The 61,409-nt window shown below is 39.7% G+C and overlaps 3 protein-coding genes across 3 annotated transcripts; all 3 read right to left on the reverse strand.

The window, feature by feature from the left end:
* Nucleotides 1-5,787: 5,787 nt before the first annotated feature.
* Nucleotides 5,788-33,583, reverse strand: ZC3H11A (zinc finger CCCH-type containing 11A; the record flags this gene model as incomplete). The annotated part of the gene is made up of 16 exons (XM_084245298.1): nucleotides 5,788-6,046; nucleotides 6,353-6,420; nucleotides 6,735-6,901; nucleotides 7,183-7,477; nucleotides 9,072-9,151; nucleotides 9,468-9,971; nucleotides 14,411-14,479; nucleotides 14,886-14,984; nucleotides 17,086-17,148; nucleotides 18,143-18,253; nucleotides 19,354-19,434; nucleotides 25,160-25,276; nucleotides 25,387-25,590; nucleotides 26,612-26,735; nucleotides 32,064-32,183; nucleotides 33,530-33,583. 16 exons carry the CDS (start codon nucleotides 33,581-33,583, stop codon nucleotides 5,788-5,790), a joined length of 2,415 nt encoding a protein of 804 aa, XP_084101424.1.
* Nucleotides 33,584-39,348: 5,765 nt separating this feature from the next.
* LOC311179095 (uncharacterized protein) lies at nucleotides 39,349-40,291 on the reverse strand (the record flags this gene model as incomplete). Its single annotated transcript, XM_084245994.1, has 1 exon — nucleotides 39,349-40,291. One exon carries the CDS (start codon nucleotides 40,289-40,291, stop codon nucleotides 40,184-40,186), a length of 108 nt encoding a protein of 35 aa, XP_084102120.1. The 3' UTR covers nucleotides 39,349-40,183.
* Nucleotides 40,292-41,476: 1,185 nt separating this feature from the next.
* On the reverse strand, nucleotides 41,477-47,121 carry ZBED6 (zinc finger BED-type containing 6; the record flags this gene model as incomplete). Its single annotated transcript, XM_084245527.1, has 4 exons — nucleotides 41,477-41,667; nucleotides 41,990-42,043; nucleotides 43,190-45,999; nucleotides 46,982-47,121. The coding sequence occupies 4 exons, from the start codon at nucleotides 47,119-47,121 to the stop codon at nucleotides 41,477-41,479; spliced, it is 3,195 nt and encodes a 1,064-aa protein (XP_084101653.1).
* Between the last annotated feature and the right edge of the window lie 14,288 nt (nucleotides 47,122-61,409).

Consider the following 61,409-nt stretch of genomic DNA (forward strand, 5'->3'; position numbering starts at 1 on the left):
CATGGTGCAGCAGACCTCTCCTGTCTTGCCCGCTGCTCCCCTCAGCAGTGTATTTCAGTCAATCCACCTGTTCTGCTCCCCACTCTGTCTCTGGTGAATCCTCTCACCCCCACACCTCTGGCCTGCACCCCAGTTCTTGTATGCAGAAATAAATCTTTAAAAAAAATTTGAGATTTTCATGGCACTCCCCACAATAGGCTTGAGAACTGTGCATCCAGAGACCCACTTTGAGAAGTTACTTCCACGACTCCCAAATATTAAAGGACAGCTTTCCTCTCAGCTTGCTGTTTCTTCGATCTCAACTAGAAGCTTCATAATTCAGTAAATGGTTGTGGTCAATTAGAAGAGTGCCAAAGAATGGGGCTGGGAAGGGACAGGGGCCATGTAGAGAAATTAGCAGTCCCTGAGAATGGGTCAAGAATGTTTTTTCACATTCAGCAGACTATTGGCTGAAGTGTGCCCCCCAGAACTCATGTTGAGGTTCTAAGCCCCTAGTACCTCATAATGTGACCTGTGTTTGGAGTTAGGGTATTAAAAAGTATTTAACATTAGGTGAAGTCATTTGGGTGGGCCCTAATCCAGGCTGGCAGTTGCCCATGTAGAGGCTAACACAGCTGTGCATGCAGAGGAAAGACCCCATGAAGACAGAGCAAGACGGACATCTGCAAAGAAAGGAACCAAACTTGCCAACAGCTTGATCCTGGACTTCCAGCTTCTAAAACTGTGAGAAAAACTTGTGTAGTAGAATAAGACCCCCCATCTGTGGTATTTGTTGTGGCAATCATAGCAGACTCACACACCTTCTGAGTGCCAGGTCTGGGCTAGGTATTGAGACTATGTGTTGAATAGGTTAGTAAATCTAAAGAAGTTTATAGGGCCTCCCTGGTGGTGCAGTGGGCTGAGCGTAGTGCTATGAAGCTGTCCGCAGCCTCTGCAGCGTGGTTTGATTCCCGTGCAGCCAGGGAGATACCCACATGGCACAGCAGACCTCTCCTGTATTGCCTGCTGCTTCCCTCAGCAGTGTTTTTGTACCGTCTGTCTATTCTGCTCCCTGCTCTGTCTCTGGTGAATTCTCTCACCCTTCTGCCTCTGGCCTGTACCCCAGTTCTTGTATAAGTAAATCTTATATTAAAAAAAAAAAGTTTATAGCTGCTGAGGATGGACAGATAAAGGATTTGGAACAATGGGTAAGTGAAGAGCATACGCCTCGTGGAGAGGCACTACATCTGGCTGGGGAGAGGTAGCCTGGAGTGTGGCATATAAAATGTGTAGACATTGGCCAAGAGAAAAGACTTTTGCATAGAAGACAGACAGCATCGACAAAGAGAGAGGGCTTGAGAGAATGTAGGAAGTTATCTTTGTTGCAGTGTGGAACATGAAGACGGAGTGGCAGAAAAGGAGGCTGGCAGAACAGAGTCTGAGGGAATTGAACTTAATTTTGGAGGGAGGGGAAGGTATTGGAAGATTTTACGTGGCAGTGACTCAGGTTTGTATTTTAAATAGATCTTCCTTTTTTTTTTTTTTAAAGGATCAGCTTCTATCTTAGCCAAGAAACTGACAGCAAGCTGAGAGCAAGGAGACAAGGCAGACTGAGTGTACTAATGGGGTGAGATGATCAGATGTCACGAAAACAAACCTTATATACCCAGCACGGCTGTTTGCCGTTCAAATCATCTCTTTTACTAAGCAACACAAAACTCCGGCTCTCACACCTCAAGAAAACCTTCCCTGACCAGTTTGCTTTCTCACTCATTCCTCTGGTCATTCTCTTAGTACTTGCACCTTCTTCACTCCTGTTGCTTTTCCCTGAGAAGTATTTCTTAAGTATAGTTGATCCATGGATTTCAACTGTATGAGTTCACTTATACAGGGAAAATTTTTTTCTACATTTGCTCTCCTTAGTGAATTCTGCATTCATGGATTCAACCAAACTTGGTTGTTGGTTGGTTGAATCTGGGAATGCTGAGCCCATAGATATGGAGGGCAGACTAAGGGCTAGGTAGAACACATTGGGATTTTAGTATCTGCAGGAATTCTGAAATTTGTTGGATACTGAGACAACTAAAGATTTGTGGGAGTCAAAAGCTACATGTGTGTGGGGCCTCCCCGGTGGCGCAGCGGTTGAGCGCTGGGTTGCGAGGCTGCCCGCAGCCTCTGCAGCGCCGGTTCGATTCCCGGCTGCTCCCTGGCCACCATAGGAGGGTCCCACATGGCGCGCAGACCTCTCCTGCCGCCCGCTGCTCCCCTCAGCAGTGTACTTCGGTCCTTCTGCCTGCTCTGCTCCCCGCTCTGGCTCTGGTGGATTCTCTCACCCTCCCGCGCTTCTGACTGTACCCAGTGCATGTATAAACGAAACAAATGAACAAACAAACAAATAAATAAAAAAAACATGCCTCTATAAAAGAAAAGAAAAAAAAAAAAAAAAGCTACATGTGTGAGGTCAAGCATTCCTAACCCCTGTGCTGTTCAAGGGTCAATTGTATTTCAAGGTTCTGCCTCTGTTGCTGGTAGTGTTTTGGAATTCGGGTTCTAATTTGAGCCTCGTCAGAGGATGAGGTTCAAAGTATTTTGTGGCCATTATGCCACTGTATCTTTCATTTTTCCTCACAGCAACCTTTCTAACTCGGCTATTCCCCTTGAACTCCTAATCAAATAAGCACTTTCCTAACCACACACACTTCTCTGGTAAGTGTTCTTCCAGTTGAAAATCTCCCCCTCCTGTTTCTTTTGAGAATACTTGATCCATTCGGATCCCTATCTCATTCACTTGCTTTTTCAAACAGGAGTCTTTAGAATCAAAATCTTGGCTGTTTATCCTTATTAACAATTCTAAAAGTTGTTTTACTCCTGAGGACAAGTCAGTTATTGAGTATAAAACCAAGAAACCCAAGGACAGACAGGTTTAATTCGCAGCTTTTTGCTTATCACTAGACTCAAGATTCTTTATCACCTTAGCAGTTAAGTGCAAAATCTAGGCATTTTACTAACTTGCAAATTCCTACCCCTAAATTAACTTTCCAAAATTGCAGTTTCTTATTTAGGTCATTATTATTTGCCCATTTTGTACAATGTTAAGAAAATGGTCAAGATTAAGCATTTGTCCTCATGTCCTTAACATCAATTGGCAAAATCAAATAAATGGAAACAATTTGGGTAATTCAAATAATAAAAAATGTAGTTAGATGCATGGGTTGTGGGAACTATATAGGCAGCTTCCTAAGATCAGATTTAAAAGATAAAGAGCTCTTAGAAGGCTCAATGAATCAAAGCCATTGCACATAAGAATGTACGATCTGACTGTTAAATTTAAGCATGCTGATTTCAGCCTCACAGTGAGGATAAGCAGTAGTGACCTTCCAGGGCAGTGTAGGTGATAAGTGTCAAAAGGGTTGTATGAACTAAGAGGTACATAATACATACTCAGTAAATGTTGGCTATTTTAAAACTGTCAAGTTCAAAACAATACAGTATTTTAAGGGATTGTGCACATATTCTGGCAAAATGAAGCCAATTTTTAAAAAAGGACATTTAATATAGAACAAGTTATATTTCTGCAACTGTCATATTTCTTTGCTGGATTCAAAGACTGGTCAAGATCAAAAGGAACTATATTCTGGCCATCAGAATGAAAAGATCCACTAGCATTTGAGGTTAAGGTCAGAACTTTAGGAAGCATTTATCTTGAGACAATAAACACGGACTTCCCCGAATTAAAAATATGCCTTCATGTTTGAAAACTTAAAATTGTTGAATCTATCTAAGAACACTTCTAAACCCTCTGTCCTGCTACACAACGGTATTACTTAGTTATAATGGCTACATATCAATGTTAGAAAAAAAAAAAATTCTCACCTAAAATATTATTTCTGTCTAAAGCACATGTTGATAAAACTGAACAATTCGTTTGGGTAAGTTTAGCAGTATGTTCTTGTTTAAGTTTTCTAAAGCCAAATAATTGTGAAATTGGAGCAGTTACACAAAAGGCCAACAACATACTAATTTGGGCCTCTATCGAGGCTGAAGTATTTACGACTACTTAACTCACAACGTCAAGACTTTCCTATGCCAGTTTTATTTAAAACACAAATAAGTATTTCTCTTTCTGTAATGGCAAATGGTTCAAATAATGCTGAACATGAATCACTGACTAATACAAGGGCTATAAATATGAAACAAACTTTTAAAAAAGCAAAAGAATAAAGGTTATATACAAAAGGGACCTGGAATTTATACGCCAATTCCCAAAATGAAATGAGTAAAAAATCTACGGTGAAACCAGAACATTCCACCCCTGCTTTGGAGAAGGGCTATTATACAACATTCAGTCAGCTGAAGATGGACTGGTAGAGAAGTGTCTATACATAAATTTCAAGTCATTTTTGCTTGTGCAGAGTCATCCAGATCTTCCCAAGACTGAATGAGCAGTCCCGTGGCTTTCTTCCTTTTCCATATTCCCGACAAGGCTACATGAAGTTCAACTCTTGATGAGCCGCTTACAACAGCAGTTCCTTAGGAGCCAACATGATAGGTGGGTCAGATTTCCCTATGAGAAACAAAACTGGCCACCTACAGCAAAACGTCAAAGTAGACAAGTCCTTCTTTCCTTTTCCTTCTGATTATGTACAGTATGTCTCCTTTCAAGACTATTATCCCCATCATACTTGTTCCTCCACAAGTCTAAACCTTGAGGTGATATGAAGGAGACCAACATCAAAAGAAAATCCAATTCAGAAATGAAGAAAACTGGAAGGCATACAATACACCCCCAGAGCGTCTCAGTAATCCCTGCTGACAGTACAATTCCGTGCACTGCTACAGTCCAGAGAGAAATATTGGCGGCTTGCATGAGTTATTTTTTTCCCCTAAAGTGGTTAAAGGGCATCAAATAAATACTGGGCAAAAGGAGTTTGCTGGGAGAGTTACTAATAAAAAATTAACCAATTTTTATCTCTGTGATAATTCAATGTTAGTAAGAGACAAGTACCGAAGAGAAGGGACAACTTTTATATTAAAGACAGAATTCCTCTAATACTTTGTCACCATCTCTTACAAATCCAGGGAATCCCAGAAATAGAAAATTAGTTTCATAGGACCCCTGAGGCACTTTAAAGCCTTAAACAAATTACAGTAATAATAAATTAGCTATTGCTTATCAGAGGTTTACAGAGCAGCAGAAGTATGAAAATCAGATCCAAAAAGTAATGTCCAGATTACAGGTTTTCTGAGCTGCTCAGCTCTCTCTAAAGCTTAGTTGACTCTCCATATACCTTTAAATAGACATACAATTTAACACAGACTGAGTGGATTTTTGCTGTTGTAGTATAGTGCTAGCATGAAATTTGGTCCTTAATGGTAGCAGCTGTCTTCATTCCTTTTCAAACTTGGGCAACATTAAGTATAGCTAAGACAATACATGAAAGAAATAATACAACAAAGGGGAAAAAGCCAAAACTGACAAACACCTCAAGGAGTCACTAGATTTTCTTGCACCCTCTTTCACTTGAATCTCCCTCCCTCTGTCTTTTTGTGGCAAGAGGGGTAAGACACAACTTTTTTCTCAAAGATGCTAAATCATGGCATCAGATGGACAAAATGGTTGTCAAGGGAGTTTAAAAATCTCATCCCAAGGAATCCAGGACACATACATATAATTCAGAGGTATACTTCTGGTTTGGGGGAAATTCTAGACTAAAGAAATGATCATCTTGGTAAATGTTACAATAGATGAAACTAAGTCCAGTTTTTTGGCGAGGTTTTTTTTTTTGTTTAAATGTTCTACTACCACCTTCAGCTATCAATCATTTCTGATAGCTCAAGAAGAAGGTCATCTTCATCCTTCCCAGGATCCAGGTCAATCTCTGCTTCTAATTTGCCTCCTGAAATTTCCCATATTAGTTTTTCAAAATCATCCTCCATAGAGAGTGGTGGCTTTCCTGTTGAGGCAGAGCTGAGTCGGCGAGTTTTTGTGGCCATCTGGGATGAGGAAGGGCCAGACACTTCCGGTGGGGAGGGAGCTGAAGAAGATTGAGCTGGAGGCAGCACAACACTGATAAGGGAAAAAAAAAAAAATTGTTTTTAAGGGCAAACATAGACAATTATATTCCTGTATTGGGACAAGGCATTTTCATCCTTTAAAGCAGAATTCAAATAGGCAAAATATAAACTAAGTCACCCAAGGAAGATAGCACCCCTGAGTTTCAAGTTTTTTTTGCAATGAATCTGAAGTTTAGCAGGCTTACTTAGATCTCAGATGTTCCTAAACTGTAAATGTTTCAAGTTAATTTTTATTCCTTAGACAGCATAAACAGTAGTAGTTGACTAAAGCTTGGGTAAAAAGAATTCAAGGCATTACCTGTCTCTAGGTTTTTCTGTCTCAGGCATGGTGACTGACTTATCCTCAGAGAAGAGTGGGACAACAGCCTACAAAAGTAAGAACAACGTAATTCAGTGGGAGTCAGGCCTTTTAATTTGAGCATATTAATTTTCTTCTGCTGCCTTCTCAGATTTATGTACATCATTCTGTAAGCCCAGGAATCTAAGAACAGATAATCTGAAATATCATACATATCAAACCAAAATTAGCTTTTAAAAAAATCCCATCTTGTCACTCCACAAGCAGAGTGCTTAGGAAAGGGCAGAAGAATTACACACAGATACAGCTGGCGCTAACAGAGTTCATCTGTCCTGCTGCCGTACTACACGGACTGACGCATCACTGGGCTCGATTGACCTACCACAGCAGCTTTCTTGGCCGGGCTCTCCTGCAGGACACCGCTACTGCTGAGCGGCTTTACAGCTGCAATGACAGCGGGATGGACTTCTGCTGCCTTGCGTTTTGTGGGCAGTTTGGGAGATGAGACAACTTTCACCACAGATGGCTTCACATTCACTTTGGGTTTAGCTATAAGAGACAGAAAACATTGAGTTAATAACTAGAATAATTCCTCTTTCACAAAGAATAACTCAGAATATCAAAATCCTTCATAGCCTGAGAAACATACAACTAATTAGAAATGAAAAACTCCGAAAACGATCCCAAACGACAGAATTATCTTAAATATTACTAGCCAATGGTGTGCCCAGTATATTAGACAAATAAAATTCAACCCAATTGTTGCCAGCGAGTTACTGACACTGTAATTTTGAAATCCTAAAGTAAGACAGGCCAGGAAACACACTCACCTTTTCCCTTTTTTTCCAAGGTCTGTGCTGCATATTTTATATTCAATACTGAGTCCCCAATCCCTGAGGTTTCTACCTCCACCTTCTGGAATGATTTTGTGGGAAGTCTCTTTGTCAGGTGCCGTGTGATGCCTGGCACAGCAGTGAGCACATCCCCCAGAAGGGGTGTCAACATTGATTTTTCCTTCTGTGAGGCTCCCCTCTCTGACTGTTTCTGAATGTGCTTCTCTCTCATGGTTTCACATCTCTTGACTTGAATTTTAGTGATGTCAGCTCCTACAGTCTCACCTGAAGCCTATAAATAAGTTTAAAATGAATTAAAATCTAGTATTTGTAACTACTTATAGGATTGTTATTATTTATAAGTTACCAGGTTAACATCTAAGTCAGACATTCATGTATATTCACAAATATAGATCTTTTGCCTTTTATTTGATGTCAAATAGAAAGAAGCAGGCTAAAGATGATTAAAAATGTGCAGGAAAACAGAAATCCACCTTCTACAGAGTAGACAATTATGACCCTAAATCTAATGCAAATGACTCCTAAATAATAAGACACTTGCAAAAGATTTATATACAAAGACATTCATTATCTTAATAAAATTTTAATGTCCAGAGCCAGATTATATTTGTATAATAGAACGTTTTATGACTAGCAAAAACAAATGTCCTGAAGAATTAAGGTAAGTTAAAGTAGGTTGCAAAATGATACACTGTAGAGTTCTCAATTACAGTCTAAAAATGAGCTAAACATAGAAACAAGTTACATGCTTACATATATAAACAAAAGGCCTAAAGGAAATCCATGACAAAAACTAATGGTGGTTACATCTAGTTTGTGGAATCTCAGAGATTCTCATTCTTTCACAAAATAAAAATTCCCAAGTTTTGTACAATGAGTGGCATTACTCTCAAAGACAGGAAAAAAACAAGCTTAAAAATTATTTAATGGCGGGCCTCCCCGGTGGCGCAGCGGTTGAGCTCTGGGTTGCGAAGCTGCCCGCAGCCTCTGCGGCGCCGGTTCGATCCCCGGCTGCTCCCCGGCCACTGGAGGAGGGTCCCACATGGCCCGCAGACCTCTCCTGCCGCCCACTGCTCCCCTCAGCAGTGTACTTCGGTCCTTCTGCCTACTCTGCTCCCCGCTCTGGCTCTGGTGAATTCTCTCACCCTCCCGCGCTTCTGACTGTACCCAGTGCATGTATAAACAAAACAAACAAACAAACAAATAAATAAAGCATGCCTCTATAAAAAAAACAAAACAAAAAAAAAATTATTTAATGGCAATTTAAAAAAACAACATTAAAAAAAGTTGGGAACACTGATATAAACAAAAATTCAGAGCACGCTCATAGAAAATTATACGTATAGTAAAAGACAATTCACTTACTATAGTAAAATAATATCAGTGAAGTGTAAAATAGAAATTACAAGCTTTATTAAAAAGCATATTTTTCCATTCACTGAGCCTTTTTTTTTTTAGAGGTTGATCACCTCACAGGGAGACCTTAAGAGTCTCTCATTTGTTTTTTTTTTAAGGTTTATTTATTTATTTATTTGTTTGTTTGTTTATTTATTTATTTTTACACGCACTGGGCACAGTCAGAAGCGCGGGAAGGTGAGAGAATTCACCAGAGCCAGAGCGGGGAGCAGAGCAGGCAGAAGGACCGAAGTACACTGCTGAGGGGAACAGCGGGTGGCAGGAGAGATCTACGCGCCATGTGGGACCCTCCTCCGGTGGTTGGGGAGCAGCTGGGGATCGAACCAGCGCTGCAGAGGCTGCGGGCAGCTTCACAACCCAGCGCTCAACCGCTGCGCCACCGGGAGGCCCATTCACTGAGCCTTTACTTGCCATGGACAAAACTATAAAATGATGGAAAACACACTCACCTCTTTAGCCTCTGTCCTATTAACACTATTCTGAGAAACAAATTCACTTTCTTCTTGAAGTTTCTTTTCTTCTTTTATACCTATGTGCACATTAAACACATCAATTATTTCACGGGCTGCAACTTCAAGAGAGATAAAGTTAAAACTTTTCTTAAAGAAAGTAATGATAATTGTAGTTAAAGTCCATTAGTCATCATAAAATTTCAAAATGCCCATTAGAATAGCAGAGGTCTAGATAGCACTGCTATAAAGAAATACCTTAACCTTATTTAATCCAGTGATTTTCAAAATCACTTAAGAAAAGTTTTCACAGGACACCTATGAATATCCTGTGCGATACTGTCTTTTAAAAATATTATTTGAGGAAACGGTGCTACAGACCTAGCTGTTTGTTACCTGCTTTTTTGGCGACTCGGAGAAGCCGCCTTGCACCTGGGGTGGCCTCAAGCAGAGGCTGGGCGCTGGAGCTGCTCTCAGAGTTCTGCTGCACCCGCAGGGCCTTCTCCAGTTTAATTTCCTCCAGTGTCTTGATATGCACCTCCTGCATAGGCTTTGTTCTGCCTGCAGGGTCCTCTGATAGTCCTTTGCTGGCAACTATGGGCGGCAAGACTGCAGATTTTTTAATTTCACTCTCAGTCTTTAGCTTGATACAGGTTACATCTTTTTTGCTTTTTTGTCTCTCTGCTTCCTGCTGTCGGTGTTTCTTTTCAGCCAGAACCTCAGAGAAGGTTTTGATTCGGATATTGGAGGAGCTTCTTGTTCCTGAAGTAGAATCATCAACTTTTGAAGGTCCTTCTGTTTTGAGTTTAGTTTGCAATTCTCCACGTTTTTGACTGGCTCTTTCAAGAAGAATTTCTTCCAAGGTCTTCACATGGATCTCACCAATTTTAGTCACTCTCTCTATTTTTATGAGGGAAAAACAAGTCACTGTACTTGGAATTCATCTCTCTCTTTTTTTTTTTTTAAGATTTATTTATTTATACAAGCACTGCGGTACAGGCCAGAGGCGTGGGAGGGTGAGAGAATTCACCAGAGACAGAGCAGGGAGCAGAACAGGCAGAAGGACTGAAATACACTGCTGAGGGGAGCAGCGGGCGAGACAGGAGAGGTCTGCCGCACCATGTGGGAATTGAACCAGCGCTGCAGAGGCTGCGGACAACTTCACAGTGCTGCGCCACCAGGAAGGCCTGGAATTCATCTCTTATTGACATGCTCTCTCTATCCTTAGATCAGGACAGCATCCAATAGAACAGTATCATTTGGACAGGCAATTAAAATGATCAAAAGTACATGAGTTTTGATCTTAACTTTGGAATAAAACATGTTTCTGGTAATGGCCCTCAGGGGAATCTCTTAGGAGGCAAAAATTACTCATTTGAATTTCTATTCAGAAGCTTATTCTTGAGGAACCTGAGAGCCATTTACTAGTTAAAATGTGTTATTAACTTTTACCAATAAAAACGGGAATAAATTAATTCTCACTCATAGATCAAACATGTGCTGGATACTGCTAAAAATATGATGGTCAGCAAAATACAATCTCCCCCCACATGTGGTTTATAGCCTAACAGATCAATAATTAAGCAACACAGTATTATAATAACAGCTTTGATAAATAAAGCACAATGCTACACAGGAGCATGTAGCAAAAACACTAATCTCTGGGAATTAAGAGAAGCTTTTCAGACAAAATAGTAAGTGATAAGAGGTAATAATGGTGAAAATGAGGTAAAACAGAAAAAAAAACGGGAAACGCTCAGAGATTGGCATGTTACCAAAGAAGTATTTTTTTTTTTATCATTTTTCATTTTTGTACAATGTATGCATTTTCATCTTTGTTATAGTCCCCATAAAATTTCCACCAGCCTTGTTTTGATCCTGCTTCCTTCTCCCCCCCATAGGGTGTCTCTGGTTTATAGTTGCCTGTTGATTTTGATTTTTACTTTATCATAATTAGTCTTTTTCCTGATCCCTTTTTTGGGTCTTCTAAATTCCTGCTATAAGTGAGACCATCAGGTATTTTTCTTTTTTTTCCCCCTGGCTTATTTCACTGAGCATGACCCCTTCTAGCTCCATCCATGTTGCCGCAAATTGCATGAGTTTATCTTTTTGATTGCTTAGTAATATTCCATTATGTATATGTACCACATCTCAAAGAAGTATTTTTAATGATCCATTCATCATTTCATATTTAAATTAAAGAATAAATTTCATACTTGACAGATATGCCTATCATTGCTACTATAGGGCTAAATAATATGAAGTGATGTGGAAATAACAGGATTTGGAGATTATATACACAAAACTTAATCACTGAATAACAGCTCTGAATGAAGTATCAAAATTAAATAATGTCCCTTCACATCTTAAATACATTATGTTTATTCTATTACATTCTGAACCTTTGAATATGCTATTTCTTCTATACAGAATGTCTCATTTGTCTTGTTACCTCATTAGTTTGAACTAAGTTTAGCTTAGAACCTGCCACCCTCTGGTCTTCTTTGTTTCTCTGATAACAGGACTGATCACATAGTAATATAACTGCCTGTATTTCCAACTACATTAGATACTTCACAAGAAAAGTGACTATTAATTATCTGCAATCGTCTAATATACAGCTGACCCTTGAACAACGGGGATTAGGAACTCCCTGCACTTTTGAAAATCAATGTATAACTTCTGATTGCCCCAAAACTTAACTACTAATGACCTGCTGTAGACCAGCAGCCTACTAATAACATCAACAGCCAGTTAACATTTTCTATGCTACATGTATTACATACCATATATTTAACAATAATGCTAGAGAAAAATGCTATGAAGAAAACTGTAAGGGAGAGAATATATTTATAGTACTGTACTGTACTTATTGATACTTTAAGTTCATGTCGTCTACAAGAAAATCCACATATAAATGGACCCATGTAGTTCAAACCCAATTTATTCAGGGTGAACTGCACTGTCTGTTACATAGGAAGCACTCAAAGTCACTGAGTTATTTCCTTGGGTCTCTTGAATAAAAATTCTTCCATTTCAAGAGTCAGCCTGATCTCAAAATTACCACTCCATGAAAGTGCAACGTGAATGGTGACATGGGCACCCTATTTTCCTGATCCTGCCAAAATTTAATTAAACTGATAGAAGACAGACAATGCTTCAAGCCATTCATGACAGCAGTGGGGGGGGGGGGGAGGATACCACTGGCACAGATTAAATCTTGAGGAATTTCTGAGACACAAGCAGATAGCTACATTTACAAAGAAATAGATAAAACTGTAGGTATAAGATCTGTTCTTGTAACAAATCTAAAGCTGCCAAAGTATGAAAGGCATTAGTGGGTAAAAATTTAAGGGTGGTCTATACAACAACTGGGCCAGCTGTGACCTCCTCCTGAGAACTGTTTTCTAAAAAGAGGAGCTATCTGCCAGGGAAGAGAGCAAATTATGAGGATGAGGAGGGTGGAGAGAAGTAGAAGACAAAAATTTCATGCTTTTACAAATACCAAACAGAAAAAAAGAAAAAATGGGAGAAGAGCAAAAAACAAAAGCTAGAGAAAGAAGTCAGTTCTCTGAAAGTAAAGAAAATCTTCTACTATGCCAATTATTTGGGACCCCAGCCTTCCAGGCTGCGACCTAACACAAGAGCTGAGTACAAATCTCCTTTCAGTGCACTCTCTCCACTTAAGCAGACACATCAAAGTCTCCCAGGCATGGGGGAGCACTACTTGGGAGAAAGAACTTCCAAACCACAGAGGAAACCCACCCTGGGGAGTCTCAACTATGGAAGCGACATTAAAGATGAACCTAAATAAAGAGAAATTATAATAAAGACGACAAAATAACACACAATTTTTAAAAAAAGATTCAGATATGAAATCACAGGGTAGCCTAAACTTATACTGTGAAAAAGGAGAAACCTACACTCCTCCATGCACATATGCATATAGTGGCCTCACAGCTGCAGAGCTTAGTATAGTTGGGCACCTGAATATCATTTCGTTTAACATACTTCCTGATAATGATAATGAAAAGGGAGGGAAAAATTAATCCCAAAGGTTGTTTTCAGAAAACCTGGATTCTTAAAGTAGCTTGTTTTGTTTGCAGTTGCAGTTTCTGAGCACCCACCAATGTCATGGAGAATTTAACTGTAATTGCAATGGAGACTGGACTGCAGAACCTAAAATATTTACTACCTGAACCTTCAGAGAAAGTTTACCAATTCCTGATCGAGGGGAAAAAAACCAAGCAAAAATATAGAAGGTGAAGCAAAAATAACAGAGATGGAAAGTATGACAGCTATATTAAGAAATGTTGATCACACGTCTAAAAGTTCCAGCATCTAGTAAGAATTTCTCAAAGAAAAAACAAAAAAAGGAATAAGAAAGATATATGCAAAAGAAATTAATGGAATGTTTTTTAGAATTAAAGATTCTAAAAAAAACCAAAAACCTTAGATTCAAAGGGTCCACTGACTACTAGGCAGAATGAACAAACAGATCCATGTTTATAGCTATCACAGCGCCGGTCATAACACATAGCACAGAAGGGGAAGAGATGTATCCAAGTCAGATAAGGATGAAAAAGGAAAGCACAGGCTATCATCACTCCTACTACAGAAATAAAAGTGGAATAGTTGAGTACATGGATGTTTATTTTATTATTCTATATTTGCACACACATATAAACTTATGTAGTTATATCTTGCAATTTAAGAAGTTTAAAGAGAGTACAGGAAGAAAATAATAAAGGAAATTAAAATCACCTAAAACCTCAATATTCCAGGTAAAGCCCATTCTAATATTTTGGTGTATTTTTTTGGTATTGTTTCCCTAGACATGTATTTTTATCTTATAATACTGGAATCATCTCATGCTTTTCTTGAAAATAAGTTTTTATAATAAAAAAGATGACATCATCCAAAAAACCTGAGGATTCTTATGTTGCCCTTAGTCAAGTGATGTCCTTTCACATACTTTCTTTGTTCAACACAATGAGGAATGTTACCATCATAACTGCTCAGAATGTGACTTTTCACGACAGCAATACTCTTGAACATAACTACCTTCATTTAATCAAATTCCATTTTTAAATATTTATATTGTTTCTAATTTCCTATTTTTCTCTAATTTCTTACTAGTAATGCTGTAGTGAGCAATCATTTAGCCATGGTTACATACAATAGGAATTTATAGCAGTGAATAATTAATTACTTAAAAAAAAACATAAACAGAAAAGGGAAAAACTCCAAACCTAATACAACCACAACAGGTAAAAGTGAGAAAAGGTATTCACATGACAAGGAAAAAACTATGAGAAGCTGGTTTTAGGTTTACCCACCTGCTGCTTCCTCACTGTTTGCACCAGCTGACACGCCTAATCGCTCCTTCAGAGACTTGGAAACTTGAACTATAGAAAGATTAAAAAAAAAAAAAAATCAAAGTTTAAAGGACTTTTTCTTGTCACATATCTTTTTCTAAGTTCATAAAAAATTCCCACCACCAATTCATCTAATTCATGTTTCCAGGCTAAGCTTTTCCTGACCATGTGTAAGATTAGGTACCCTCCACATGCACTGCCATAATACTGTACCTTCTCTGTTACAGAAGCTGTGTATTTATATATCTATGTGTTTATTTATTTGCATGTATTCCTATCTGTCATTACATTCTAAGTTCCCAAGGACTGTGGTGTTGGTTATTTTATCCAATGGTATGTACTCAGACTCTAGCAAAGCAAACACTCAAATGTCTGTTGAGACAAATGTCATGGTCACACACACGCACACACACAAAGTGTAACGAAGCAAATAAACCTTTCTTTGGTGTTTTGTCAGAGTTAGTTTCTGGAGCTTCAACTTTTTTTCCTAGCCTCTGTGCAAGGCTGCGCTTCAAGGGAGGATCACTGTCACCACCTACAAACAGAGGAACTCAGTTCAGGAATTCAAGTCAATCTTCAGCAAGATAAAAAACAGTAAGTCCACTGCAAAGGACTGATCAGAAGATGTGGTATAACCACATAATGGAATGCCATTTAGCCATAAGGACAGACAAAATGTTGCCATTTATTATAGCAAAATGGAAAGATGAACTTCTATGTTGTAAAGCAAGTGATAATGACAAATACAAATATTGAACATTTACATCATGGACAATGAAGCAAATGAAATGAGGATTCTAAAGATAGAAGTGAAGGGAGAAAGTATCAAAGGGGTAGCCAGGGGGTGGTGGGGAAAAAATTAACAAAATTTGTTTTTAAAGAAAGAAAAAGGAAATACAAGTAAAAACAGCTAACAAAGAATAATTCTGTAGTCTTTCTGTACCAATACAGTGTATTCATTCAGGAGTTTCCTTAGAAATCAATGTTAGAGAAGGAATCAAAGTGTCCCAGAGAGAAGGGGTAAAGGGGTGAAAAATTAGAATGCAAAAATCAACATTTACCAAGTAACTCACTAAAGTTATAAAAGGAGTATTGTAAACCCTGAGGTTAGTTACATTAGGAATATGAGGGGAAATAAAACCTCATGTATAAAATAATCTTAACTGACCGCCTGTTAAATTCTAGGTAACTTTGTGTTCAAATGCACCTGGGATAACTAGGAAGACAGCCAAAGAATCATATAATTTTTTTTTTAAGATTTATTTATTTATTTATACAAGCACTGGGTACAGTCAGAAGCGCAGGAGGGTGAGAGAATTCACCAGAGCCAGAGGGGAGAGCAGAGCAGGCAGACTGATGAAGTACACTGCTGAGGGGATCAGCGGGCGCCATGTGGGACCCTCACCCGGCGGTCGGGGATCGAACCGGCGCTGCAGAGGCTGCGGGCAGCTTCGCAACCCAGCCCTCAACCGCTGCACCACCGGGGAGGCCCGAATCATATAATTTAAAATCATACAATTTAAAATCTTTTTCTGACATGAAGACTGCAGGCAAAATAGCCTCTTTTTTCCATTCCAGAGAAGAAATCTAAGGTCATGAAAGATTCTATATTTTACCCAAGGACCAATTAAATAGTGATAGAGCCAAGACCTGAACCAAGTTTCCAACTGTTGGTGTATTATATCACACAGTTTCATACAAGTTGTTTGAAAGTTAATGAGTTGTTAAAAACTGTTTCATGGATTAGTTGACTAAAGACAGACTTTACAGAGTTTCAGTAAGGACTTGAAAGAACCTATACTTCAAATATGATTCTCTCTCATTTATGAAAATGAAGCAAACAAATCACAAAGGTTATATGCATGCTGACACTAATAAAGCTCACTTCTATATATTTTAGCTAAAATTTCTCAGATGGTAATAATGGCATCAGGAAAACACAAAACAAATTAAGAGTTCATATTTGTAAGAACATTTTAGAGGATGAAAAAACTTCTGTAGTTCAAAATTATTCTTTTGGGATAGACACACTAGATTATCTAGTACACTGCAACTCATTAATATGGTAAAATACTTCTCCCCCACCCCAAATATGAAATAGCATATTTCATTTGGTTCAGGGACCAAATTTATATTAACTAGACGCCTTTTCCCTCCTAAAAATTCAAATTTAAATTTGCCCACACAAACAGCAGTATTCTTTACCATTTTAAAAACCTACTACCTTCTAAAAAGCTGGCCACGGGAGGAGTAGGAATAATAAAGTGGTTGGGGTGGGGGGCACGAGGTGCGGGGGAGAGACCACAAAGGACAATGGTGGAGGACTATGGGTGCTTTGGTTTTGGGAGTCTTATAGTGACTACACCTGAGTGAGGAAATCCTATACTGGCAACACAAACAAGGATATAAAACAATGGCACTTAAATTAAAAAAAAAAAATTTAAATAAAAGGCTGCCAATATTCTAAAGTTAACACTCTAAATTTCTCTGACTTCAATGAAAATTACAATGCATATGTGAAAAACATGAATTTTTAAGTGCAAAGCCAAGAATATAGGGGGACTAACAGAGTTTTAGAGAGGGTATCATGTTAATAACAAGTAGAAAACAAAGGGCATACACAAAACTCATCTTACCTACTGAAAACTTCCGTTTCCCCAGTCTTTCAGTGAGACTCAGTCTTACCAAGGGCTCCTCTCCTAAAATAGCAAAAACAGAATTTTTCTACTATTAGTCAATTTTTCTGTATTCAGTTTACGGCTAGTATAATGTATTTTCTGTTATTAATATGAGTCTACTAGAAAGCCTCTTGAGAATCATATCTAGTCTTATGACTACTACATTAAAAAAATGATTCAACTACTAAATAATAATTTAAATAATCAAATGCACAGCCTAAAGGAAAGCTGCAGTAAAATCCTAATTATTATTAGCAAAGTATATGAGAAGAGAGTTGCATTCCAACTATAGGTATAAAATCTAAACTATGCTTTTGCACAGTAGGAAGTGGGCTCTTTCTCCTCTCTCTGATATCTGAATGTCATAAGCACTTGAATATATCTAGATACTACAATAACATATCATATTCCTTATTTAGATTTAAAAATATTAAGGAAAAGGACTTTACATTTCACTGTAATTTAAAGGATTATATTATTTATTATACTATTTGGTAAAAAATAATGAGTGGTCAACAACTTTATTTAATAGATACAATAGTAATGTAAAAATCAGATATACACAAATATGAGAACTACTTGAATCAGGAATTCAACACAGGGCCTCCCTGGTGGCACAAGGGGTTAAGCGTCAGCCCTAGGAAGCTACCCACAGCTACTGCAGCACGAGTTCGATCCCCGGCCCACATGGCACAACAGACCTCTCCTGTCTCGCCCACTGCTCCCCTCACCAGTGTATTTCAGTCAGTCTGCCTGTTCTCCTCCCCACTCTGTCTCTGGTGAATCCTCTCACCCCCCACACCTCTGGCCTGTATCTCAGCTCTTATATGCATAAATAAATCTTAAAAAAAAAAAAATTCAACACAGTCCAATGCACTGATACTTCATCCTTTTATCGGAGCAACATACTTAAAAATCTTCCTGCAAATCCATCCAAGATAAAAATATACCCAAGAATTTTGTCCCCACAAAGAGTAGCCTGACAACTCTTAGCACCTATCTACATATACTGCACCTTGTTTGTTGGACAGAGTTACTGTCCTCACCACAGTCCGGACATTCTCTTTTTCAGGACCTGGAACGGGCTGAGGTTGGAGTGAAAGACTGGAAGCTCCTGAAGAACCTTCTGAATAAAGTTAAACAACACAATTTATCAAGAAGTTCCATTCTCGTGACCAGCTCAGTTCCACAACTACTGGATAACTGAAAACCAAGCAGGCTTTCAGCTTCTGTCTGCCTACAGTGAAAGAGGGTGGTGGTGGTGGGAACAGGAAATAATCCGTATTTTGTATCTGCCTTGGGCACAATGTGAAAATAAAATTGTTTTGAGAGATTTAGGCACATAATCTACTTTTATTTGCCAATAATGATGATGTTACTCAAAAGTTAACCAAGAGCAATTCAACTTTTTCCATCTGCATTTAATCATCTGCAAAACAAAATGCCAAGGTTCCTGTAGAATAAATTTTCACAAGAACATATCTTAGAACTGACCATTTCGTTCTCTTTAAATACTACATTTTTATAACATTTTTAGGGTTAAAAGTATACATCAACATTCTGAGACAAGCTCCAGAAGAAAAACTTAGCAGCAAGAATTCATACACTACAAAACAGTTTTTCCTTGTTTACTATGGTTTATATGTTGTTCTTTTGAAGTATAGATCCCAAGCTAAATTTTTGTTTGTTAATTATACTTCAATTTTTTAAAAAAGTTATTTCAGGTTCTTTATTGTCATATGTTAAGTTCTGAATAGTTGGGACTGAAAGACAGCTTTGATGAATTTAAAAAGCAACCATATGTGTGTTTTATTTCAAACAAGCATAAGAGGTCAAAATCGATTTGCTGGGCCTCCCAGGTGGCGCAGCAGTTGAGCCCTGAGCTGCGAAGTTGCGCCTCTGCAGCGCCGGCTCGATCCCCGGCCACCAGTGAGTGTTCCCATATGGCGCGCAGACCTCTCTTGCCGCGCCTGCTGCTCCCCTCAGCAGTGTATTTCATCCGTCTGCCTGTTCTGTCTCTGGTGAATTCTCTCACCCTCCTGCGCTTCCGACTGTACCCAGTGCTTGTATAAATAAATAAATAAACAAACAAACAAACAAATAAATAAATAAATCTTTAAAAAAAATCAATTTGCTCATTTGATCTGCTGTCATGTGTCATTATCAGAAATGTTCTTGTTCTCTGGTAATATTTAACCACCTGTGTGAAAACTCTCAATGACTTACCACCTTGCTTCTTGGATTTTTCCTTCATTTTCTTTGACTTAATTTCCTCAAGAGTTTTTATTCCAAAATTCAAACATTCACCTGAGAAGTGCAAACAGAAATCATATGAGGAATATCTTTTCACCTCTGTTTTATTTATACATAGCAGGCATTCAAATATCTTCTGATTTGAGGAGAAGATATATAGTAAGTATGTGTATATAAAATGAGGGCATGGTGGTGATTGTGAATCAAGTTCAAAGGTATTTAAAATAGTTTGGACACACACCAGGCTAGATGGGGCAGAATGAAGATGCCAGGCTCACCTCCTCCAGATATGCACAACCAGACTGCAGTAAAACAAAGCCAAATGCCCCTTGAGGGAAAAACAGATGACAGCATCACACACGAGGGGAGCAGTCCAGAAGAAAAGGGTAGGAAAAGCTTTGTTCACAGTGATACATGGCAGTACAACCCACAAAAGGGGGGTAGGTCTGTGGACAGCCCCCTACTGTTGTCAACTAGAGCTCAACACCAGTACTGGGTATCCTGAGACCCCACATTACAATGAATAAAGGGAGTGTGATTTGGCACCCAGGAATGAGTCTGCTCTGTTGGTGAGCTGCAGAGGTGGGGGTATAGAGCAAGGATTACTGGCTCGAGCCTGAAACTCTCAATATAGAACAGCAGCGTAGGGGGAGTGGGCGCAAGTCAGATCACCTGGATCTCCTCACAGAAGAGGCTACTACCCCAGCCAGAGGTTAGAGGCTGTGCTATTCAAAATACCTGTCACCCTCCTCCCCAGGGCCAAAACAAAAACAAAGGAACAGTGAAACAAACTAGAGCTTAAGCACCTGTCAATAAAAGGAGAAAACACCCCAAGTGAAGGTTCCATGCAAGAGAAGGAATGAAAATGACTGTGACCCCATATCAATTACAATCCATACCCAGAGCTGCATCTAGTGCTGAGAAACAATGTAGACTGGAAGCAGACATAAGGTATAAGAAACACTTTGCTGGCCCAGAGGAAGGGAAAACTTCCTATGTGGATCCCTACCATACCCCTTTGGCACCCAGAGCACAACAGGTTGTTCCAATTCCTGAGCTTACTGGAGGTGATCCTTTGGTGTCTGACTACCGTGATCCTCTGGGATACCTGCTACCGTACTCCTCAACAGTACCAGTCTTCAGATTACTTTAAGAGGTACAAAGACAACAGTCTGAACTATATAACCTTATTACAGCCCAAAAGAAATCACAAATGAGGAAATCACATTATAAATGCCAGAGCAAAAATCCTGAGCTCCAACCCAGAAGAAATGCAACAGGACAAAAAAGGAGTTCAAGGTAATAGTTCTAACAATGCTACAGAGGTGATTTCCAGAGAATGTACCATCAACATTCATCAGCGCATCCACAGAGTGGTCTGCAAGAAGTGTGCTGCTTGAGCACTGAGAGATATCTGGAAATCTGCATGAAGGAAAGGTGCACTCCAGATGTGCTCACTGACAACAGGTTCAACAAAGCTGGGCCAAAGGAATAAGGAACATCCCAGATCATATCCTTGTGTGGTTGTCTAGGAAATGTAATGAGGATGAAGATTCACCCAACAAGCTGCAAACACTGGTTATCTGTGTACCTGGCACAACTTTAAAAAATCTACAAATAGGCAGTGTGGGTGAGAACTAATTACTGATGGTAAAATAAAGTTATAAAACTGCAAAAACAAAAAACCCAAAACCAAACCAAAAGGAGGAAATGCTCCCTAATACATTTTATGATGCCAACATTACTCTAATACCAACACCAAAGAAAGCACAAGAAAATTATAGACTAATATCCCTGATGAGCATTAAAACAAAAATCTTTGACAAAATACTAGCAAATGGAATTCAGCAGTGTATCACCAGGACTATACACCATAATCAAGCTGGATATATCCTGGGGCTCCAAGGATGGTTTAACATGCTTAAGTAATGTAATACCTCACATGTTATAGTTAAAAAGCAAAATAATATCAATAGATGAAGAGAAAGCATTTGATAAGATTCAAAACCCATTTATGATAAAAACTTCTTTTTTAAAAAGATTATTTATGCATACAAGAACTGGGGTCCAGGCCAGAGGTGCGGGTGGTAAGAGGATTCACCAGAGACAGAGTGGGGAGCAGAACAGGCAGACTTTACTGAAATACACTGCTAAGAGGAGCAGCAGGCGAGACAGAAGAGGTTGCTGTGCATGTGGGTCATCTCCTTGGCCAGGGATTGAATTTGTGCTGCAGTGGTTGTGGATAGCTTCATAGTATTGTGTCTTAATCCCTTGTGCCACAGGGAGGCTTTTATGATAAAAACTTTTAAACAAGATGGGAATAGAAGGAACTTAACTCAATATAATCAAGGCCATGTATCACAAATTAAGAGCCAATGTAATACTTAATGGTGATCAGAAACAAGACAAGGATGCCCATTGTCACCACTTGTATTTAACGTAGTACTAGAGGTTTTGGACAGTGCTATCAAACACAGGAAAGAAAAAGAATCCAAAATAGAAAAGTGAAACTATCACTATTCACAGATAATATATGTAGAAAATCCTACAGACGCCATCAAAAAGTTTAGAAACAATAAATGAATACAGCAAAGTGGCAGGTTACAAAATCAACATGCAAAAATCCATAGCCATTTTATATACAACCAACACAGAAGAATCAATGTGGTTAACTCCAATTATAACTACTTAAAAAATAATCACATATCTCACAAGATAGCTAACAGAGGAGGTAAAAAAGACCTATACAATGAGAGCTACAAGATGTTAGCTCTCCTTGAAGAAGTGAGAGAGACATAAGGAGGTGGGAAGATATCTGGTGCTCATGAATGGAGACAATCAATATAATAAAAATGACCATCCTGCCTAAAATGATATATAAATTTAACACAATCCTCATCAAAATACTGGCAATATTTTTTTAAAAAAGTGAACAAAAGATATTGAAGTTTATATGAAACCACAAAAGGACTCAAGTTGCAAAAGCAACCCTAAGGGAAAAAAAGATAGAAATGGAGGTATCATGTTACTGACTTCAAACTTCACTACAAAGCAACAGTACAAAAAAATATATGGTATTAGCACAAGAGCAGATGCATGATCAATGGAATAGAACTGAAAGCCCAGAAATAAATCCATGCATATAGCATGTACATATGATAAAGCAGCTAGGAGTATAAAATGGGAAAGGACAGTCTCTTTAGGAAACGGTGCTAGGAAAATTGGAAAGCTGCAAATAAAAGAATGAAGTTGGATTACTCTTTAACCCCCTTCACAAAAATAAACTCCAAATGGTTAAAGATTTAGATATAAGACTTGCAACAATGCATATAAGAAAACACTGGTGATACATATCATGATGTCAACAACAAAGATATTTTTGATGACTCAACCCTGCGGCAAGAGAAATAAAACCATAACCAAATAATTGGGATTACCTCAAGTTAAGAAGCTTCTACACAGTAAAGGAAAATACAAGACAATTAAAAAGACATCCTATTGAATGGGACAAAATAATTACAAAATATATAACTGATAAGTGATTAATATGGGAGATATATTAAAAAAAGCCTCATTCAATTCGACAAAATAACTCCAAAAATGGGCATTGGCTTTGACAGACAATTCCCTAAAGATGATATCTAGAAGGCCAATCTAGGAAAAAATGGTCAAAGTTGCTTCCAATAAGAGATGCTGGTTAAAAATACAAGGTGAGGGCCTCCCTGGTGGCGCAGGTGGTTTAGTGCAGTGCTATGAAGCTGTCTGCAGCCTCTGCAGTGGGGTTGGTTCCCAGTCAGCCACGGAGATGCCCACATGGCGAGGCAAACCTCTCCTGTCTCACCGCTGCTCCCCTCAGCAGTGTATTTCATCAGTCTGCCTGTTCTGTTCCCTGCTCTGTCTCTGGTGAATCCTCTCATGTTCCCGCACATCTGGCCTGTACCCCGGTTCTTGTATAAATAAATAAATCTTTAAAAAAAAAATACAAGGCGATAGCATCTCACAACTGTGAGAATGGCATATTTTTTTTTTTTTAAAGATTTCTTTATTTATGCAAGAGCATAAATACAAGAGCTGGGGTACAGGAAGGGCAGGGGGGTGGAGGGTGAGAGGATTCAGAGCGGGGAACAGAATAGGTAGACTAACCAAAATACACTGCTGAGGGGAGCAGCGGGCAAGACAGGAGAGGTCTGCTTCACCAGGTGGGTTGCACCCTGGTGGGCCGGGGATCGAACTCACGCTTCAGAGGCTGCAGATTGCTTCATAGTGCAGTGCTTTAACCCCTTGCACCACCAGGGAGGCCCGAGAATGGCACATATTAAAAAGACCTTCAACAAGTGTTGGAGAGGATGTGGAAAAAGAGGAGCCCCATTATACTGCTGTCGAGAATGTAAACCAGTGAACTAGTATAGAAAGGATCTACCTTAAAAAAATAAAAATGGGGCCTCCCCTGGTGGCGCAGCGGTTGAGCACTGGGCTGAGAGGCTGCCCGCAGCCTCTGCAGTGCCAGTTCATTCAGCACCGGCGAGGGTCCCACAAAAAATAAATAAATAAATAAAATAAAAATGGAAAAAACATACAAATTTGGCATATATCCAAAGAATATGAAATCCTCTACACAAAACCCATATGCTCCAGTGTTCACAGCAGCATTATTTACAAGAACTGGGGCAGGGAAGCAGCCTGCATATCCATCAACAGACCACAGGATCAAGTGGTGGTCTGTCCATACCACAGAGTACTAAGTCACCATAAGAAAGGATGAAACACAGCCATTTTCAACAAAATGGAAGGATTTAGAGAATTATGTGCAGGGAAGTCAGAACAATAAAAACAAATCCATTTATATAGCAGACAGTTTGATAACGTAAAACCAAAGAACATGAATAAATATCCTGAGGTTTCTGAGGTTAACAGGGATGGGGATGGAAAGGTACAAGGGGAAATAGATGGTGGCAGGGGAAAAGAAGTTTCAGTAGCTCAGTACTGCTGGAGACAACACTGTAGCTAGGAGCAACTACTGGTCACCTACAGAATGATTACAGTTATGTCATGAATGGTTATAAATCTTTGTAAGTTTTATGTTACCGCTAAAAGGCTACACACAGTCATAATTTCAAAGGTACAAATACCCAGGTGCAGAAAAAAAATAAGATAGGCTGGAGTAATTCAGTTTAATAGAAACACCATCTTCTAAGAACAAATCATAAGTTATTTGTTTTATATCTTTATCTGAAAAGTATATGGGAATACTTAGCAATTCACGTATCAATTTCTGTGGAAGTATTTGTGACTGTTTGTTTGCCTTAAAAAGCTAAAATTTACCATCACCATCTTCAGCACTGATTACAACTGCACTAGAAGTATTATTCCACAACAAATTTAGAACAGAGAGGGGGAAAAAAGCTAATGGACAGGAGTATTTTCTAAATGCTTTACACAACTTAGTATCAGATATATCAGAATTAGAGTATAAGAGAGAAAATTACATTACGGTCAGGGCTAGGACTGTGACTTTTAAAACAAGTTTTCAAATTTCTTGAATTTTTTACCCATCAAAGTGGGGTTTAATTCTCTTCCACTTCAACACAGGCCAACATTTCTGAACGTTTTGCTAATAAATATAATCAGCAAAAGAGAACTGCTTGACCTTTGGTGGAAGGTTAGGAAAGCCCTAATTTTTTTCTTTGGATGTTCATCTTGGGGGGGAAAAAAAGTTTGGACACATTTAATAGTGCACAAGATTTATGACTGGGAATTAGCATTAATAGTCTCTTCTTACCTTGCTTTAAATTGACCCCAGGTTTCCGGGCCGAAGTTACTCGTAACCCGTTATGAACTTCAGGAGGTGGCTGTAGGAGAGGTGCTTTGGTTTCATCACCTTCCTCAGAAAACTGATCTGTACATCAACATTTAAAGCAAATTTACAGTTAAAAACAGGTTTTAATTCTGATTATGTCTAATTCACCAAATATCTGTGACTATTTGCCATAAAGAGCTAAAACTTACCATCATCATCTTCATCATCATCTGCAGCATTGATTACAACTGGTGGATGTGTGGGGCTAGGAACATTTTCTGAACTTTCTACTTTCATAACACTTCGCAGCTGAGGGGAGGGGTTAGACTGGACAGACAATTTGTTTTGCTGAACTGTGAGCTGGCTAGCCTTCACTTCCTCTTCTGGTGACTCAGGCACAGTGGGCAACACAGCTAAATATACAAAATCAGTCATAAGTTAAAAATAGAAAACATAGTTCCAGTTTAAAAATCTATCACCTGCAAGTTTGGTGCATTTTCCTTACTAGCATTTATCTAATTTCTCCACTTTCTCAATTAGGTTCTAAATTCCCAGGGACTGTTAAATGCGGCTTTTAGTTAATAACTCTTCACTGTATGTATACATCCTCAAAGTGGGCACCCAAATCATAAACTAGGAAGCTAAATGCATTGTAACTGCAAATCCTTGGTATTCAAATTTAATGCTGAAATTCTAGGCCTTTTGCTCAGCAAAATGCTATAAAGAGAGTAGAAAACACTTTTGAACCAAACCAGAAAAGAACGAGCTCACTTTTTTATCTTAAGCATGAAAATATGTTAACCATCAAATTTTAATTACACAGATAAGACTTTTGCTTATTGCACTAGGGAAATACTTTAAAAGGAATTTTGGAAATAAATACTAGTTTCTGGTAGAGTGAAAGTTTTACTTTACATTATGGCCTAGAGTGGGGCTGACAGCCTTTTCTTATAAAGAGCTAAATGGTAAATATTTTAGGTTCTGTACGTCTCTATCTCAACTATTTTGTAGCAAGAGAACAAAATTTGGCCATAGAAAATAAGTAAATGAGTGGGTCTGGTTTATTCTAATAAAACTCTATTTTACAAAACAGGTGGAGGACCAGGTTTGCCAACTTGTGGCCTAGAGAAATCAAGTTTCTTTTGAAAAACCTCATTTGGTCTGATAAAAAAAAAAGGAACTGAAATAAAGTATAGCAATCTAAACTGTCATTACAAGAAGCACCTTGTAATGTTTCTTGCATGGCTTTTTGTCAAAGGAATTTTAATGATTCTGCTACTTACTGGCTAGTGACTGTTTTTTAACCTTAATAAAGTTCCATTCCCTCAAACTATGATGGAGTAATTCTGCTTTCTCCTACGACTAAAAGAAGGCAATGTATATAAGTATACTTTGTTCACTGTGCAGAGTAGGTGTTTATTAAATAGAACTTACTTTTGCTTGGAGGTAGGAAAAGTCCTTCAACATAACGTCCTTTGTTGTGATGAAAAGCACAGTTTAGCTTTTGACATCCCATTGGCTGATTTTCCCAGTAACAAGGAATCTCACTGCGTTTTTTCTGTAACAGAAAACAAAAAATGAAGAGTGACCTATATTAATTTGGTCATTTATTTTTCTGGACAAAATTCATACAGGTTTTAAAAATCTGAAGCAGATGGACAAACAAAGGGAGAAGAAAAGTAGTTTATCTTCTATTCTTTTCTCTTTGACATCACCCTGGAACCCTAGATGTCTACATTCAATTTAGAGAAGCAGGATAACATAGTAGTTAAGATTATGGACTTAAGGGTAACAGGATTTGAATCTCCATTATGCTACTTACTGGCTATGTAATGTTGAACAATTGAATGCCTCTGTCTCAACTACTAAATGGGAGTAACCATAGTACCTAATACTTTCTGATGAAGATTAAAACAAATAATGTACAGAAGGCTCTTACCACATAATCGAATAAACTGCAGCTATTATTTACAGCTTTGATCAAAATTTTTCTACTCCTTGCCACCTCAAAGTAAAGCACTAGGTATGACATTTTTCTTCCCAAACAACTTCACTTTCATGAGGAAAATAAGAGAAGAAAATCTGCACATCTAGAATAAATTGCTGGATCACAGGATCTATGTCCAACAGAAAATATATACCTTAGTTTATATTAATGTGTATATAGACATATATTAGATGTGTAAAAATGTTTAAAGCAATACTATTTATAACAGTGCCAACCAGAAACAACCCAAATGTACATCAACACTAGAAAGGGGAGAGATATTGTTGTACAGTCATACAATAAAATGTTATCCAGAAATGAGAAGGAATAAACTGTTGCTAACACTGAACCACAGATGTACAGGAACCAGATATGAAAGAGTACATGCTCTGTTCCGTGCTCTGACTCCATCTGCGTCAAGATGAAGATGGGCAAATCTTCTCTTTGGCAGAGTAGTCAGGATGGTGATTAGCTTTGGGGATGTGGTTAGTGACAAGCAAGGGATGAAGGGGCAAGAATGAGTGCTGAAAATGTTTCACTTTTGGATCCTGCAGTATTTATGTTCTATAACGTTACCACAAACACCGATTTAACAAGTACTGAGCTACTGCTGAGGGAAATACAGTTAGGTTCCTGAAAGCTTCTGGTCACATTTTCTTCAACCACATGTAACACTGTTTCATGTGTGTTTCTGACTTTATTTAACATAGAAGGTTGACTCATTAACAATGAACTCATAGGCAACAGCATGGTAACTTACAGCTGAATGAACCTTATCTTCATACACTCATCTTAACATTTTCCCAATAAGGAACCTAAGAGTGCTTTAGCATTATGCTTGGGAGCCACTTTAAACAGCAAAATAACCAATAAAAAGCACTAAAATATCCCCAAAATATTTTTTAATAGACTTTGGAAAGGACACTTATTTTAAGGTATAAGGCAATATCACTTTGTTTGACCTTAGCTGGGAGTTAGTTTGTATGTAAGGCTATTTAAGCAGCTCAGATTTTTCATATTTTCAAATGACACTGAAAGTATCACAAGTATTGCTTAGAGTAACAATAAATTTTAGTGAGTATGCAAATTTGCAAATACGAGTAATGAAAAGTTACTTCATGTAGAAGGGTATTCAGTAAAAAGGCTCCCTTCCACCCCTGCCCCCACGCCTCAGTGGGCATTGTTTATGTTTCCCCATTAAAATAAGTTCCAGTTATTTTTTAAATGCACATGGCAAGTGAAACAAATATACTTTTACGTCTCATTTTTTATATAAATTATTTGCTTTTTCAATGACAGATCCTGATCTTTCCTTATCAATCAATAAACCTCTCCCTTTTAAAGTTTCTGTTAACAGTTGCCTAGCGCTCCAGTGTAAGAAGACAGTAAAATTTATTTTAAATGAAGGTTAGGATGTCTGATAATTTACTATTACAAATTATGCTATGCGTAATTCTGCATAGTTCTCATTTTGTACATGAGTACAAATGAGACAAAGTTATATATATCATTTAGCATTCTTAAAAGATGACCCAAATAAGGTTCTGTGCAGAAAAGAGTTACTACAGCAGCCCTAACTGCTCTTCTTAGAGAGCTTACAAACTTGGCACCTGCCTGGCATGTGAATACTTGGCTCTAGGAAGGTTCTCAGTCAACTTATCACTGTGCAAAGAACACAATTTATGCTGAATGCGTGCTATCCTCCTGAGAGTCTTGGTATATGTAAAGCAGAGGATGCCTATGTGTCCAGCTCCAATAAAAATCTCGGATACTCGGCCTCCACTGGGTTTCCCCGAGCAGAATCAACCCATGCATATTCATTTTTGAGAGAAGAGTGTTGTGTGACCCTGCACTGAAGGAATAGGGCATAAAGAAAACTGCACATGGATTCCTCCAGACTCTGCCTGTGTCTTTCTCTCTTACAATCAGTATATCCTCACTGTATCAATGCAATAAATCTCAGCCATGAATACAACTGCATGCTGAGTCCTGAGTCCCATCTATTTATGGAGATGTTAAGGACTCTGACACAACTTCCACTGGAGTTATGCCAATTTACACTATGCCAGCAACGTAATAACATGATTTTTCAAAAGTTGCAGAGTAATTCTTTCTCTAAATTTTAGTGAACTCTCTGCTACTTGGAAACAGGCAGCATAGAATATAGTTGAGACTACTTATCTGGAAACAGATTAAAGTGGCTATCTGACCACCCCAAGCATACATGTAACTTATTCAGTCTCTTCTTTTTACTTTTTTTTTTTTACATTTTATTTATACAAGAACTGTGGTACAGTCAGAGGCGCGGGGGTGTGGTGGTGGTGGTGAGAGAATTCACCAGAGACAGAGCAGGAAGCAAACAGGCAGACAGACACTGTTGAGGGGAGCAGCAGGTGAGGCAGGAGAGGTCTGCCGCACCATAAAGGTTTCCCCCTGGCCGGCTGGGAATCAAACCTGCACTGCAGGGGCTGTGGACAGCTTCATAGTGCGGCACTCAACCCACTGCGCCACTGGGGAGGCCCTCTCTTCATTCTTTCTCCACCCCTTCTCAAACAATTGAGTCCAAAGGCTTTAGGTGAGGCTGAGAGAAGCAAGCATTTGTGCTGGCAGAGGAAAGGATACATGGCCTAGAGGGTGGTGGAGCCTGACTGAGATGAGGAAGGTGTCCTCATGACAAGATTTAACTGCCATACAGTCTGAAACCTTCAAGGGATTAGAAGGACATTTGCAGAGAGGCCTGGCAGAGGGCTGGAATTTGAGCAGGGTGAGCAAGATTTCTATGCAGAAGGAATCCCAATGTTAGGTGAGTAGTATATACCCATGGAAAGTCAGCCTAGAATGGTCATGAAATAATAAGTGGGGTGAGGAAGGCAGGGTCTTCTTCGTTAGGGACCTGGTGGAGTCAGAAAATAAGCAGGGTGTGGAGAGAAAACATACCCCAAGGGAGGGCTGTATGACAGCAATATCAGAACCCATAGTGTGAAAAGGGAACCCAAGGGGGAAAGATGGGGTCAGAGTAGGATACTGGGGTTCAAACAGGGTGAGGAAAAGGTTCTCAAGGTGGAACAAGGAAGGAGGTCTGGAACAGTGTTAGAACTGAAACAAAGTGAGAAAGATGTCCCTGATTTTGGAGCCCAAGAAGGAGAAAGAGGCTGTGATTTAACAGTGGTTTACAGGGCCTCCCTGGTGGCGCAAGGGGTTAAGACACAACCTATGAAGCTATCTGCAGCCTTTGCAGCACTAGTTTGATCCCAGGACAGGGAGCAACCCACATGGCACAGCAAACCTCTCCTGCCTCGCCCGCTGCTCCCTTTAGCAGTGTATTTCAATAAATCTGCCTGTTCTGTTCCCCACTCTGTCTCTGGTAAATCCTCTCACCCCCCACCACACACACCTCTGGCCTGTACCCCAGTTCTTATAGGCATAAATAAATAAATCTTTTAAAAAAAAATAGCAGTTTACAGACTTAGAGGAAATGATCAAATAAGTCATATTAAGGACAGTGAGAATAAAATTTCTCACTTTGGAGAAGTTACAGGTATGAAAAAGGAAAAGTCCATAGTAAACCTTATTTGTTGTAAACTAGAGGCCATCTATATGAACACACGATTTTCAATACAAAGACAAAGTGCAAAAATAATGATGTAAATGTGTGTATTCCTATGTTCTGTCTACTGTGGGCCTGGAAACAGTGACACTCCAAGACTAGCTCAATCTTATTTCCATCTATCATTCTTCTCAAGGAACCACAGTTCCTTGGAGAAATGGAGGATCCCAGGTTTGGAGGAGGAAAAGTACGGGATGACCCTGAAAAATGCTGTTGGCCCAGAAAGCAAAGAAACACTTGAAGAATGAGGGAAATATCAAAAGGACACAAAAATCAGCCTGAAGAGCTTTACTGGCCAAATCTGGCTCAATTTGAGAATAAAAAATGACAGTAAGTACAAAAAATGACAGTAAGTACAAAAATGACAGAATAAAATAGGAAACCATGATTTCACACAAATACAAATAAATAGAGGAAATTTAAAGTCTGATGTGAAATGGGATAACTACAGGGTCTCAAACTATCTCTCCACAAAATGTTTATTACAAAAATGAAATAAAACAACTTTACAATGATGTAATCTAACAAATACTGCTTTTATAAAGTAATCAAAGTTAACATCATCAAGAATGAAATTATTAAAATTATGTCATCTGATATACAACTTGAATTTGGTAGTGAGGACTACCAGACAAACCCAAAATGAGGGACAAATCCTACAAAATGACTGGTCTATAACTACCCTAAGTGTCAAGGACAATGAAATATAAAGAAAGAAAGAGCAACAATTATAGACTGGATGATACTAAAGTCATGACAACTATAAGCAACAACTGATTCTAGGCTCATTCCCACAACACAGAATATTATTGGGATAAATGGCAAAACTTGACTGGGCTCTAAAGATTAAATAAAGATAATATGTCAGTGTTAATTTTCTAGTTTGATGGTTGCATTATGGTTATGTGGAGAATGTGCTTCTTTCTTGTAGGAAAGTATCTGGAAATGGTAAGGAATATGTAATTTACCAGGTGACTTATAACAATACAAGTTGGGGGTCTCCCTGGTGGCGCAGGCGGTTGAATGCCACACTGTGAAGCTGTCCGCAGCCTCTGCAGGGCAGGTTTGATCCTGGCTGGCTGGCGAGAATCCCACATGGCGCAGCAGATCTCTCCTGTCTCGCTCACTGCTCCCCTCAGCAGAATATTTCCTCAGTCTGCCTGTTCTGTTCCCCACTCTGTCTCTGGTGAATCCTCTCACCCTCCCATGCATCTGGGCTGTACCCCGGTTCTTGTATAAATAAATACATCTTTAAAAAGAAACAAAAAAAAAAATACAAGTGGGAAACTTACATCAATCTCCATGTGCCGAAACCTGCACACCTGTCGAAAACAGCGCCCTTCTTGCCATAATGTACAAACAGTTTCATTTCCTAGTGCAGCTTCACAGTGACGGAATGGACAGCTGTCACCCTGTAAACAAAGGGAGTAATACAGAAAACTACTGTGGTACCGACATAGATCCTAGCTAAAATGTTCAACATAAGAGTTTCTGGCATCAAGACAAACACAAAAGAGGAGACAAAATAGGCAAGGTAGAAAACAAACACAAAAGAGGAGGCAAGATAGACAAGGTAGAAAACAAGATGCGATAAGAACAAGCTGAGGTCAACAAAGGTATACTTTTCTATTTCTTGACAGTACCCTTCATCTTATATGACAACATGAGTAACACAAGCTGGGAGATAAGGATGAAGAAGACAAATGAGAGTATTAGGCACTCTTCAAAGATATATTTTATAGTTCATCTGCAAAAGTGTTTCATACTTCCCCATTTGTTTAAGTAATTTTTGATGGAAAATAAGAAAAGTTAATAGATTACGATTAAAGTATAATTCCATGCTTCACTACACACTTTATGAAATGGTAGTATCTGCAACAAAATGTTTCTCTTTTAAAAATTTTGCTATTCTTAAAATGGATCATTCTATTTTTTTTTTTTAATATTTTTTATTTATACAAGAACTAGGGTACAGGCTAGAGGCGTGGGAGGATGACAGGATTCACCAGAGACAGAGTGGGGAGCAGAACAGGCAGACAGACCGAAGACACAGCTGAGGGTAGCAGCGGGCCAGACAGGAGAGGTTTGCTGCGCCATGTGGGTATCTCCCTGGCCAGCTGAGAATCGAATCTGCACTGCAGAAGCTGCAGACAGCATCACAGTGCTGTGCTCAACTCGCTGTGCCACCAGGGAAGCCCAAAATGGATCATTTTAAATATGATGATTAAAGAAAAAGTCTCAATATATACATTTACAGAATCAGCAATTTTTAGCAAAAGAAAAGCCGACAGAACAAAATGGAGCTGCAGAAGACTGAAGCAGAAAAATAGGAAGTTTTGAAAAAAGTAAAAAAGCAAAAAGCTGCAAAAGCATATATTAAAGATGGCTTTAGTACCCAGCAAAAAATCTGAAGAGGTCAAATACAATCTACAAGTTGCTAGAAGTACAATTCATTTAATACAAAGTAAATAATATCAAAGTTAGCAAGTCATGGGCTAAAACATCCCTAATTCCAAAGGCACCCTAAGTTATAAATTTGAAAATACTGAAAAACAATTGTATGCTATGCATCTTTTTCATTTTTGTAGACTACAAAATGAAGAGAAAAAAATATGAATTCTAAGAATGCTACATTTACTAAAAAAGCTGACAGCAGGTAACAGTTAAACAAAACATAAAAAAGAATTTTATATACTTGGAAAATTATATCCAGTTTTATTAGGAAACTCAGAACTGATTTAGAGATAGCCATTCTTACTTTGGTACATGTAGAATAGAAAAAAAAATAGCAGTCTTCTCCTTGATTAGGCATGCTGCGTCAATCCTTGGATTAGGTGGCTTCTTGAAAACAAGCCACTGTTTCTCAAGGCGAGGACCAGCTCCAAGTCCTCTTGCAATGGATTTAATCTTCCAAAAGACAACTCAATCACAGAAACCGCCTTTAAAATGTTATCCTAAAATGAGGAGATAAAGAATTAAAATATTTCAGGCAAATTCTTCCAACTTCCTCTTCCAAATCACCTTGATCAATGAGACTGCAAGTTAAAACCAAACTTTAATTGTATTAATAGGCCCGAGCTTACAAAGAGCTTAGGAAATTCTTAGCCTTTTTATACTGCAAAATGTGGTCTGTACAGAATAACAGTGTGACTAGACAAGGGTTTGCTGATATTAGGTGTGTGACTTATGGATCTAATCAACCATCACAGCAGAAATGATGCCAGACTGGAGTGAAGGGGACAGACATATACAAGGGTCAGATGATATGAAGACATAGGGAAAAAACAGCCATGTGACTAAATTGACACATCTATAAGCCTAGGAATGCCAAAGATTGCTAGCAAACATCAGAAATCAAAAAAGGCAAGGAAACTCCTGCAGGTTTCAGGAAAAGCACAGACATGCCAAGACCTTTTCAGACATTTCACCTCCAAAAACTGCAGATTATAAATTTCTACTGTTTTACCCAGTTTGTGGTATTTTGTTATGGCAGACCTAGAAAATTAATACAGATTATAAATATAGTCAACTGACTTGACAAAAGAGCAAAGGCAATTTCAATGGATAAAGGATAGTCTTTTCAATGGAAGATGCTAGAAATGGATACCATCTAAAAGAATATAGAAAGACCATATACCTTTCAAAAACCAGACTAAAATAAGAAATGAAAGATTATACAACTAAAAGACAGTATTCTAGAAATTCAGGTGACTTTGTGGTTGGCAATAACTTTTGAGATCACCACCAAACACAGGACCTATAAAAGAAAACATGATTAAGTTGGACTTCATTAAAATTAAAAACAACTGCTCTGTGATAGCAATCTTAAGAGAATGAAAAGAAAGTCACACACTTGAGAGAATCTTTGCAAAACACATAACTGATAAAGAATTGGTATCCAACATATATAAAAACCAATTAAAACTCAATTAGGAAAACAAACCAACTAAAAAATGGGCAGACCTCTTGGCCCCTTTGCATACTGAGGTAGAAAATCCAATGAATTCTTTCATTCACCTGAAATTATTTAATTTAGAAATGTAATCTAACATCTTGTTACTCCAACTTTGTTTCAGCACCAACAGCATTAACCAAGAGTTTCTTAGAAATGCAAGACGACTACCCTAGACTTCCTGAATCAGATCATCACAACAAGATACCTACATAATTCACACAAATGATAAAGTCTGAGAAATACTAGTCTTAACTGGTACTCAATTTCTGTTTTGGAATGATTCCATCTATTAGATCTTTTCTCACAGAATTCTTCAAGTAGCTTCAAACAACAAATGAAAAGGAAATCAAATAAAAACCAATGATATCCAGAAAAAAAAAGGTCTGACTAAATGAACAGAGATGTCACCAAAAAAAAAATATATGGGGGCAATTAAGCATATGAAAAGATATTCAACATCATATGTTACTAGGGGATTGTAAATTCCTTTCAGAATAACAAAAATCCTAAACACTGACACCACCAAATGATGGTGCAGATGTGGAACAACAGGAAGTACAAAAAACATACCAAAATGTTAGTAATAGTTACCACCAGAATGGCAGGATTATAAGGGGCTGTTATTCTGTTTTATGCTCAGAATAATATTAAATTTCCTAATATAACGCAACATAGACATAATAAAAAAGTTGGGCCTCACTGGTGGACCAGGGGTTAAGTCTCAGCGCTATTACTGCTAAGACCTGAGTTCAATCCCTGCCTAGGGAGTTAACCCATGGTGCAGCAGACCTCTTCTGTCTCACCCACTGCTCCCCTTAGCAGTATATTTCAGTAAATCTGCCTGTTCTGCTCCCCACTCTGTCTCTGGTGAATCCTCTCACATCCCCACACCTCTGGCCTACACTCCAGTTCCCACACACACACACACACACACACACACACAATAAAAAAACATTCTACCAAAACTGGCTTGACCATTACTGATCCACTACAGAATGGCACTAGGGCTGGACTTTTAATAGCATCTCATTGATCCACTAAACAGGATTCCCCAGACCTCAACCCCAGGGAGTACCAATCTACATTTTAGGGTATGTGAAAAAGTATTTTAAAAATCATCTCAAATGGGATCAATTCTCTAATGGATATTCAACTATAAGGACACATGCATAGAAAAATAGAGAGTCTTTTCAATAAATGATGAGAATGAAAAATCTAACAATAGAAAATAGTATTAGAATGGAGAAAAAGAGGTCAATTTTATTCCTAAAAATCAATCAAGAATATATAGGAAACTGTTGCTGGTTTCTGGAAGACCGCCAACATACTAAACAACCAATGAAATAGCAACAAAATAACACGAAATTGCTTTTTTTTCAATGAGTTTCAAATTAGCAGACAAAGGCAGTGTGTGGAAATACTGAATACTTACTAATGTTTTAATAGAGCAGGTTCTTCCATGTATGTTTTATATACACTGAGCTTCAATGTATATTGAAGAGGGTAGGCAGATGTAATTGCTATTCAAGAAAATGGAAAAAAAATTTTAGAGATAAATATTGATAGCAATCACATCTATCCCAAGCAAAAATCCAAAGATGTGTAAAGTTTCAAAGGAGGGGGGAAAAAGTGACCAGTGTCTCTTCCCCTGGAAAGAGACTTCAATAGAAGAGATAGCAGAATAAGCATTGATGAAAACCACAACTACATTGTATCACTCACTGTTCAGGATATATCCCAAAATGCAAGAGGTTAAAATGAGAAAAAAAGTGATGTATATATGTGGAAATAAACCCAGAGGATTCAACAATGGAAATTCTAAAAGGAAGGCAGAAAATAAAAAAATAACAATACAAGAAAATTTCTCCAAGCTGGATGGACTTGAGCCTTTTGATTAAAAGGCTCATCAAATGCCAGGTAGAAATTTTCTTTAGAGGTATCTCTGCTACATCTAATATGGTAAAACTTTTGAATTCAAATGGAAAATGTAGAATTACAGAGGCTTCTAAATAAAATCCAGCTGATAACAAAGAAAGACACTTGACATTAGACTTCTCATCTGAATCACTACATGCCAAAAGACAAATAAATGCTATGCATCCAGAATTTAAAGGAGGATTATGACCTTTGATTTAGTCTTTCAAACTCCATTTCAAGGTGAACTCAGGATTTTGAAGTCTTTAAATGTAAGTCTCAAAAAGTATACATCTAGGTACATCATGTATTCTTGAAAATAATTACTTAAAGAACTATTCTATATAGGGCCTCCCTTGTGGTGCAGGGGTTAAAGACAGTGCTATCAAGCTATTGCCAGCCACTGTAGCATGAGTTTGACTCCAGGCTGGCCGCAGACCTCTCCTGCCTTGCCCACTGCTCCCCTCAGCCATATATTTCAGTAGATCTGTCTGTTCTGCTCCCCATTCTTTCTGGTGAATCCTCTCACGCCCCGCATCTCTGGATTAAACCCCAGTTCTTGTGTGTATAAATAAATCTTAAAAAAAAATACTATTCTACACACTTGAGAAAAAGAATTTTAAAAAATGAACTTAATGCAAATAGAAAAAAACTGTCACATGCAATATTTCACTGCTTTTTAAAAGAACTTTAAAACAACTGCTTTGGCTATCTGATGTATGATTGCCGATAAATCTTAAATAAAGTATTAGCAAATTAAATCACAATATATTAAAGGAATAACATACAATCAAAAAAGGTTATTCCAGTACTAAGAATGTTAACATTAGTAAATTCTTTACATTTATAAAGGGGGTAGGGAACTAAAAACAAAACCAAAAACTGATATCTGGAAATTAAAAAAAAAAAGATGGTGAAAAAGGATTTTAAATGGTTTTTTAAAAAAGTTAAAATGGCTTTCTAAAAAGGGCTAAAATGCAACATCTACTCCCAATAAAACTTGTGAGTAAATCACAAAAGATCCTCATTAACATAAGTGCACTTAATTATCAGGAACTGTCAGCATATGTGATATGGTAAGACACTAGGGGTATGGCTCACTCAAGGCAACCAAAGAAAGAACAATCACTGTCTCCACTGTGATTCAACACAGTCCTGGAGTCTAGCACTTCCAGTAAAGGAAAAAAAGTATAAATACTTTTAGGTTAGAATCTTAAGTAATTTTTCCCAAAAAATTTTATCTGCAAATCACATGTTTGCAAACTGTCAAATCTAACAATCAACTAAAAATACTAAAAATAGTAAGATATAAAAAAATCAATTTTCAGTATGCCAGCAACAGTCACTCAGAATGAAAATGAAGCCATATACAAGACCCACATTAAATTAAATTAAAAACAAAAAGCTATGACTCTAACGACCAGGATATTGAAGAGGTAATGGAATGGAGACTTAAAGTAGTTCACTTCTCCCCTGAAAAATGTATACACTGAATAAAATACAAGTTGAAATCTTAGAGTTATTTGAACTTGACAGAATGTAAAATCTTCTAGGAATAACTATTTGAGAAAATTAAGAAAAATTCAAGAACAAGGACCTCGTGCCACCTCTATTACAGATGTGAAATAAGACACTTAAATGGAGAATTAGCAAATAAATGAATAAACAGAACTCAAGAGAGTTCATGAGTAAATGTAATGAGAAAAGTAGCATCTGAAATTAATAAAAATGACCATTCATTTGAAGAAAAAATTCTATTCCATACAGAAATGTTCCAGAGGAATAAAAGACAGGAAAGAGGCTTTGGCTCACTAGCTAAAGCACTGTTCTAAAACAGATTTTGTGCTCAGCAACAGCTGACAATGTTTACCATGCTTATGAAAAAGTGATGATGTCATTACTATAATCCCTAGATTATATTTTTAATTAAAAAAACTATCACCACTCAATTACTGGGGAAAAATGTCATTTTTACTTTAATAAAGATGGAAAAAAATCTTCTACGAACACAATACCAAAATTTAAAACTCTAGCAATAAAATTCACAGATCTGACTACATAAAGTGAAAAACACTCATATAGCAAAAGATTTATCAATAACACAGTCAAAAACTATTATCATTACCAAAAGGAGTGTTTTAAGAACTTTAACAAATCCAAAAGGCCCTATTAATTATTAGCAAATTCATAAAACCTCTCAAGAATTACACAATTCTACAAATTAACTGGTTCTAAGGAAGCAAGTTCACATAGATGTGTACACAGGACTGTTAGTGGATATTGGGTATTTTTGTTTTTAATGGAAAAAATCCAAATGCCTATCAATCAGGAAAAAAATCAAATCATGGCACATCCTATAAAGGAGAAGTATGTCATCAAAAAAAAAAAGGTAAGGGCGAGCTCTGTGTATGGACATGAAACTATGCTGTGAGGGACTATCCATGATGCTTCTCTCTGAGGAGGCAGAATTACAGGGAGATGTCAGCTTTCACGAAATCATTTTCATTTTTTGGAACATGCATGTGTTACTTAAAAAAGAACAAAAAACCAGCTAACAACAAAAACCCACACATGCAAAGGGAATGTCACCATCCAAAAACAAAAGCCGGTAAACAGTTATAAGAAAAAAATGCCCGGAACAATAATTTTAACTTTACTGATCCAGGAAAATTAAAAAACCCATTTTCACACTTACATTAGCTGGTTGCTCTCAACAGGGACGTCTGTGTCTTCACTGAGTTCCAATCTATTACGCCTGTAGGTCGAACCAACACTCAATCCATGAATTAATAATAATGAGGCAGAAAGAATTTTCCTCCTCACATTGCCAAGGAAACCTCTCAGCCACAATTCAAACACAGGACGTGTTTTTAAAACCTCTCCCAACTACTGGGAGATTAAGTCCATTCCAATAACCTTTGTCAGACTGGAGACAGCTAGAGTTAGTTATCTCCTCAAAAAGACAAAACCAAAAAACAACAACAACAACAAAAAAAAAAAAAACAAAAAAAAGTTCATGTAAAGATGAACTTGAGATTCAAAGGATTATTTAAAAAAAATCCATCTTCCATAGCCGAACAATATAATTTAAAAAGAAAAAGGAAAAGAAAAAAGAAAAAGAACACCAAAATTCATTAAGATCCAATTTCTGGTCTTCAAGATTTCTTCACCTATTAAGAAAAAAACAGAAACCTTCCCCCATCTTTATTATATGTATAATAAAAGCATACTTGTATGTAAAAATATAGTGTTTTATGTATATAATATACATATATACTAACTGGCTTATACACACACACACATACACAAATGTGTAGAAATAAAACATTTGGGTAAGTTTTCCCTTTTAAAATATAGTATAAAAGTCTTTAGATTTGGGTTCATTGTAAAAATAGTGAACTTAGTCTTATACCAAAGTATCATGAAGTACATTAATATGTTATGCTAAATTTTGCCCAGCCCACAAAATAAAGATGAAGGGAAATCCTTACACATTTATTAATGTGTATAATATGGATGTATGTATATATATCATCATCATCTTTATCCTCTTCGGGGAGTGTTTAACCAAAAAAGATAGAAGCACATAGTTACAGAGTAACTACAGAGAGGTGCAGCAAGCTGTAGAAGGCAGAGCAGCAGTACAGCCATCCTGAACTGGCGCTATCAAAGCACAGAAAGCTTCTATAGAAGGGAAGAATTTTTTTATAGCAACACCAATGTGATTGGCATGACATTCAATATGAGCCCTGCAAAGGCTTGCTTATGCAGCCTAGTTCCAAATTCGTTACTAGTGTTGGCTACACCTAAAGACTTTGCAGTTATCTATTTACTCCAGTTAATAAAAGGGTAAACTTTAAGAGTTGAAATTTCATTTCACAATGGTACATATACCATTTAAGAATTAAAAAAAAATACAAAAACAAAAAACTATTTTGATACATAGAAATTTTGAAACCAGCCCAGTAACAAAGCAATTTTGATTCTCATGTAATAAATACTATTGGGTTGTCGGAAAAGTCATGATGTATTTTTTTCTATGTTTTTCAAAGGTCATTTATTTAAAGAACAAAGATATCTCAATGATATATTGCCCATTTTGTTTGATAACCTTCTGCAATCTTTCAGTGAGCTTCATAATGCCTCGTTCATAGAAGGACCTCTCTTTTATTAGCAAAAAACTGAACAAGGTGCTGATATACAGCCTCATCTGAATTGAACATTATACCATACAAGAAATTTTGAGAGTGAAACAAGTAGAAGTCTGGCGGTGCAAGGTAGGGCAAGTTTAGTAGATACGGCAACACATTACATCCAAACTCCAATAATTTTTGATGGATGATCAAACTTGTGTGTGGTCTCACGCTGTCATGATAGAACACAACTCCTTTATGATTAATGAGCTCTGGACATTTCTGGATGATGGATTAGTTCAAACTGTCCGATTGCCGACAGTGCACATTTGAATAGATTGTTTGGTTCCGTATAAGGAGCTTGAAAAACACACCTTTAAAATCCCACCACACTTAGAGTATAACCGTCCTCTGATGAATGTCTGCTTTCGATATCTTTTGAGGCAAACTACCACTTTGGGACCAAGACCATTTGTGTACCATACTGCTGTAAACAATCCACTTCTCATCACCAGTTATCAGTTACTTCAAAAAAGGATCGTTTTCCTCCCGTTTAATGAGTGTATTGCAGATACTCAAACGTGCTGCCAAATGAACTTCTCTGAGTTCATGAGGAACCTCGAGATAGCTTACGTACCCCAAGTTTTTTCAGGTGCTCATGAATGCTTGAATAATGATGTTCAATGTTTCTGCAATCTCCATGTCAGGTAACCTGGGTTTGACTCATCAATGCCTTTATTTTATCATCATCAACCTTGGCATTGCCTCCCTGACTGAGGAGCATCACTGAGATCAAAAACACCAGCACGGAATTTGATGAACCATCACCGCCACTGATGTCGTTGTAACCATAAACTTGATGAAACTTTTCACAAGCTTGATGTGCGTTCTTCCCTTTACGGAAGTAAAACAGTAAAATACAGCGAAAATGCAGAGTGTGGTCTTCCATCTTCAACTTGTAAGATTTCCGAAACTCAACCAAATCACTCATTTTTTTTTAAATGAAGCCAGAACTGTCAACTGTCAAATGACTAGCAATAACATAGATGCGAATGACTCTAGTACTTCCAAAAATGAACTAGTGCCATCTGTTGCAAAAATGCATCATCACTTTTCCGACAACCCAATACATAATTTCTAGGCTAAATCTTGCCAAATACTATCCAAGACAAAACTAAAATCAAAACTTAAAAAAAAGTGGACACCTTTTACTCACACTTAATACTAGTCAATTTTCCAGGAAATTTTTGGGCAGGGAATATCCCCAAATCTAAAATGAAAAAAAGGAAAAATTGGGATCTCATATTAGTTATTCAGTCTAAAACTTTTAATAGACTTTTACTAAAAGTCATCATTTTCTGGCCTCCCACTCAATCACAAAAATATACTTTTAGAGTGGAAAGGGACTTTAAAGATCGCTGAGATCAATTTTTCACTTTACCAGTGAGGCAATGATTCCTAACACATGAAAATATTGGCCAATTAATCTCATAATTATCTCATAATTAATAATCTCATAATTAATAATACAGTAGTATGGATCAGACAGTATACTTTTTAAAGGCGATCTAAAATCACTTAAATTAGAGAAACATTCTTTGGGAAATGGATACTGGGTCTCAAAGTATGTTCATGGGACTCATGCTCATTCCAATTACCATTCAATCTGTAAACTTCTGCTATGTCATTTACCCATAAATTATGTAAAAGTACGAACACAATATTTTTATTTTACACTATCTTATAAAAGTTTAAAAAGGCAGTTCAAAGACTACACATAAAAATTGTTTTACCTTTTATATAAATCCAATCCTAAATATAAAGGGTAACTATGACACTAAGATGAAATTATAAAGCTGACCAGTATGAGGAGGCAATTAGAAATTGCCAAATATAAAACAATTTTGTGAGTTTTTGCCATGCAACAAGTAGTAATCAGTTTTTAAAGAAACAGGAAAATGGGAAAAGGGAAAGGAATACCCACTCAGTATGCTTTCTTTCTCAATTACATTGGTTTCAGAGCAAACTTTCCACATTGGGAGAAATCTTTACTTAAAACCAATCACTAATTTAATCAACTAGTCAGAAAGTCTCAGGCCTTTCAATGCTGCACTATATTTTTTAAATTAAAAAGTATCTTTTTTCTTTCAGTAGGCATAAACCAAAACTCAAGTGACAGCTGTATTGAATTACTAGTATGAAATCTTGAAAGTTAATCTTCACTTTGCAACATTATATTGCCTCTGAGGAATTTTCAGCAATTGCATTTTCAGATTTACTCAGATTAGTTTATAAGGAATAGTTAGTATAACTATATGTAACAACTATAGCAATTAGGATACAGTAACAGCAATAAACTGCCCATTTTTAATGGAGAAAGGAAAAAGAAATTAAGATAATATTTCTTTTTCATTGCTTTGAACAACTTCATTCTCAGGATCCCAGCTCAGAACCAATGTAGAATAATCATAGTTAACATTTTTCAAGTTCATTTTCAGAAACATCAGCTGTTCTATATTGTCAAAGTCCAGGCTCATGATCTGCTTTGGATGAAAGTGGCTATTTGTAGTAAAGATACACTCAGATTGCCAACTACACATGGGGCAGCTCAGATACTGAATGGCAACTTGGGTCAAAGCAGGCCATATGCTCACCTTCCTCTGCCAGTAAATCAAAGGGTCATCATCTCCTGAGATCTCTGCGTACTTCTCTTTGAAATATTCATCCACTACTGCTATAGCAGAAGGAAACATGAAGCTTTTGCTTCCAATGGCAACAATATCTGCAGTTGAGCTATCAATAGACCCTGAACTGGAGGGGCCTTCTCTTATAGATGAGGTAAATGAATCAGTTCCTACTATAGTTGAGGGACCAGAAGATTCTGGAGTTGCAATATGGCAGACCTCTGGTGAAGATTCCATATAATTACAAACTTCTTCTGCAAGGATCTGCTTATAAGTTTCTATATCAGCACCTTGAGGGAAAAAGTCTTCCAATTTGTTTTTAAAGCAAGGATCTAACAAAGCAGCCAAGATACAGGGCTTGGACTTGAGCATGGCACTTAGAAGGGTATCTGTTTCAAGTTTCAGAGATAAACTGTCCACCAGATTGAGTGCCTGAGTAATACCTCTGACCTGAAAATCTTCTCTGAGTTTCTGCAGTGAAAAAAGTAGATGATGGATTAGGGGTAGCACCTGATTCAATCCTGTGGTTTTCACACTCACTTTCTGAGTGGCCTCCTCAAATGGCTTAAGAATATCACAAACATAAGTCATTAGAGTCCATTGAAGGGAGGTTAGCACAACTCCACTAGCTCTACCAAGACTATGGTGAACTGAGTAGCAATGCTCCAAGAGCCATTTTAACATATAGAAGGTAGAAATCCAGTGGCCAGTTTCATCCTGCTTCAAATTCTTCCAAGGAAGTTGGTGATCATTTTGGAATTCTTGCAGTATCTGACGAGCCTTGACTGAATGACTAAAATGATGACAGGTTTTCCTAGCAGCCACTAACATATTCTCAATGCTTTTGTGCTCACAGAAAAAGTCCTGAATGACTATATTTAAACAATGCAGGAAGCATGGCACATGCGTAAAGCCACCATCTTTGATTGCATGTACCACATTAGAGGAATTGTCAGAAACAATGAAGCGGGGGATGAGGAAATTAGGAGAAAGCCACAGACCAATCTGGTCATTTAATTCTTGTAAAATGTTGGTGACCAAGCAGTCTTTGGCCAAACCTGTTACACAAAGCACTGCCCACTTTCTAAAATTGGGGCACCTGCCATTATTGAAAGGTGTAGTTTCCAAAGAGACCCAGTGCACAGTCACAATGAAATAGTCAGTGGACGGATCATGGGTCCATATGTCCACAGTCAGGTGAATCTTCTGGCTTTGAACATTCTCCAAGGTCAAGAAAATTTTTTCTCTGACCCAATCATATAATTGAGGTACAGCCTTAGTAAAAAAGTAAGTCTCTGATGGTAACCTATAATCAGGGGCTACAATCTGCATAAACCGCTGAAAAGCTGGGGTTGAAAAGTAGTTGTAAGGATGCATATCCTCCACAATCATCTGAATAATTGCCTGACTTATTTGACTTGAGACTGAATTTTCACATGTTTCTCTCTCCTGTGCATTCAGCATAGAATCTTGCTCTACAACAGGAATAGGACTCTCAGATCTTCTGCTTTCAATCTCTAACACAGGAGGTTCATCTGACTCAGAGTCACTAAGATCCTCAACTGTTGTATCATGGCTGCCTGTAGACTTCTCTCCATGCACAGTATCGCTCAAGAGCTCATTTCTCTCAGTCTCAGCCTCAGCCTCATCTAATCCATTTCCAACTGTACCACTGTCTTTATTGGCAACAGCCCAATGGATGGGATGTGTGGCCTGCAGATGTCGTTGAAGTGTTGAAGTTCCTAAGTGAGAACCTGGCCTACCACGGCTCACACTTCTTTTACATATGTTACACACTGCTCTTGAGATGTGCTGAGGATCAGTATAAAAAAAATTCCAAACTGCAGATGTCTTGGCTCTTGTTCCAGGAATTAAGGCATGCTTGACAATGTTACTTTTGATGAGAAATCTCCCTCTTTCTGCTCTCAGGGCATCAGATACTGATTTCTCACGTTTCTTGCCCACTCTATTATCATCTAATGAATCGGTAGGGATATAGTCAAAACTTCCATTGCTTCCAGCAGAAGAGGGAGACAAAGGTACATCCAAAGTAAAATCCTCCTCCCCACTAGTGACTCCAAATTTGTTGGCCCTGGTCCAGTGAGGTGAATGCCTTGCCTGCAGGTGTCGTTGAAGAGTAGATGTCCCAAGATGGCTGCCTGGTTTACCCCTGCTAACACTTTTTTCACAGAGGTTACAAATAGCACGCCAGGTGTACTGTGGGTCAACATGAAAGAAGTGCCACACAATGGAGGTCTTGGCTCTGGTACTAGGTAGATAAATCTGCTTTTCGATATTATTCTCAAAAAGACTTTCTTCATCCTGCTCAGGAGCACTGGAAGTTAACAAGGCAGGACCATCTGCAACAGGCCTTCCAGATCCCAAATCCTTACTAAATTTTTTTGCAAGGATCAGTTTTTTCCGTCGTCTTTTCCCCTTAATTCGCAAACCCTTCTTTCTTTTTTTTTTAGCAGGCAATTTCGCCTCTCTATCCATTCCTTCTGCCACCATCTTTCCCTCTACCACATCATCTTCATCTGTACTAGAATTAATAGAAACACATCCCAGAATCCCAGCACCACTAAAAGTGCTGCATCTTCTACCAGGAGAGAGTGAGGAAACCGGTACACTTAAGGTACATACACTCATTCTCTTTATGTCTCCAAAATTCGTACCAGAATCTGTTAGAGGGTTTATTGCTCAAGCAGACATACGGCTGTTTCTCTCTACTTGCATTAACTTTTCTCCAATTTCTATGGAGACTCAAATTCCCTTTGGACCAATGACTTCCAAGCCAGGTTATTTTTGGAGCAAAAGTGACAGCAATGAAGAACATTCCCAAACTCTTTCTTAGAGGGCTTTAAGATCCCTTCCAACTTTCTGAGTTCTAGATTCAAATAGTCCAATCTCCTCATGGTACAGAAAAAAGAACTAAGGCACGCTTTCCCAGGGTCAGTAGCAGCTAGAAGGCAGGTCTTCCAAATCCCTGGCCCATGTTCTTTCTGCTTCAAGAACTTTATCTACTTGAAATGTCTTCAGCTTTTAAAATATTTTTATAAAGCCTCACGGTAGCGACACTGATTTCCCTTACTTCTGAAATTAATTATTTTTTAGGAAATTTCAAGTAAACAAAAACATAGTGCATCATTCAACATTCATCATTTCGGACTATAATTTACTAATACAACTCCAAACGTCAATTCTGGGAAGCTAAATCAGACTCCACATACTGGTCACTAATGGCAAACACTATTTGCACCCTTTCAACTCTAACTAAAAAGTAAATACAATTTTTAAAATTGTGGGTAGCTGAAAAAAAATGCTTCGAGAGTCAAATGAAAATATCAAGGTTACAAGCTGCATTTTCAGCTGACTGTTTCTATCAAGAGTTAATCTACGTTTACTTTTCAGACTAAAGGCTGGAGCAGCTTTTACAGCTTTATGGCCTGTAAATGAGTGACTCATAAGTTGGACGCTATATGAGCAGCAGAAACTGAAATAGGAGCTTTAAACCACTTCCATACCTTCTCGGTTGATCTTCCCCCTTCCCCCAATACCTACATACATTTACCCTAAAAAGCATCGCTATCACTAGTTCCACAGCCTCCTTCACAAGGTCCAGAACCAAGGCCTGGAAGATGTCAACAATATGGGCCTTCCCCATAGGAATCCGCACCGATTATGGGAGTTTAGGGGATGTTCTTCATTACGGTTTCATCAATCCTACAAGGAGAACGGAAGTGCCCCTGTTGCTCTTGACTTCGACGCTGAGGGCAGGGGTGGGAGTGTAATTAAGGTAGGGAAGGGGCGTAGGATACCGGAATAAGGTCGGAGGCTTTCTGTATGTGGAGTTTGAGAAAATCCCCAAAGTAGGAGGACCCTGGAGAGGAATAGAGTAGGTAAATTCAGCTCCTGGCACTCAGCTTCGTTGAGGCAGGGGGGGCCCGCTAACCTAGGGAAACTGCAGCCCCGAGGACAGCAACCTGCGCTCTCTCTGGGAGGCAGGAACGAGGCTGCTTTCTGACGGCTCCTACGGTTTCGCCAGCACCGGATGTGGGGGAGGGGAGGAAGGTTGGCCGGGAAAGGAGCAGGCGCTGTGGGGATGGGGTGAAGTGGGATGGGGGTGGGGCGGATGGGAGACGGGAGCGGGAGCCTGGGGCTCCCAGCCCGCCCGGGCGAGGGCAGCGGTAGGGGGTGGGGTGGAGAGGAGGGGGTTGTTACGGCTGAGCCGAACGACCCGCTCTGACTTTCTGGACTAGGCCGCGACCCAGGGCCGAGGAGAGGCCGCAGCCACTCCCCTCGCCCTCTCCCCCCACCTCCCCGGCCCAAGCCACCCGGGAATCAAAAAACGGGTCTAGTTACCAGAGAACAGAAACTTTACCGAACCGAGGACACTATCCCCGACTCCCGCTTGCTGCCGCGACTTTCTTCTTTCTTAGCCGCTGCCGCCCGCCGTCCTCTCAGCAGCAACACCAGCAGAAAGCCAAGACTGCCAGCGTCAAAGATGGCGCCCGGCTACAGGCTCAGCTCTAAGCCCCGACCAGTAAAAGTGCCAGCACGACGCGGGGCGCAAGGATTCTGGGAAATGTAGTTTCCGCTACGAGGCGAGGCTTAAGATGGCGTCCTGCGGTCACCGGTCACGTGATGGGGAGGCGCTAAGTCGTCCAGTCCCCTTCCCTTCGGAAGAATGGGTTTTACAATAGAAAAGCGACGGTTTCTTGAAAATATATTTAGTTTATTGGGAAAAAAAAAGTTTTTAAACCAACCGAAGTAATAGGCGAGAAAGCCGGGAGAACTGTGTCAGTAGGTGTTCAGTTTTTTCTTACCTAAATGTTTGTTTACTAAATGAATTGTCTGACCGTTTAATTTAGAAACAAACTACTTTCCCCATGCAATGTTGAAGAATCCGTGCATTTATTTTTATTTAAAGAAGTGAGATTGAGCTTGGGGACAGTTTCTTTTATTTCTTAAAACGAATTTTTGTATTGAAAAATAATTCATGCACACTAAAAAGTTCACGAGGTTTAACATGGGTCATGAAAAGGGAAAAAACAGTCACCTCCCACTTTATTATTAACAATTCCTTCTTTTTTCGCACTTAAATGTTTTTACTTTGTTCTCATAAAAATGATACACAAAACTGGTTTATAAAAAATACATAAATATATGTAGAGTAGAAAGTTTAAATCTCAAGCTCATTCCTGAGAAATAATCTTACTAATTTAGCATATATTCGCTATAAGTTTTTGGTATGCAAATATACTTAAATATTTCACAGTGATAGAGCAAGTAGCCCAGGCCCCCTGCCCTTCTTACCTCCCACCCGGCCGGGCATAGCAGGCGCCACACAATTTGTTGAGGAGGCAACATTTTACCGAACTAGGATAAGACGATACAATTTTCGTACTAAGAAAGGATAATTGATGGTAAAGCAGATGGGACTTGAGGCACCTTTTTTTTTTTTTTTTTTCCTCTTGGGCTCCTCTGCCAGCTACCAGCTTGGTGAGGGAGTCCCAGCCAGTTCACACGGGGTATGTATCAGGTCAAAGGGGTCCTGAATCTCCTTACACTCGGGCTTTCATCTCCTTTCAAAAAGAGAAGTCACAGCTCTAGAACACTAGCCCCATCCCTCCCTGACAGGACAATACTCTCTGATTGCCATGCCAACCAGCCCTAACAAGCACGTTCACAGTAACCAATTTCTGTATGTACCAAACACCTAGGGTTTTCCATTAACAGAGGGCTTCTCAGACAAAGGGCTTTCCAGCCTAAGGCTTTCAAACTGCAGTCCTGGTCTGATTGGTATGCTGTGCGTACTTTTATCATGTCATCAAGTCCAAAGTATTATAGATTGCAAGATGTATCTTATCTTTAAAAAAAAAAAATAAGTAAAAGCCCTGACAGGTCAATTAAGCCCTGACAGATCATTGATCAAAGATCGAAGATCAAATCTGTAAAGATTTGAAAGAAGGTGCATCTTACAATAAATGAAACCTGTGTCCCAGTTCTTGTATGCATAAATAAATAAATCTTTAAAAAAATAAATGAAATGCAGTATTTTAAAGATAACAGGCTAAAATTATGTATATTGTCATACAGTTGTTGGTTTTTTTTTTTTACTTTGTGATGTATCTTAAATATCTTTCAATGGTCATCAGTGCTTAGAGGCCTACCATATTCTTTTTAGCAGTTCACACCTCTGTAAGGCTATTTTGCAATATGTTTTACCAGTTCCTTATTGAAGGAAATAATCACGTTTCAGTTTCCATATTCTCTCCTGAGTGGGGAACGAAAAAATAATGGAGCAATAGGAACATTGAAGAGGGCAGAAGTTAAAAGCTTGGGATTATTAAGACAAGGTAGAACCTCTGAAGGTCAAGGGAGAGCCCACATTGGGATAACCTCCCCCATATATATGCAAAAAGAATTCTCAGGGGTGGCTCTGTGTTTGCCCTTGTATATAAGGGAGCAAGTGTCTCAACCAAAGGCATAATCCCCGGTTCCTCCTGTACCTCACCTTGAATTCCAAATGAATTTCAATCTCTAGACCGCTTCAGTAAATAACTGACAAAACCTTTAGGATGGCTACTGTGAGAACCAAGATTTGGTAGTGCTCTTTAGGAAAGCAATTCAAAATTAGGCAAAATTCGACTCAAATGTAAATATTTATTTAGACTAGGACAAGAAATAATAAATGGCACATTTGAAAACTCTGTCCCACATATATTTGAAACTCAAAGTCACTTTTTTGCCATAACTTAACATAGATATAATCCCCTATGAAAGTCTTCTATGATTTGGCTGAATGACAGTTTTGTAATAATTTCTATAAAGACAATGAAAATATAAAGCAGTCTTTCAACTGGCATCTTTAACAATTTTATCAACGATAGTTTAGAAAAGTTTCTATTCAACTTCACAACTTATTGGTAATGTCTTGAGAATTATAGGATTGTTGTGAAATTTTTTTTTTTAAAGATTTATTTTTTATTTATTTATACAAGCACTGGGTACAGTCAGAAGCGCAGGAGGGTGAGAGAATCCACCAGAGCCAGAGCGGGGAGCAGAGCAGGCAGAAGGACCGAAGTACACTGCTGAGGGGAGCAGCGGGCGGCAGGAGAGGTCTGCGCGCCCTGTGGGACCCTCCTCCAGTGGCCGGGGAGCAGCCGGGGATTGAACCGGCGCTGCAGAGGCTGCGGGCAGCTCCGCAACCCAGCGCTCAACCGCTGCACCACCGGGGAGGCCCAGGATTGTTGTGAAATTTAGGGAAATTTCTATCAAATTTACAGATGCAAGCACTAAGGCTTTGTTGAGTACTATTGAATTTATATAATATATACTTGATAAGAGAACTATTATTTTTACTAGATATATTAGGTATCTAATGCTGCATAATAAAGAATTCTAAAATTGAATGATTTAAAACAGCAACTGAATTATTACTCCTCTGGTTCAGGAAGTCAGAAGCAGTTTCACTGGATGGTTCTGGCTCAAGGCCTCTCTTGTGTTTGCAGCTGTTGGTCAGTTTCACAGGTCATCTGAAGGCTTGAGCTAGGGGATCCATTTCCAAGTTCATGATATACCTGTTAACAAGAGGCCTTGGTTTTTCCATATGTAGGTTTCTCTATGCTGCTTGTTAGGATGTGGGCAGCTGGCTTCCTCCAAAGCCAGAGGGAGGGATGCAGAAAGAAAGAGGGAGATCAAGATAAGAGGATGGAAGCTACAATTTTTACCATCTAGCCTTGGAAGTGATATACCACCACTATCTTCCACTTTTCTTATTTATTCTTTAGATTTGCCACTTGTCTCCATAACTAAATAAATTTTGGAGTACAACTTCATATCTCCACATATGTGCATACCTCACTCCTCTCCACCCAATCTCCATGGAAGAGAAACAGGGAGGAGGAACCTAGAACCCAGTGGAAGATGGTGCTAATAGTCAACTCAATGGTAGAAAGTAGAGCTTTCCAGACTCCACCCCCTGAGCAGGGGCTGATTGGAAGTCGGGGCTGAGCTGGGCCTTTTCATGATTTAAAAGTTACCGGGCTTTTGGAAGTTGAACTGCTGGTGTTTTGGCAATTGTACAGCTGGGGCTTCGGCAGTTCAGCCACTGGTGAGATGGGGTATCTGGAGAAGCTGCCAGCTTGCCCTGGGCTTCTTTATGGGCCTTGGTCTCTGCTCAGTGGATTCTATCTGGGGTAGCACAAATGGCATCTGGTCATATGTCAGAGTGTAAATATTTTCTCTCTCCTTTTTTTCCTCACTCCCTCTGTAAATAAGTCCTGCTATTGCTTTTCTTCCCATGTGGCTGGGAAGGATAGGACTAGAATGGCTTTTACTTCTCATACTAGATAGGACACCCTGTCCAGCCAAAAGGCGCTTCCCTGGGATAGGACAGTTTCCTCTGCCAGGCTTGGTGAGTTGATTGAATGAACAAGGGCAACCTGCCAGAGACTATTGGTCTCATACTCCTCTTTCCACTGGGGATCTCCTGAATTGAAGAAATTGTATCCCTTCATACCAGCAGGATCCCAAAAGGATGGCTCTTTCTTTCTTTGCCTTTTTTTTTTTTTTTTTTTGCCTCTACTTTTATGTCACATTTTCCTACCTGGGCAGACATTCATGTTACATGTGCTATTAATGCCCAGATGGGTGGGGATGGTTTTAAGGGAGGCTACTGAAGAGGCTCATTATCTCCATCAGGAGGATCTAGAAACCCCATAACCAGAAACTGTCTTAGTGCCAGACCCTAACTAGGACCCCAGTGATAGGGGGATAGAAAGGTGAGAGCACTGTCCCAACTACTCATTAGTAGGGCTGAGGCAGGAAATTCTAAACCAGAGAGTTTAGTAAGATACTGGAGCTTCAGCAGAAAGCCAGCGAAGGTCCATTTGAGTTTCTTTTTTTTTTTTTTTTTAAGATTTATTTATTTATGCATACAAGAACTGGGGTACAGGCCAGAGGTGTGTGTGGAGGGGTAAGAGGATTCATCAGAGACAGAGTGGGGAACAGAACAGGTAGATTGACAGAAATATACTGCTGAGGGGAGTATATACTGCTGAGCAGGCGAGTCAGGAGAGGTCTGCTGCACCATGTGGGTAGCTCCCTGGCCAGGGATTGAACTCATGCTGCAGTGGCTTTGGACAGCTTCATAGGTGGCATCTCAACCCCTTGCACCACCAGGGAGGCCCCCATTTGAGTTTCTTGAAAGGATTAGCTAAACTTAGGTACTTACACAGATGTGAATCCTCATGTGCCAGAAAATGGCATGACATTCATTGGGCACAGCACTCCAGATACAAGGAGGAAATTAACCCAGGTAGCTGGTGCTATAGAGATGAGTCCTTCCCAACTGGTAGATATAGTCTTTGGAGTTTACAATGTTAGAGAGGAAAGGGATGGCAGGGAGAGAGAGAGAGAGAGAGAGAGAGAGAGAGAGAGAGAGAGAGAGAGAGAGAGAGAGAGAGAGAGAGAGAGAGAGATGAATTTAGAGTGGGACATGGTCAGATGCTGTCTGCTTTACCCCAGCAAGTTGTATGTGGAAAACTGGAGGCTTTTCCACAGATACCCCACCTACCAGCGATTTAACTACCAGCAGCCTCAGCCTCACCCCTATTTCCCATCAGCCCCTGATCAGGAGGTGGTGTCTGGAAAGCTCCACCTTCTACCACTGAGTAGGCTGTGAGCCACTAACTCAGAGGTTGCTTCACCCCAGTACACAGCCCTGTCACCTTCCATCCCCTGCAGCCTTCTTCCTTTCTCTTGGTAACCTGCTCACATTCTGTTCATCACACAGATGCACCCTGATGCAATGTGGAAGGGGACTAAACAGGACCTGAATAGCATGATGCAGAGATGTTGGGATCTATATTGAATGTTTGTTGCCATTTCATGTATTAGTGATAACTGAATATTACACCTAAAATTTTAAAAAATATTTATTTATTTTGGTATGGAACTGGGATGTAGGCTAGAGGTGCGGGGGGGTGAAAGGATTCACCAGAGACAGAGTGGGGAGCAGAACAGGCAGATCCACTGAAATACACTGCTAAGGGGAGCTGCAGGTGAGACAGGAGAGGTCTGCTGCACCATGTGGGTTAATTCCCTGGCTGGAGATTGAACTCAGGCACTCGCGGTGGGCCCTTGCAGTGGTAGCACTGAGACTTAACCCCTAGGTCACCAGGGAGACTTCACCTAAAATTTTACGTGTGTGATGATTAAAAGTATTTTCCAATAAACTCATGCCATTTGCAGCAACATGGATGGAGTTGGAAGGGATCATGCTCAGTGAAATAAGCCAGAAAGAAAAATAAAAATACCGGATGGTCTCACTCATAGCAGGGATTTAGAAAACCTAAATAAGGAAACAGGAAAAAGAATAACTATAAGAAAGAAAAAATCAAAATCAACAAACAACTATAAACCAGAGACATACTATGGGGGGGGGGGCGGGGAAATGAGGAATTGGGGTCAAAATAAGAGGGGTGCAATTGTATGGGGAATATTAAAAAAAAAGAAAAAAACACACAAAAATTTTAGATTTTCCCAAGGATAGTTAAAGTAAAAATGTGAATCCTTGAGTCGTTAAAAGAAAAAAAGAATTTCCACAGACTAGCTTCTGGTTCCATACATTTCAAATCTTGTCTCTTTTCTACAATCTGCATGCTCTTCATATCAAGATATGGCCTCTGGTTGTGGAATTTTAGGTCATAAGTCCAGATGAGTCTGCATTGTGGATCATCAGGATATCATTGAAAGCCATTTCTATCTATCTATCTATCTATCTATCTATCTATCTATCTATCTATCTATCTATCTATCTATCTATGCATACAAGAACTGGGGTATGGGCCAGAGGTGAGGGTGAGAGGATTCACCAGAGACAGAGTGGGGAACAGAACAGGCAGACTGACGAAATACACTGCTGAGGGGAGCAGCGGGCAAGACAGGAGAGGTCTGCTGTGCCATGTGGGTAGCTCCCTGGCTAGCTGGGGATCCAACTTGTGCTGCAGAGGCTGCAGACAGCTTCAGAGTGCTGTGCTTAATCCCTTGCACCACCAGGGAGGCCCTGAAAGCCATTTCTGTACCTACATGTCTAGCAGTAATTTAACTCCAATGAAAGTGACTGTGTGAGCTACATAAATATAACCCAAAATAATTATATACTAACTGAAACTCTTAGCCAAATCCCAAAAAGGATTTGGAAAGTATTAGAAGGTTGGAGGGAAAAGAAACAGGGCTCTTAACCATTGTTATTAGAATATCCTATTTCGCAAATTTTGCAATGACCATATGAACATCTTGCTAATTTCCTTGCCCAGAGCCTTGAAGGGGGTTTATATCGCAAGGGGCCCTGAAGGTTAAATTTTACGAGCTTCATTGTAACCCTCTTCTCTTTGTGTGGTGGCAAGGTGTGCCGATTGTGGAGTCAGATGATCTGGATTTAAATCCTGGTCTCTCCCTCATCCTGAAGTTCTAGCCAACTCAGTGTGCACTACAGGCTGGGATTAGTCCCAGTTTGTGCTTCCCCACATTGGAGAATAGAGTGGGGGAAGGAAACTTCCCTGTGAGTAGCTAATGTCCAACAATAAAGTCCATTCTCTCTTTTTTCCTCCCTGCCTTTAGGTCTCAGCTGCCTGACATGAATGAGAAAATAGGGATCAACAAAGCTTCGAGCTTGGAGATTAGATGGGTCACAATACGTGCTACCTACAGGTTAGTAGGTAATTCATAAGCTTAAGATTCAGATATCTCGCTCTAGCTGCAAGGACTGGTATAACTGAAATCAACCTTCCCGAGACTGCCTCTTCACTCCTGATCCTGTCTTAGGCTGTTTCACTTCATTAGATAGAATGCATTTCTTGGTACTTTGTTTTGGATGGGTTAGCTGTGCTTTTATTGGGCGCTGGGTTAGTGAAGAAACGCCAGGGAAGGTTCTCATTGTCATTGTTGTACATATCATTGTCGTCATCATCATCACCATTATCCACCTTGCACTGAGTGCTCTCCAGTGTTTACGTCCTTGCTGTAGGCATTGTGGGGAATCCCAAGTAGCCAAAATATGTAGATCTGCCCATGTAGAACTTTTCTGGAAGACATGATAAATATAAAGATAAATAAAAACCAGATAGTGTACACTAAGTGTCAGGCTCCTGTTTAGACTTGGGGTTACAAACTTGATGCTTACATAAACCAGGCACATGTGTACATGATCTGGTGAACTGGGTATAAGAATAAACATTGAGGGCCTCTCTGGTGGCACAAGGGGTTAGGACACAACCTATGAAGCTATTCGCAGCCACTGCAGCATGAGTTCGATCCCCGGCCATGGAGCAACCCACATGGCATAGCAGACCTCTCCTGCCTCGCCCGCTGCTCCCCTCAGCAGTGTATTTCAGTCAATTTGTTCTGTTCCCCACTCTGTCTCTGGTGAATCCTCTCACCGGCTGCACCTCTGGCCTGTACTCCCATTCTTCTATGCATAAATAAATAAATCTTTTTTTAAAAAAAAGAATCAACGTTGAGGGCCTCCCTGGTGGCGCAGGCAGTTGAGCGCAGTGCTGTGAAGCTGTCCCCAGCCTCTGCAGTGCGAGTTTGATCCCTGGTTAGCCAGGGAGCTATCCACATGCCACATGTGCGGCAGGCCTCTCCTGTCTCTCCCGCTGCTCCCTTCAGCAGTGTATTTCAGTCAGTCTGCCTGTTCTGCTCCCCGCTCTGTCTCTGGTGAATCCTCTCACCCTCCCGCACATCTGGCCTGTACCCCAGTTCTTGTATTCATGAATAAATCTTAAAAAAAAAAAAGAATAAACGTTGAGAGTGTGCATGCCCTGCCCAAAAGGCTCGCCGTTACCACACAGCTGCAGCCCTTTCCTGCCAGGAGGAAATGCACACCCAGTGTTACTATTTGTGGGCAGGGTGAGGGGCACTCTGGGACCCCCAAACCTGCCTTCTCTGTATAGGTTCTGCCATCTGCCTCATCAAGACAAAACATATTCTAGTGCGTAGACCTTCGACAGAAAAAGACTTGAATACAATTAGTGTGCAATAAAGAAAAGAGAAGAAAAAGAGAAAGAATGTAGTTTCCAAATCAAGCACTCAAAGTTACCTATCCCCTAGTGGGTGAATGCCCAAACAGGTTGGCCCAAAGCAGGGCCACTGAGGCCTGAAAGGCTGCCACAAGTCTAAGGCATCTTCTGGTGGGGACACATAGTAAAGGGGTCGAAGGGGCCAGGCAAGTCTGGAAGGAAAAGAGCAAAATCAAAACCCAAGTCAAGATAAAGACTGCCATTGTCAACCTCCCTGCAGGTCTCTCTCCCACATTTCTGTCTTTCAAGTGTCTTCTTCCATATCCCCCAAATACCTGGTACAAGTCCAAGGCCAGAAGCTTCTTCACATGTCTCTCTGCTCCATGTGCCTCTTCCAGGTGTTCTTCTGCTCCCTCTGTCTGCATGTTCTCAGCCAGGTTTTCTCTCCTTTCTGTCTTTTCTAGCTTTACCTCCCTGCCCAGTTCCACCTTCCTCACAGTGGGACAGGGAATCTGGAACCTCCCCTTTCCTCATGGACCACAGATTACATTACCACATCTGATTTTTCAAGACAAAATAGAAATCCAGATTTTAAAAATTTTTTTTTATTTTTATTTATTTTTTTAAAATTAAAAAAAAAGATTTATTTATTTATTTATACAAGCACAGGGTACAGTCAGAAGCGGGAGGGTGAGCCAGAGCGGGGAGCAGAACAGGCAGAGGGACCGAAGTACACTGCTGAGGGGAGCAGCGGGCAGCAGGGGAGGTCTGCGCGCCATGTAGGACCCTCCTCCGGTGGCCGGGGAGCAGCTGGGGATTGAACCGGCGTCGGCAGCTTCACAACCCAGCGCTCAACTGCTGCACCACCGGGGAGGCCCCCCAGATTTTTTTTTTTTAAAAAAGATTTATCTTTATTTATGCTTACAAAAATTAGGGTATAGGCCAGAGATATGGGGGGCATGAGAGAATTCACCAGAGACAGAGTGGGGAACAGAACAGGTGGATCTACTGAAATACACTGCTGAGGGGAGCAGCAGAGAGGTCTGCTGCACCATGTGGGTCAGCTCCCTGGCTGGGGATTGAACAGTGGCTGGTAATAGCTTGATATATTACTTTAACCCCTGCGCCACCAGGGGTTAAATACAGATGTTCATGAAAATTTCTGATTTGTAAATTTGGAAGCTAATTCAAACAAAAACAAAAAAAATCACTTTGTGGGTTGGTCTGCAACCTCTTCTTTAGTTCTAGGAGAGTTAGGAGGAAGAGGTTGTCATTGAAAAGTGCAATGTTTCAGGAAATACTCTGAAGGGAGGGAGACTTTCATTCACCTTACTGGAGGGCAGGAGTGACATATGGAGTCACTTAATGTAGGGCAGAAGTGATTATGGAGGAGGAAAGAAGCTATGTTGGGGTAACCCCTGAAGGGGCAAAGAGAGAAATTCAACCGAAGAGGTGTCCACAGGTTCTAGGAAGGCATGACGTTGTAAAGGTAGGTTGAAACAAGACCATGGAACCTTAAATATAGGGAAGGCATTGATAATTGGCAATAGGGATTCCTTGCAGGCTTGAGGAGGGGCAAAAGCTAGAGGATATGCCACTTGCAAAGCTATGTTTCAGGAAGGCTGAGGAGTGTGGATGTTCAGTGGGTGTAACCACAGTAGAGTCAGTGGAAGCATCAACAGTGGTCCCCTGCCCAAAAATAGATGACTGGATCAAGAAGATGTGGCATATATACACAATGGAATATTATTCAGGAATTAAAAAAGATAAACTCATGCCATTTGCAGCAATGTAGATGGAGCTAGAAGGAATTATGCTCAGAGAAATAAGCCAGAAGGAAAAAGAAAAATATCGGATGGTTTCACTTATAGCAGGAATATAGAGGAACCAAATAAGACATCAGTATAAAAAAATAACAACAGTACAAAACACAGCAAAGCAAAAACAGACAATTATAAATCAGACATCCTGCAGGGGAGGAGGCGGGAGAGGGATCCGAGGGAGGGAGGGAAGAGCACAGGGGACTGAGGTGATGGTGCACGGGGTGCATTAGTGAAGGAAACTCTATGGGGACTACACCTGGGGGTGGGGGGTAGCATAGTTTAAAAATGAACAATGATGTGAAAAAAAAGTTTAAAAAAAAGAGTAGTCTCCTTCTTAGTCCTCCCCATTGCCCCTCTTGTTCTATAATTTATACTTTTCTTGTTGTTCCCCCAAAGTCTAATAACATACACAATTCCCACATCACCAAAAAAAAGTGCACATGAGAGCATTATGCTCAATTCTTAGCCTCTGTCTGGCATGCCTAATGTAAGGGCAGGAAGGGCACTGAGCAGATTTTCTATGATTCTATGCAGACCGGGTAAAGGAGTCCTGGCGCCCTCAGTGGCTTTTCAGATTTTTATTGGGATTCACCTGGTACACAGCAGGCAGGGGTGTCGGGGGTGGGGGGGCTGCCGGGAGGCTGGCAGGCCTCCCAGCCCCCAGCAAGTCTTCACTCTGTCTAGGCTCTGCTGCTCTCGTAGTTCTTCATGCTTTGCTGCTTCTTTTCTGCTTCTCCTGGCGTCTCTGTGACGCCGCCCTTATAAGTCCAGTCTCAGCCCAGGTGAATCCCATCTACCTATGCCCACACCCTACTCCAGGCACCTGCCATCAGGCATGCATTCAGGACCGCAGGGATCCATCATCTATCCTTATGGCACGAGGGCAGAAAAGCCTGATACTTTTTACCTTACCCTACACCTAATTTCTCATCTTCATTGCCTAGTTTCTTGTCTACTTTTCACCTCCTATATGCTCTTTAACCAATTTCATTTGGATGTATGTCCTTGTGGCATACAATGGGAATAAATGGATCCATTTCAGTGCTTATTTTTCTTTTTAGTTTTACTCATCAGCATTATCGATAGTTTATTACATGCCAGACTTTGTGCTAAGGTTTTAGGTACATTGTGCAATTGAATCCTTCCAATAATTCCATTAGGTAAGTACTATTATATGTCGCCTCATGGGGCGGCAGCGTTGGGAGTGGCTCAGGGAAAGACAACTCAAAAGTCCAAGTAGAGAGAAGAGACCGAGAGGGGTTTACACCTCAGGAGTGCAGCCCCTTTCCGAGGGCAGTCTCACATTTATTGGAGATCAGGTTCGGGGAAGGTGGGCAAGTACATGGAGGAATGCATGTGGTGGGGATGGTGTAGGGTAAGGTAAAAGGATCAGGCTTTTCTGCCCTCCCGCCATTAGGATAGATGAGGGAACCCTGTGGTCCTGAATGCATGCCTGATGGCGGCCACCTGGAATGGGTACCGCTGGGCTGAGAGACTGAGGTTATAAGGGCGGCATAATGGGGACGCCAGCAGAAGCCAGGAACAAACAGTAAGCCAAGAGAAGAAGAAGAGAAGCAGAGAGAACGCCAGAGAGCCCAGAAAGAGTGAGGATTTGCTGGGAACTGGGAGGACTGCCAGCCTCCCGGGGCCCTCCCCCTCCCCCCGCACCCCTACCTGCCATGTGCCTGGTAAATCTAAATAAAAGACCTGCAAAAGCCACTGAGGACTCTGACTCCTCCTTTACCTGGTCTGCTAGATCAGAAAACCTGCACAGTGTCATTCCTGCCATTACAGATGTGTATTGGGGATGCATAATAGTCTGGTGGAAATGTGTATTGGGGTGCATAGCTGTCTGGAACAAGCTAGGGGGGAGTAACTAGGGCTGTTGCCTAGGGGCTCCATTGTTCCTGCTGATCACAACATCCCATCTCTGGTTCTGTGCCACCATAGATATGGTGGAATAAAAATTAAAAGGGGGAATTGTAACAGGGTGGTCCCCAGGAAAGGCGGAGGTTCCCTGCCCCACCCAAGGGAGGGTGGAGCTGAGCAGGAAGAGGAGAAGCTGCAGAAGAGACTGAGGAAGGACGCAGGATGGAGCCAGGAGACACGTGAAGAAACTGCGCTTGTCTTTTGGTTGTGGACTGGGTGACACAGATGTGGGTGAGACCCGTGGGGAGGTGACAATGGCAGCTTTTATCTTGATGTTGATTTTGCTCTTTTCCTTTTGGGCTTGTCTGGTTGTTTCTGACCCTTTTCTGTGGGTCCCCACTGGAAGATGCTTTAGACTTGTGGCAGGCTTTGGGGCCTTGCTCTGGGCCTATCCTATATGGATGGACTTTTACCCACAAGGGGACGGGTAACTTTGGGTGCTTCATTTAGAAACTAGACTCTTTGCCTTACCTGTATTGTTTCCTAGTTTTATTAAAGTTCCTTCCCATTAAAGTCTCATATGTTTTGTGTTGATGCGGCGGATGGCAGAACCCATTTAGAATAGGCAGGTTTGCGGGGTTTGGGCTGCCCCTCTCCCTGTCCTATAACAGATTCTGTTGTCACTTAATTTTCTATTAAGGTAGTCTATCTGGTTATGCTAATCTGGCCATAATGTCTGCCTGCTATTTTCAGCAGATACTGGTTTTCCAGTATGTTCCTCAAACCAAGATTTTTGTCATAGTGAGAGGCCTCCTACCTGACTGTTAGCTTGACCAGCAGGAACTCTGGGCACCAAGACAATATCCCTGAGAACAAGGGGGCTGGGGAATCCACAATTATAAACCCAATTTTTACAAATGCTTGTGCATTTCTAGTTCAAGGTACCATTGTGGGTAGATAATAAAGCCTGGATTCAAATCCAGGTGTGTCCAATTGCAAATCATCATGCAATCATTTGACTTCATTCACTATTTTCTCCTTCTTTAACTACCTTCCCATGGTTTATAGGACACCATCCTCTCTTGATTTCCTCTGCCTATTTTCTAGCACTTTCTCAGGATCCTCTTTCTTTATCCCTTACTTGCTGGTGATAGCCCCAGGATTCAGTTCTCAGCCCTCCCCTTTTCTCTCTACATTTGATCCCTGGGTTATTTCATCCATTTCCTTGGTTT

Source organism: Talpa europaea, assembly GCF_964194135.1.
Source record: "Talpa europaea genome assembly, chromosome: 10".
Lineage (NCBI taxonomy): Eukaryota > Metazoa > Chordata > Mammalia > Eulipotyphla > Talpidae > Talpa > Talpa europaea.